Source organism: Mytilus galloprovincialis, chromosome 7 (genome assembly GCF_965363235.1).
Source record: "Mytilus galloprovincialis chromosome 7, xbMytGall1.hap1.1, whole genome shotgun sequence".
NCBI classification, from domain to species: Eukaryota; Metazoa; Mollusca; class Bivalvia; order Mytilida; family Mytilidae; genus Mytilus; species Mytilus galloprovincialis.
In genome coordinates this window covers 2327635-2399723 of record NC_134844.1, presented here as the reverse complement: position 1 = coordinate 2399723, position 72089 = coordinate 2327635, and the positions used below count along the sequence as shown (strand labels likewise).

The 72089-nt window shown below is 31.3% G+C and overlaps 1 protein-coding gene across 1 annotated transcript; it reads right to left on the bottom strand.

Moving 5' to 3' along the window:
• Nucleotides 1-32222: 32222 nt before the first annotated feature.
• On the bottom strand, nt 32223-59822 carry LOC143082122 (DNA-binding protein RFX6-like). Its single transcript, XM_076257680.1, has 19 exons — nt 59370-59822; nt 48903-49002; nt 47843-47966; nt 45596-45657; nt 44989-45066; nt 43767-43794; nt 42432-42536; nt 41080-41157; nt 40215-40328; nt 39576-39625; nt 38720-38820; nt 38043-38101; nt 37331-37475; nt 36556-36650; nt 35916-36033; nt 34921-35043; nt 34078-34182; nt 33163-33747; nt 32223-32455 (listed from the first exon to the last, which is right to left on the bottom strand). Exons 1-19 carry the CDS (start codon nt 59593-59595, stop codon nt 32280-32282), a joined length of 2472 nt encoding a protein of 823 aa, XP_076113795.1. The 5' UTR covers nt 59596-59822; the 3' UTR covers nt 32223-32279.
• Nucleotides 59823-72089: the final 12267 nt, after the last annotated feature.

The following is a 72089-nucleotide window of genomic DNA, read 5'->3' as shown; positions in this document are numbered from 1 at the left end:
TTACTGGATTTTAACTAACATGAACTACATGCCTGGTGTCAAATGTGGAGTAGGATCTATTTACCTGCTATAAACATAATTTTTATGTTGTTTGTGTGATGTTTAGTTGCTACATTGTCTACATTGTGTTTTGTTTTAGAAGTAAAACTTTTAAAAATACAGAACTTCGAGGAAATTCAAAACGGAAAGTGCCTAATCAAATGGCAAAATCAAAAACAAACACTCATATAAGGTTTAGAGAGTTATCTAATTGGCACTCATATCACTTATTCTTGTTTTGCAACTCCTTTTTTACGTCTTGCTAGTTTTCAATAGATTTAAATAATTTTCGTTGGTTTTTATTAATTAGCAAATGTAGAGCTGTTAAATTTAATATAGAATTAAATTGAGAATGGAAATGGGGAATATGTCAAAGAGACAACAACCCGACCATAGAGAAAACACAACATAGGCATTTTTTTACCAACAAAATCAATAATTGTCATGTCAAATTTTATTTTGTGCTTGAAAACTTTCCTTATGCTGGCCTTATATACAATCAAAACATGTGTGTGCTTTTTCAGCGAGTGAAATTCTGAGACAAATACGTATGGTAGTTTAGATATCCCTTTATTTTTTCCAATATCTGTTTCGTAGTTTTTTCCAGGTTTAGCTTAAACAGAGAGCTTACAATGTTTTGTCTACAATTTTCGGATCCTATTTCCTTTTAACAATTCTAAATATTGCAATAATAAATATTTCATATGTTTAATGTAAAAAAAAAAGTGAACAAAATTAAACTAGAGGCTCTCAAGAGCCTCTGGCGCTCACCTGATCTTATTTGTGATTTTGAAATAATATTTAAAAATGTAAAAAATTGTACTTATAGTGATGTTATAGGCCAAATTTGGTATAATATTGTAATGTTTGGTTTCATTTCATTCAGTAGTTTTCTTAAAGAAGACATTTGTATGTATTTCCTATAGGGTACCATGTTAAACTAAGTCGCCTGCTGGCAGCCATCTTGGATGATGGATCGGATACAAAGTAACAACACTTGGTCAGCATCTCATAAGGAACATTTATGCTATGTTTTGTTTCATTCCATTCAGTGTTTCTCTAAAAGAAGACATCTGTATGTATTTCCCATAGGGTCCTATGTTAAACTAAGTCCCCCCGCTGGCGGCCATCTTGAACGAAAGATCAACTACAAAGTAACAGCACTTGGTCAGCATCTCTTAAAGAGCATTCATGCTATGTTTGGTTTCAATCCATTCAGTGGTTCTCTAAAAGAAGACATTTGTTTACAAAATTTTCAATTTTTTAAATACTAAGGCTTTTCTTACTCAGACATAGATTACCTTAGCTGTATTTGGCAAAACTTTTAGGAATTTTGATCGTCAATGCTCTTCAACTGCGTACTTTTTTTTTACCTTTTGAACTTTTTTGGATTCAAACATCACTGATAAGTCTTTTGTAGACGAAACGCGCGTCTGGCGAAATTTAGTCCTGGTATCTATGATGAGTTTATTTGTATGCATTTCCCATAGGGTCCCATGTTAAACTAAGTCCCCCGCAGGCGGCCATCTTCGATGATGGATCGATTAAAAAGTAACAGCACTTGGTCAGCTTCTCATAGAAACATGCATGCTATGTTTGGTTTCATTCCAAACAGTGTTTCTCTAAAAGAAGACATTTGTATGTATTTCCCATAGAGTCCTATGTTAAACTAAGTGCCCCGCTGATGGCCATCATGGATGATGGATCAACTACAAAGTAACAACACTTGGTCAGCACCTCATAAGGAACATTCATGCCATGTTTGGTTTCTTTCCATTCAGTGGTTCTCTAGAAGAAGTTCAAAATGTAAAAAGTTTACGACGACGACGGACCACGACAGACGACGACGGACGACGGATGACGGACGCCAAGTGATGATAAAAGCTCACTTGGCCCTTCGGGAATTTAGAATTAAATTATTAGAAATGATTGTAATATTTTTTCTGTCTATTCGAAATAACATAAAAAATGTGATGCACACTGTTAAATTACCCGCTACGCGCGTTATTGAGTGTGGACCAAATTTGTTATGTTTTTTCTTCATAGATAGAAAAATATTACAGTCATTCCTTAAATGTCTAATTTTTGCAAGGGGCCTTGGTGGTCGAGTGGTCTTAGTAGTTACTACTGTCATCACTAGCCAGTCAACACTAGGGTTGTGAGTTCGAACCCCGCTCACGTGGGTGCAATCGACTCCAATCTTAATTGACAAGGATTGTAAGTTTTCCTATCGAAGGTCGGTGGTTTTCCCAGGGCACTCCGGCTTCCTCCACCAATAAAAAAAAATCAAAAATGATATATGCGTTAATAAATTGCAGTAAATTCTCTAAGGTGTTTATTCAATTCTTTTTCAAATTTTTTAACAGAATATGTACATAAATATCTAGTTATTGGTTGATGTGTGCAAATGGGAGATAAATACCCTTATATAATTATATAGATTAGTTGGGGCTGCATTTTTATGCAGCTTGGAAAACTATATCTTCAAAGACTATTGGATACTATTTAAAGGGGAATAATCCTTACATAAATTGATTGTCTCCAATATTACTTTCTCTTCCATGTGCATGCAATAACTGTTCAGTGTTCTATTGTGACGTATTTTATTTTATTACTTAATTGTTATTACATACATCATTGTAATCATTGCATGTAAATTAAAACCCGTAAGCACAAGCACTTGTCTCAGAATTATTTTTTACATATGTACCTTAATATAACACAAGGTACTTAACCTGCATTTTAGAAAATTGTCAGGTGGTGACGAAACTCCTTTATATGCCGCTTTCTCGGCTGTATTGTATTTTTCTAAAATGAAAGTTAAGTACCATATGTTATATTAAGGTATATAGGAAACTGTTTTCCCTGTGCCTGTAAGGGTCCATAATTGGATCATTAAAGTATTATTATTATTATTCTTAGACACATTTCCGTAATTTTGGGGTTTATTTGTAAAAACGGACTAATTTGAATCAGGAAAAAGACATACATGTACAAAGTTTCGGAGAGTATAGTATATACTTAAACTACAAATATTTTATCCTGCTCATTTGTGAAAATCCAACTGTTGAATATAGCAAAAAAGCAATCGGTAAGTATTTTTCCGTTATTTTTTTTAAATCTAATTTTTTCATTGGTAAAAAAAATCAACATTTGATCTAAAGCGATCTGATATACTTTGCCGCATTTGTTATGAATATCAATTTTCTATACTAGTATTCAATATTTTACAAATAATGGTTCATTTGTTAAATCATAGTCATTGTAAAATACACCAGAGATACAATGTCATATTGTTACAAAAGATAATGACCTATCAAACATTTGGGTTTCATTTCACTATTTATGGGCCATTTCGTCACCCATACTCATAATCATCAAGAATGGTACAACATAATTATAAATAATACTACGCACGTTTTTCTGAAAATTAAGAACAAATCTACGAAAACGAAGACAGTGTTGTGGTACACGTTTTGTGCTTTACAGTAGTTACATCTATAAGCATCAAAGTATGTTTACAACCGGTTGATAACTGATTTAGAAGTCTGTACTTTTGTGTTGAAATATTATTAAGATGCTTATTCTCTTTTTATCATCTGTTTATAAAATGATGAAGTAGTCAAACATTAATTATTTGTTCTCCAAGACATACATTGTCGTGCTCATTTTAGGCAAATCGTTGTAAAATTTGTAGCTGTTTATGCTGGTAAACGTTTTGTTCGATTTGCTCCTTCGACTGTTTTGATTCGAGGGTCAATGTGATTCTTATACAATGTTATATATTAGTAGATGAAAATTATTATCTGATATCTTATATTTGTGTATACATGTTTCTGGATGGAATAAAACTTATTGGCATTCAATCTCATATCAATATATCAACAAATAAATACAGTGATTTTTTTATTCAATTTAGCGATGGATATCTCTAGATATATATATATCACTACATGTGTGATGAAATAGTTGGATCAAAGAATGTTGTAAAATATAGAAGACGTTTTCTTAAGGTTTGGGAGTTTGTACATAATAATTGCTTATCGCCATCCAAATATTTAGTAGTCAGCGGAAATAAAGCTGAGGGATTGGACCTATCCGGAAGTGACGTTGATCTCATGCTGATTTCGAACAAATATATTGTTTACGAATCAAAACTACAGATGGACAGTGATCTATTGAATAATTCAGTTAATAGACAATTTCTTCAAATTGACACCGATAATGCACAACCTGGATTTGTTCTTCTTCGTGTACAGAACGAGCACTTTTGCGAGCAACATGTCTTTGAAAGAAATGAAGATGGTACATATTTCTCAAGTAAACAGTATCTTTCCAGCCTAGGTTCGAAGTATTCTAATAACATAATAAATGGACCATGTTTATCGATTCCAGATGGAACATTAGATGTAGCTCATTCTTTAAGATGTTCGGAATGGCCTTTGGTAGCAAAGGACTGGGCAACTAGAAATCGGTCTTCAGGATGGCCTTCTGTATATCTTGTGTCTGATATAGTACAATATGGTGTGCTCTTAGTTCCAATAGGAAGTAAATCTCGATCTGAGTTCATTCATCCTCTAGAGTGGAGAATCTCTTTCTCTGTTCCTGAAAAAGTTCTCATTCATTCTTGGACTCATACCCAACTTTTATGCTACGCAATTTTAAAAATATTACTGAAAGAAGTTGTCAAGACAACTAGTGGTAAAGATAGTTTCTTGTGTTCATATTTTCTTAAAACAACTATGTTTTGGTTGTTGGACGAGGTCGATACGGGAAAGTGGACACCTCGCAGCTTGTTGGACTGTTTTGTTATGTGTCTTGGTCGTTTGACTTATTGGATAACACACAAATATATCCCAAATTATTTTATCCCAGAACACAATATGATCGACAGATTTTACGATCAACAATCCTGGGACGAGATACTGGCCTTAATCAATTTTCTCCAAGGAATTGGATGGCAGAGCATATTTCTTTGCGATTCATTTCAACTTTTTAAACTGTACAGGCATTCAGAAAACCGATTCTTTAACGGTTTGTGTGATTTTGAAAAAGCAATTTTTCCTCTATTATACGTTGTGAAGTGGAATTACAATTTAGTAGATGTGACATACGGGTCAAAGAAAGAAGCTTTTACAAAATGTGTCAATTTCATAGTAAACCAATCGTTTCCCAAGAAATACAGAATTATTATTTTGATTTTGCTACCTTTTGTGTTTTACAATATAGGGCCTGAAAATTTGGTTTGTCAACAGCAATGCAATAAACTTTATTATTCGAAGCACAAACAATTAATGTCATTTCTTCTCATTTCTGCGCAGTCTTGTTTGGTAAGTGGCTGGGCCTGGCTAGCTCTTAATTTATATGTATGTGGACAATATCATAGAGTACTGAAAATTCTCGAATTTGCTGTGCCTGCATGTTCTTCGGATCAATTTACTATTTCATTGTATGATACTGATGTAACTGATATTCAAGAGCGATGGCGATATATATCTAGATCTAAATTCTCTCATCTGAAAAGAGTAAAGTACCAAACAAGATCTAGGCTTACTACCATACAAACACTCGAATATACTGATTATCTACTGCAACCTTATCCTCAAGCAGACTACCTCGTTTTCGAGACAACGTTTTTTTCTATATTACCTCCGTTTTGCATGTTATCACCGTTTAAAAAACGTCGATGGAATACAACAATGTCTTATTGATCTGAAAATGTTCCCTGAAAGTGAGGCTACAGATAGCTTTGGGATAACATTAAATAAAATACAGGACTTGATAGTGAGCATGGCATACACGATTACATTTGACGAAAAAATGGAACATTGTATAAAATTTTTGCACAGTGCACACAAACGTTCTCATTTATACTAATCGGAAGAAGTATAATAAAAAAAAATATGCGATAACAGAAGATTTAACATGTGTAAATAAGTACTTGTTTATTTATAGACGTATTTACACTAGTATGCAAATATGTCCGCCATTACGTAGAATCACACAGGTTCCCGTAAACTTTGACATAACAATTCAAAACATTTGACGTCACAATTAAAAAGAGATTGTTGCTTGACGTCAAAAGGTTATTCGGATGTGATCAAAAGTCATTTGAAGACAAAATTCAGCTAAATACCAAAAGTGTAAATACGTTTATTGTTTTACGATCATCATTTCGGATGGCCTCCATTATTACAAGACCTACCTATTTTATAAAACCAGGTTCAACCCACCACTTTTATTCCCCTTTAAAAGTGTCCTGTACCAAGTCAGGAAGATGGCCATTGTTATATTATTGTTCGTTTCTGTGTGTTGCATTTTAACGTTGAGTCGTTAGTGTTTTCTCTTATTTTTGAGATATTGAGATAAGACGTGGCACGGTACTTGTCTATCCCAAATTCTTGTATTTGGTTTTGATGTTATATTTGTTATTCTCGTGGTGTTTTGTCTGTTGATTGGTCTGTTTCTGTGTGTGTTGCGTTTCGGTGTTGTGTCGTTGTTCTCCTCTTATATTTAATGCGTTTCCCTCGGTTTTAGTTTGTTACCCCGATTTGGTTTTTGTCCATGGATTTATGAGTTTTGAACAGTGGTATACTACTGTTGCCTTTATTTATGTATTGTTAACTTGTTTTCCTCCTTCACATACGTAAAATATTTAACATTGGACGTTAAGCAACCAATAATCAATCAAGCAATTTATTGTTTCTATTGTGAGGAATTATATCAAGTTGTGCTATTAAATTACCATACAAACTGTATATGATGACTTAGAGTTGGTTATTTTAAAGTATTAAGATTTATTTGTAATATTTTTACGTTTTGCATCAGAAACACATATTAAACGACTGTCATACAGTCAGAGGTTTAGCTAGCTATAACACCAGATTTGAATAACCATTTTTTATATAAAAATGCCTGTTCCAATTAAATTGAGAAAGGCAATAGGGAATGTGTCAAAGCGACAACAACCCGACTAAAGAGCAGACAACAGCAAAGGCCACACATTGGTCTTCAATGTAGCGAGAATTTCCGCACCCGTAAGTGTCCTTCAGCTGGCCCATAAAAATATATATACTAGAACAGTGATAATGGACATCATACTAAACTTCGAATTATACACAAGAAACTAGAATTAAAAATCATACAAGACTAACATAGGACAGAGTCAGGAATCCTACAGCTTTTTTAATTCTTTTGATGTTTTTGAGCCTTCAATTTTGCCACTTGATAACGAACTTTCCGTTTGAACAACCTACGGAAGAGGGTACTTACTAAAGATGAATATAAGACTATGTTTTACAAATATTTTTGTAGTTTAGATAACTACTACATGGTAGGTATCTTCAAATGTTTAGAAAAGGCTTCCATTTGTGTTTACTCAATTATATGATCGTTTACTATATGACCCTACGTAAAGCGCAAGATTTTCAAATTTCATTTTTAAGAACTTTCATAATTATTTACGACTTGACACTACCACATTATTGTCTTCTTTATTTGCCAGTTGAAACACAACAACCACTTTGCTTGTCCTCTAAGTTTTTTTATACAAAAAGGAGTATTGTGTGCTGATTTATTAATTTCTAAATTATTTCTGAAATTAGACTTTAATTTAGCAAAGAGTAAAAACGATTTGTATCATATTTTCCCCTTTTAGTAATAAAATAATTCTAACAGGGCTAAAGGGAGAACCTTTAGTGGATTCTTAGCGTATTCAACTCGTTCTTATGAGTTGCACCTATTATACGTGTTATAAACATACGCTTTCTGGGACATATATAGATATAGGAAGATGTGGGATATAAAGTAGTTCACCGCTGTTCAAAACTCATAAATCGATAGAAAAAAACAAATCCGGGTTGCAAATTAAATCTAAAGGAAACGCAATTAATATAAGAGGAGAACAACGACACAACATTAAAATGTAACACACACAGAACCGAACTAAGCATTGGACAAAATCCGATGAGAGTAAGAAATATAACATCTAAACTAAATGCATGAATTTGGGATAGAAAAATACCTTGACACGTCTTTTAATAAGTGCCAATGAGACAACTCTTCATTCAGGTCAAAGTTAATATAAGTAAACCACTAATGACCAAGGTACGGTCTTCACTCCAGAGCCTTGGCTAACACTGAACAGCAAGCGGTAAACCTCCAAACAAAATACCACTGTAAATTTGCGCTATTGTGTACAAGCTTTTTTGCAATGGTTAAACTGTCCGATGTCTATTACATGTATAGGTGCTTTTAAAAATATACCATATGTCAGAAGTGGGGTTCGAACCCACGCCTGGAGAACCAGACTGCGACCTGACCGCACAATTGTAGCGATTTGAAACGTGTTTCCCTAATCTAAAACAATAGTGTAACGTCACATCATAGATAGACACGCTGAAAAATATCAATTGAAATGGCTTAACTCAATCAAAAGACGAAAATTTGATCTATGAAACACTGCATATACATTTTACTTTTTATAATCAGCTATAATAGGTCCTACAAATAAAAATGATAATTTAAACGAGAAAACTTACGGCCTAATTAATACCTATTGCACCTGTCACTATACTTGTCTATCGCAAATTCATGTATTTGGTTTTGATGTTATATTTGTTATTCTCGTGGGATTTTGTCTGACGCTTGGTCTGTTTCCGTGTGCGTTATATTTTAGTGTTGTGTCGTTGTTCTCCTCTTATATTTAATGCGTTTTCCTCGGTTTTAGTTTGTTACCCCGATTTTGTTTTTTGTCCATGGATTTATGAGTTTTGAACAGCGGTATACTACTGTTGCCTTTATTTACATTAATGATTTAAAACAACAACACTTTATTATACTACGTTTCGTGTCTGCGAAAATAAAAATATTAAAGAAGATTGGACATTTTTGTTATTGATATTTACACTTACGATTATTTGCTACAAATGAATCAATATCAAAACGGTATATTTCTTGATGCAGAATGTGTTTTACTTCGATCCACATGCTGTCATCGTTTAAGCGATATGGATGCTATGCAACTAAGTCGTAGAATAATGTAGATACGACGAGCTTGCGGAACTATATATTAATAAACTGCATATGACATTACATTTGACAGATATCGCCAATACATTTCCTGTTGGAGGTATGATAATGAAACTAGAGGCTCCAAAAAGCCTGTGTCGCTCACCTTGTCTACGTGCATATTAAACAAAGTACACTCACGGATTCATGACAAAATTGTGTTTCGTGAAAGTTATGTGTTTGTAGATCTTACTTTACTGAACATTCTTGCTGCTTACACTTATCTCTATCTATGATCGTGGGCCAGTAGTTTGAGAGGAAAATATTTTGTTAAACAAATTTTAAAAAGTGTTCAACATTGACTTCAAAGGGCAAGAACTCCCAAAGAGATTAATTGATCAATTTGGTCATATATACGTATTTGTAGATCTTACTTGTTGAATATTATTGCTAATTACACTTTATCTCTATCTATAATAAATTCAAGATAAAACCAAAAACGACAACATTTTCTTAAAATTACCAATTCAGGGGCAGCAACTAAACAACGGATTTTCCGATTCATCTGAAAATGGGACAGATTGATCTCAACCTGATTAACATTTAATCCCATGTCATAGTTGCTATAAATGCTTAAGTATCAGAGACAAAACTGCATTTCACCCTTTTGTTGTATTTTTAGCCATGTCAGCCATCTTAATTGGCGGGCAGGGTCGTCGGACACATTTTTAAACTAGATACCCTAGTGATGATTGTGGCCAAGTTTAGTTAACTTTTGCTAAGTAGTTTAAGAGGAGGAGATTTTTGAAAAAGTTACAAGATGACGGACGACGACGGACGACGTACGCCAAGTGATGAGAAACACTCACTTGGCCCTTTGGGCAAGTTGAGCTAAAAAGGAATCTGTCTTCAGATGTAAACCACTTGTAAAAGTATGAAGTACTGCGTGCTGTAATATGCATTATGATCCAACGATAAGGTTTATTCCAATTTACAAAAAATTGTCTGTATCTAAATGTATTGAATTACATTGTAATTAGTTATCAAAGGTACTAGGATTGTGTTTTCAATACGTCAGACGCGCGTTTCGTCTCATGTGATGTTCAGATCAAAATAGTTATAAAGCCAAACAAGTATAAAGTTGAAGAGCATTGAGGATCCAAAATTCCAAAAAGTTATGCCAAATACGGCGAAGGTGATCTATTCCTGAGATTGACATAAGAAGCCAAAGTAAACGATATCATAGATGAAAGGGATACAAATAATCTTTTAAACATTACAAGTCCTAAAATTTATTTACAAAATCGGATCTGCCTTTTCATGATCCGTATTCCCTTATCTCCTTGTCCTTGTTTGCCAAATGTATCTGGTATCTCACCCGAATTTTTACTAAGTCAATATGCAGATGACACATCTGTGATTGTAGATGAATATAAAAAATCTATTAAACAGATCTATATATGTGCCTGTCAAAAGTCAGGAGCAAGTAATTCAGTTGTTGTTGTTTGCTGCTGTATTAAATATGTGTTTTTCGTCCATTATTTTTAACATAAATCAGGCCCTTGTTTTTAAACTGCAACCAAAGAAAGCTTTTTGCAAATTCTTTGGGAATGTGAATACAGTTAAAATATTTGGAAGGCACTTCAAAACTTTTAAAATTAAAATGTGGATTTACAATGAAACAGAAAGGGGAAATTTATATATTAAGTATTGAGGAAATTTTCTAACCATATAAAACAGTTATATAATGTTGGTTTTAAGATGTTATAAATATATAGCTGAAAATACTCAGATGAAAAATCTTCTTACATTGAACCGATGAAAAGAAATTGGGTTAAAAGACTTCCAGATAAAGCTTGGACAAACTGGATAATTTTCCCATCTTCTATTTAAGTCAGGTTGGGTAAAACATGTTATTTAAGACGAATATGGGTACTCATAAATCATTATAAAACAAAAAAAGGTGTTCACTTTTTTGATTAAAAATGGAGTCGGGAAAAAAAATAAAATCTGAAAATTATATGATATAAGGAAACAAGAAGTTACATGGCGAAATCAATATATTAAGAATCAAGGCAAAAGTTTGTATTTAGTCATTGGGTAAAAGAACACTTGATTAATGACATTATCGACGATAATGGTCAAATTTCTATATGAAATCTTAGCTAAACTAATGAAGAAACAAAATTGGATAGCAAATACATGTACTTTACGAAAAGCTATAGTCAAATCGTGAAAAGAAAAAATAAAGAGAAAAACATTTAAATAAAACTAAAATTCATATTCATCAAGATTTAAAGATGAACTGCCAAGGATTGATTCTATTACGATCTTGATCACATGTCATTCAAAGAAATAGATAATATTATTATCAGATCTAATAAAGCTTCCAAAATGATTCTTTGTAATCTATGTAAACAGCATTTCACTCTTGAAAACGTTACTTATTTTATAAAGAAGAATCTTTCTTTATGCCCTTTGTCTTAAGGTAGATTCATTTTATATCGCCATCTTGGATTGTACTATTGCAGAACACAATCAGTCTAGTTATTTGCCCAAATCTGTAAATTTGTAGACATATGAGCAATTGTATTGGCTAGACCGATAATTTATATTAAGAAACCTTGCTGATTTATTGCACTATACAAAATATTTAAATAAATACCAAACATTTGTGTTTAAGAATATTTTTTTTCAAACTGAGCCATTTAAGGGGAGATAACTCTTTTAGTACAAAAATATACTGGCCTGATAGGGATTTTTTTAATTTTTACTTGTAGCAAGAAAAAAAGTTCGGTGACACCATTTTTTCTTTTTATTTTCTTAAACAATTTTTCAAAACCTATCTTCTCACAATTTATTTCAAAATTCTATCTCGTAGATTTCTTTTTATGGACAAAAATATAGCGGCTCCAAAAAGTCTGTATCGCTCACCTTGTCTATGTGCATATTAAACAAAGTACACACAGGGAATCTTGCTTCTTATACTTATCTCTATCTATGATCATGCCCCAGTAGTTTCAGAGGAAAATATTTTGTTAAACTTTACAAAAATTTACACAATTTTTGAAAAGTGTTAAACATTGACTTCAAAGGGCAAGAACTCCTAAAGAGATTAATTGACCAATTTGGTCATATATACGTATTTGTAGATCTTACTTTGCTGAATATTACTGCTGTTTACACCTTATCTCTAACTATAATAATATTCAAGACAAAACCTACATCGACAACATTTTCTTAAAATTACCAATTCAGGGGCAGCAACCAAACAAGGGATTTTTAGATTCATCTGGAAATGGGACAGATTGATCACAACCGGATTAAAATTTTAATCCCATGTCAGATTTGCTCTAAATGCTTAAATTTCAGCGATATAAGACAAAAACTGCATTTCACCCCTTTGTTGTATTTTTAGCCATGTCGGTTATCTTAATTGGCGGGCAGGTTCGTCGAACACGTTTTTTTTAAACTAGATACCCTAGTGATGATTGTGGTCAAGTTTAGTTAACTTTTGCAAAGTAGTTTGAGAGGAGGAGATTTTTGAAAAAGTTACAAGATGACGGACGAAGACGGACGACGTACGCAAAGTGATGAGAAAAACTCACTTGGCCCTTTGGGCAAGTTGAGCTAAAAAGGAAACTGTCTTCAGATGTAAACCACTTGTAAAAGTATGAAGTACTAGGTTCAGTAATATGCATTATGATCCAACGAGTAGGTTTATTCCAATCTACAAAAAAATGTCTGTATCTAAATGTATTCCAAAATTCCAAAAAGTTATGCCAAATACGGCTAAGGTAATCTATTGCTGGGATAGGAAAATCCTTAGTTTTTTTAAAAATTAGAATTTTGTTACAGGAAATTTATCAAATAGCCATATAATTTATATTCATTTTAACACCGAAGTGCTGACAACTGGGCTGGAAAGATACATTTCTGTTCGATTTAAAAACATGAGAAAAAATCTTTATTTCTAAAACAACTTGAAATTATTGAATCACTTCTTTGTTTCAATTATTATACAAGATAAAGGCAACAGTAGTATACCTCTGTTCGAAATTCATAAATCGAAAGAAAAAACAAATCCGGGTTACAAACTAAAACTAAAGGAAACATGTCAAATATAAGAGAACTACGACACAACAGAAACACAACACCAAAATGTAATACACACAGAAACGAACTATAATATAAAAATGGCCATTTTCTGACTTGGTACAGGGCATTTTAAGAAAAAAATGGTGGGTTAAACTAGTCGTGTTATTACTCTTATTTATCATTGAAGAGCTTATGTTTGTTTCTTTCTACATCTAAAGGGTACGTGTACAAAGTATATTCTTCTATTTATATCAACCATAGACCGTTTGTTATAGTTTTTCTTGTTTGTTACATCAGGTAGCAAAAGTCCAGTAGTTGGAATATAACAAAGATATCTCAGTTACATGCAAACTAATATCATAATCAAATATATAATGTAATTAAGAAAACTACTTCAAATGATCATAATTAGATCAACCAGAATATAGATTAACAAAATATGCACGAACATATATTCAAACCTAAATTTAAAACAATTTTTTTGACACATGTGTTTTGTATTCAACAAAAAAAAATTAATTTTCATATTTTCATTTATAAAAGAAAACTAAGTTGATTTGAAACTGAGATTGACATGAGAAGCCAAAGTTAAAGATATTATATAGATGGTAAATGTGATGAAAGGGATACAAATAATCTTTTAAACAATACAAGTCCTATAGTTTATTTACAAAATCGAAACCGCCTTTTCATTATCCGTATTCCCTTATCTCTTTGTCCTTGTATGCTAAATGTATCTGGTGTCATAGTAAACAACTCACACGAATTTTTACTAAGTCAATATTCAAATGGCACGTCTCTGATTGTAGATGAAAATGAGAAATATATTACACAGATCCTCAATCTTTATGTGCCTGTCCCAAATCAGGAGCAAGTAATTCAGTAGTTGTCGTTTGCTGCTGTATATAATATGCGTTTTTCGTCCATTATTTTTAACATAAATTAGGACCTTGTTTTTGAACTGCAACCAAAGAAAGCTTTTTACAAATTCTTTGGGAATGTGAATACAGTTAAAATATTTGGATGCAGTTCAAAACTTTTAAAATTAAAATGTGGATTTACAATGAAACAGAAAGGTCAATTTATATATTAGGTATTTTCTAACCATATGATAAAGTTTACATATAATAAAATTGAGAATGGAAATGGGGAATGTGTCAAAGAGACAACAACCCGACCAAATAAAAAACAACTGCAGAAGGTCACCAACATGTCTTCAATGTAGCGAGAAATTCCCGCACCCGGAGGCGTCCTTCAGCTGGCCCCTAAAGAAATATATACTAGTCCAGTGATAATGAACGCCATACTAATTTCCAAATTGTACACAAGAAACTAAAATTAAAATAATACAAGACTAACAAAGGCCAGAGGCTCCTGACTTGGGACAGGCGCAAAAATGTTGGTTTTAAGGTGTTATGAATATAGCTGTAAATACTCATGTTAAAAATCTTCTTACATTGAACCGTTGAAACGAAATTGGGTTCAAAGACTACCAGATAAATCTTGGGCAAACTGGATAATTTTTCCAATCTACTATTTAAGCGAGTATTGGTAAAACATGTTATTTAAAATGAATATGGGTACTCTTAAATCATTATAAAACAAAAAAGGTGTTCACTTTTTTGAATTAAAAATGGAGTCGGGAAAACAATAAAACCTGAAAACAATATGATGTAAGGAAACAAGTTACATGGGGAAATCAATATATTAAGAATCAAGGCAAAAGTTTGTATGTTAGGCATTGGGTACAAGAACACTTTATTAATGACATAATCGACGATAATGGCTAGCAAAACTAAATTGTATAGCAGAAACATGTACTTAACGAAAAGCTATTGCCAAATCTTGAAAAGAAAAAAAAAAGACAAAAACATTTAAATAAAACTGAAATTCATATTCATCAAGATTTAAAGATGAACTGCCAAGGATTGATTGTATTACGATCTTGACCAAATTTCATTCAAAGAAATAGATAATATTATTATCAGATCTAATAAAGCTTCCAAAATAATTCTTTGTATGTAAAACAGCATTTCTCTCTTGAAAACGTTACTTATTTTATAAAGAAGAATCTTTCTTTTACATTCCATTTTTTAAAAGACAATAGAATGAAAATGTTTAGGTGGAACTACTGCATTACATGACAATAACTAATCAGAATTTAAATCTGAGGAAAACACCTGATAATCTAAATTTGTTTCAAATGTGATAACTGTACTTTTTACTTTGAACGCAATTGTGTAAAACAATATTGATCAATTATTTACAACACTAGAACACACCCGTGATATCGCGGGTCCGTGACTGAATTAAAGTATATAACTATGCGCAAGACTTATTTTTGAATGTATTAGTATTGTCATCTGATAAAGTCATGCCGATTATAAGATAGTTATCACAGTTTTCTCTGCTTTCAAATCTTTCTGTTTGAACCCGTCTAACTGGAACTTATCAATTATTGGTAATATTAATTATTTGGAAAACAAAAGGTCCTGGGATGGAGTATTTTTTTAATCAACAGCATTGTCCTATATTAATTATAAATAAAGTTGAATTCTTTGATTCGCTGTTTTACGTCATGCCCGCTAACAAATTGAAAACTGTACCTGAACGCCTTATTTCTAGTATTTGTATTGTTATCTAATAAAGTCTTACTGATTAAAATACTACAATAGGTAACAATTTGACAATTTAGTAGTGTCAACCCTGTGATTATTACCCGTGTATATAGCATATCCTGAATACACCGTTCGGTGGTGCGCCTGTCAAATGCGGAACGTACATATAAGGTAATAGGTAACAGATGAATATGCTTTTGGTATCGGTATCGGACTCGACCCGGAACTTCTTAATTATTGGCAATATTAATTACGTGGAAAACAAAAGGGCCTGGAGTGGTGTAATTTTTAATCTACACCTTTGTAATATATTAGTTATATATAAAGTTGAATTCTTTGATTCGTCGTTTTTACGTGATGACGGCTGACAAATTGGACCTCGTAATTTTAGTATTATAGATATTTATTTATTTCAATATTGTTCAATATGTCCTTTGTCTTAAGGTAGATTCATTGTAAACCGCCATCTGGATTGTACTATCGCAGAACACAATCAGTCTAGTTATTTGCCCAAATCTGCAAATTTGTAGACATATGTGCAATTTTATTGGCTAGGCTGTTTACTTGTATGAAGAAAACTTGCTGATTTATTGCACTATACAAAATATTAAAACAACTAGCAAACATTTAAGATTTAGAATACTATTTTCCAACTAAGCCATTATGGGGAGATAACTCTTTTGGTAAAATATTATACTGGACTGATAGGGATTTTTTTTTATTTGTAGCAGGAAAACAAGTTCGGTGACATCATTTTTTCTTTTAATTTTCTTGAAACAGTTTTTAAAACCTATCTTCTCACAATTTATTTCAAAATTCTATCTCATAGATTTCTTTTTACGCAAAAAAATGTGTTTTTTCCATGATCATTCTTAGAAAATTAAGGCAATTTTCAACAGTTTATAGCTTGAAAAATGAAATGGTCATCCATCCTTTTATTATATTTTTGAAAAGAGCATAGTGAGATCGTTATTTTAGCAAAGTATATGAAATTTCTTTTTCGGGGAAACATTTACCTATGATCTACCTTAATAATCTTCTACTTTGATATAAAATTACAGATATTGAAAATAACACACTTACATGTAACCATGTTTTAACATCTGTGAAAGGGTTATTCCATAACAGACAACAAGCTCGTGATGGCGTCCGTAAAATTTACGAAGGGATGATTTCAACTTCACCATTAGGAACTCTTGGTTTAAAAGTTTCCTTGTGAGCAGCAACCCTCTATCAAGGACATCGTGATAGGAAATACAAGCCTGGGAATATCGTATCAATTGGGAGATATATACTCCGTATGCAGGCGCTTCTGGTGTTGCTATAGAAATGAAAATTCACAAGTGGGAAGCTGAAATTATCTCTTTTTGTCGTGAAGGGTTTTTTTCAACCAAGATGACTTAGATGTCTTTCTATCCTTGTTATTTCAAACTACCGGACTTTAGCAACATGATGAAACAAATAAGAAAGTAGTGTGATATAACCGTTCCTTGATTGATATTGATAAACATAGATACTTGGTACACGTACCGTAGTCTAAAAGATAGAAACTAATAAACATAATCTTGTCAATGATATACAATGGCAAAAACACGATAATTGTATAATTGTATAATTGTTCAACCAAAGAAGTGATACAAAAGAGGGACGAAAGATACCAAAGGGACAGTCAAACTCATAAATCTAAAACAAACTGACAACGCCATTGCTAAAAATGAAAAAGACAAACAGAAAAACAATAGCACACATGACACAACATAGAAAACTAAAGAAATAAACAACACGAACCCCACCAAAAACTAGGGGTGATCTCAGGTGCTCCGGAAGGGTAAGCAGATCCTGCTCCACATGCGGCACCCGTCGTGTTGCTTATGTGATTACAAATCCGGTAAATAGTCTAATTCGGTAGGTCAAATTCATGAAAGGGAAGGGGATTGTAGTTACGACGTGAGGAACATATCCGATATCATTTGTGAAATGGTTATTCCATAACGGTCAACCAACTCGTGATGGCGTCCGTAAAATTTACGAAGGGATGATTTCAACTTCACCATTTGGAACTCTTGATTTAATAGCTTCCTTGTGAGCAGTAAACCTCTATCAAGAAAATCATGATAGGAAATGCAAGCACGGGAATATCGTATCAATTGAGAGATATATACCCCGTATGCAGGTGCTGCTGGAATGTTGCTACTTAGAAATGGAAAGTTCACAATTGGAAAGCTGAAATCATCTCTTTTGTCGTAAAGTTTTGTCTTCAACCGACCCTCATTGTCAATTTCTAGATGTAAGTCAAGATATGAAGCTGACTTAACTGTATCTGTAGTATCCTTTATCTCCAATTCGATGGGATAGATGCGTTCCACATAGTCACCAAATTTTGAATTGTTTAGTGAAAGAACGTCATCTATATAGCGGAAAGTAGAGTTAAAGGATATTGCTAACTTCTTATCTTTCTTCCTAAGAAGTTCCTGCATGAAGTCAGCCTCATAATAATAAAGAAACAAGTCAGCAAGTAGAGGGGCACAGTTTGTTCCCATTGGTATGCCGACAGTCTGTTGAAAAACACGTCCTCCGAACGTAACAAATATGTTGTCAATCAAGAAATCAAGCATCTTGATAATATCGGTTTCAGAGAATTTTTTGTTTGAATCAGAGTGATTCTTTACAAAGTAGGATTTATCCCTCCCTAAGACAAGATACTTGTATCTACGTTGGCCATTCTTTTTTATGAAGCAAAGTAATACCAACTCTTTTAATTTGTCTTTAAGTTTGGAATGTGGAATACTTGTGTAAAGAGTAGAGAAGTCAAATGTTTTAATACTGTTACAAGATGAAAGAGAGTTAGATTGTATGTGCTCTAAAAGATCTTTGGAATTTTTAAGTATCCACATCTGATTCACGCCACCTCTAGAATAGGAAGTTTCACAATAACTTTTGAAAATTATTTCAAATATTTATGGAAATAAAGATTTGTTCTCATGTTTTTTAATCAAACAGAAATATATCTTTTAATGTAAGTACCATAATTTTAGATACAGAAAAGTTTCGTTAATTGTAATAAAGCTCAGCCTTCGATCAGAACACGAATACAAATGCATATTACAGGCCTTAGTACTTCATCAACTCACAAATGGTTTACATTTGTGAACAGTTTTCTTTTTTCCTCGTTGTACCTCCAACAAAGATTTTGTTCATGATATCTGTTGAATGTGATGTCATATGCATTCTCTATATACGTTTCCGCTACTTCGTCGTCTCTAAATACTTCTAGATCCAGAAGACTTTGTTGTATAGCATCAATATCTCGTAAACGATGACAGCAGGCAAATCGAAGGTAGTGCAGAAAAAAATCTGTATCAAGAAATATACTGTTTTGATAAGGATTCATTTGTAGCAAATAATCGAAAGTGTAAATATCATTGACAAATATGTCCAGTCTTGTATAATATTTAAATTTTCGCAAACACGAAATATAGTTACTTGATATAAAGTGTCTTTCCTCTAAATCATTCATATGTATGTCATAAAATGGCGAAATGATTAACTGTTCACTAGATGATAGCGAAATTGCAAATTCCAGAATTCTCAACGCAATATGATACTGGCCACACAAATAGAAATTTAAAGCTTGTAAAGTCCATCCGCTAACAACACAAGTCTGTGCACAAATTAGATTGCATGATATCAATTGTTTGTGTTCTACGTAAGATTGTTTATTACATTGTTGCTTACAGAGCAAGCTTTCTGTCATATTATATGAAAGACTTGATAACATGATTGATTGTAAAACTTTATATTTATATGGTAAACTTTTAGTCATAATGTTCTTAAAATATTTGGTGAAAGCTTTAGTTTTCGTGCAATAGGTAACATCCAGAAAACGATAATTTTTGAAAAGAATATTCATCAATGGAATTATCGCTTTAATGAAATCGGAATCCCCATTTGCAGCTCTAATTCGGTGATCCTTCCATCTGAAAACAGCTGAACTGTATTGAAAGGAATCGCACAGAAATATACTCTGCCATCCGACGTCGTGTAGATAACTGACCAATGCCAGTAACTCATCCCATGACTGTTGGTTGAATTGTCTATCAATCATATTGTGTTCAGGTATAAAATAATTTGGGATATATTTATGTGTTATTAAATAGGTCAAACGTCCAAGACACATTACAACGCAGTCCAATAGGCTCTCTGGTGCCCACTTTCTAGTATCGACCTCTTCTAACAACCACAATAATACAGTTTTAAGAAAATATGAACACATTAAACTATCAATACCTTTAGATTTCCTTATAACTTCTGTAAGTAGTATTTTAAGAATGGCATAACATAGCAGCTGAGTATGATTCCATGTATTAATGAGTATTTTTTCAGGAACTGAGAAAGAGATTCTCCATTCCAGCGGATGAATGCAGTCAGATCGAGATTTACTTCCTATAGGAACAAAATGCACCCCTAATTGTACTATATCAGACAGAAGAAAGACTGAAGGCCATCCTGACGACCGCTTTCTAGTTGCCCAGTTCCTTGCTATGGAGGGCCATTGTGGACATTGTAGCGAATGAGCCGCATCTAATTTGCCATCTTTATTCGATATGCATGGTCCATTTATTTTGTGGCAAGTATACTTCGTCGCAAAGTTTAAAAGATACAGTTTACTGGAGAGAAACATACCATCTTCATTTCTTTCAACAAAATGTCGCTCGCAAAATAGTTCATTCTGTACACAAAGAAGAGCAAATCCTGGCTGAGCGTGATCAGTATCAATAACCAAACTGATAGTATTGATTGTGCTTCTTGCATTGTCTCGTTGTAATTTTGATTCATATACAATGTACTTTTTCGAAATCAACATGATATCAATGTCACTACCGGGGAGGTTTAGTCCTTCAGCTTTACTTCCGCTTGGTATAATGTATTTTGAGGGTGAACAGAAGTTATTTTGAACATACTCGTATACCTTAAAGAAAAGTCTTCTGTATTTTACAACTTTCTCTGATCCGACAATTTCATCGCACATGTACTGATAGATCTGTCTGGAAATATCTGCCATCACTTAAATTATAATAAATACCTTAAATTAGGGATATTGTTTGGCAATTGTATTTCCGTAATCAACATTGACAATTAACAAATAATAACAAACACGAAACTTCATAAATAATTAATCTGAAAATGTTAAATATTCTTACCTTTAATTTTTCTTCAAAATTCGACGGTTGTATATTTACAAATGAGCAGGATGTAAATATCCAACACGTTTGCTGTTTAGGTTTCTAGTACTTTGTATGTCCCTTTTCCTGGTGTGAACAAATATTTCCCTGGATTATTTCAATTTACGTAGCTGTATTTCCATTGTTCAGTTTCATATTCAAAAATATGTATATACATGTGAAGTCATTTATCCAAATTATTTACTAGATATAATGTATTATTAATTAAAAAACGGCAGATGCATAAATTTTGGTATGTCACGTGTAATGTGTTATGGTTTTTTGTTCAGTGTTGAAGGAGACGCTAATCCGGTTAAAATTCACGGTCTCGCTTTGCATTGTGTTCAAAAGTTAAATCACAAGAATACTGAAATCCGAGGAAAATTTAAAACGGAAACGCCTTTAATATGGTTAAATTATGTTATTAAACCCGGTTTTATAGCTAGCTAAACCTCTCGCTTGTATGACAGTCGCTTCAAATCCATTATATTGCCACAATGTGTGAACAAAACAAAAAGATATAATAGGTAAAATAATAGGTAAAACAAATGGCAATAGTGGTCAACATTGTTTTCAAACGATTTCTTCAGAAATGATTTGTTTTATGTTTTATCTTGAATTGTATGTTCTGAATGGAATGATGGGATATGAAAATCGTAACACTACTATTGCTTATAACTTAAACACATCTACCTTAAACAAGGACTTAATGTCCACGCTTGACAAATTAATAAATCAAAAAGAACAGTCCAAAAAAATAGTATGTCCGAAGATGCTTCTTTAGAATACAAAACCAGACAATGATCTATGAATAATTAGTAAATTATTTTTAATATTTAAATAAGCTTAAAGGGTCACTTAAGAAAGAAGAGCCTAGTAATCTTTTGTCTATTTTGATGAAAAAATTACTGTATTTTGAGTTATTGTTTATCAGTTTAGTTTTTGCCTATTTTTTTCCATTTTAACTTCACAGAAAAAAACTTACTTAAGTTTGCTTCATCTCATGCAATTTAAAACTGACTTTATAAATCTTTAGTTGGTATGTTGAGTTCCTTTCTTACTTCTTTTTTAGCTGCTTTAACTTAATATGGTTTTGGTAAGCCGGTGTTCAAAGGGCAATAACTGTTCGTTTGATTTGTATTCGTATAGAACTTTTAAAAATGCACAGTCACTTTATATTGTAATACTTGAGTAACTTTAATAATGGAATATAACTAAACTGCCAAAAAGAATTGAATTACTATAATGTGGATCATTTCAATTAGTTGTCATAGTTTCATTTTATACCCCCACTTTAAAAATGTGGGGGTACACTGTATAAACTCTATCTGTCCATTCGTCAGTCCATCCATCCATTCATCCGTAAGTCCGTCAGTCTGTCCGTCCCATGAATATTTTTGCCGCATCATTTTCTCAGGAACTACTTGACAAGGATTTCTGTAATTTGGTTTCATAGTTTATACAAGTAAGTAATACCGTGTGATGCGTTTATAGATTCAACACTCAATAACTGCCTGTTTACAGAACACTTGTATTTTTTTAACACGTGATAGCCAAGTTGAAAATTTTCGTTAAATTTTTCTCAGGAATTAATTCACAAGGATATACGTCAGCAATACCGTGTTATGGGTTTTCAGATTCATCACTCCACTTCAGTGCTCACAGTTTAACTTGTCACTTGTATCTTCTCTGTCTTTTCCGTAAATAGTTTCCGTGTACTATTGTTTGAAGTATCACGATTTCCGTTCAGGAAATTGATTAGTGCTGTTAATTCTATTATTCAACTTTTTTAAATTGGTGTGATTGAAGGCAACTGAGCTTGACGAACTGGTAATTCGCATGACTAACTGAACCTGTTGAATGTAAGTTACTAAGTGGAACAGAAATTATTAGTAATTCCTAAATTTTTGTAATAACGTGTAATACCTTATTTTACTTATTTTGTAACATATGTATTGTCTACTTTGGAACATGAAATGAAGCTAAAAGAAAGCACTTTGTAATAAATACTTAGCAATTACTGTAAATACTTTAACAATTGCTGAAACTCTTTTAACTATTTTAGCAGGACTGGATGTGTTATGTTGTGGGATATATGTATTATAGGTTTCAATAAACTAACCTTTGTCTAACAACAATCATAGATACCAGGATTGAGTATTTGTACCAGACGCGCGTTTCGTCTATAACAAACTCATCAGTAACGCTCGACTCAAAAAAAGTTAAAAAGGCCAAATAAAGTACGAAGTTGAAGGGCATTGAGAATAAAAATTGGACAAAAAGTTTTGCCAAATACACATTGTTTTGCGCCTATCCTAAGTCAGATACCTCTGTCCTTTGTAAGTCTTAAATGTTGGGTTTTTTTTTTAATTTTAGTTCTTTTATATGTTTTAGAGTTTAGTGTGACGTTCATTGTCGCTGAACTAAGACACAGTTTGATTAAGGGGCCTGTTTAGGACCACCTTCGGGTGCGGGATTTTCTCGCTGTGTTGAAGATCCATTGGTGACCTACGGCTATTGTATGCCCTTTGGTCGAGTTGTTGTCTCTTTGACATATTCTCCATTTCCATTCTCAAATTTATGAAACAGCTAAGGTAATCTATTCCTGATGTGAAAAAGCATTTGTTTTTCAAGACTATAAAGTTTTGTAAAAGTTTATTTATAAGTATGACCATATCAATAAAATACACTAGTTTTCCAAACTATGACAGTAAATTGCAGTCTTAAAAATCTAAATAAGTTTAAGAATGGAACTATTTACCTTTCGGTACGATTATAATGTATCAATCTCACGGGTGTCATTCGGTTTAACGAGAGAAATGATCGTGAAGGAATATCTAACGGAAGTCAAGTATTGAGAGACGATCGTGAAAGTTCTGGTAACGGATCGTGAAAGACATTTAATCGAGAAGACATATAGAAGGTCAATAAATATTCTAATTTAATTAATTACACAGACAAATTAACGATAAAACAAAACTGTCTGTCAAAATGGTTCAACATTATGATCAGTATATGTGAGAATATCAAGTTTTAAAAGTACACAGTTATTACAAAACAACAAAAGGCAGATTGCTTCTCGACATTTCAATGACATAAAAAATGTAAACAAACATGATTTTTTCACAAGTTCGACTAGAAAAACTAATTTTATCCGAATAAGGGCATTCTATTTGAATTAATCAAATAGTTCTAATAGTCATTTGTATAAACATAATCTGAAACTTGGTAAATAAAGAACTATTTACATAAAAATTGATTTTTCGGATCGTGAAAGATCACGTACCGCATTTTTGAAGATCGTGAAAAGGATCGTGAAAGATCTGATGCTACGAAAACGTTCAAATTATTCTTCAATTATATCATAATTAATATTTGGTATTGGTATTGAGAAAAACTAGATAGGTCAACATCCTCAATAGGTTTAAGCATTTCAAAGTATTAATATTTTCAGAAAATGAAATGTAAAATAGTTGGATGATTGTAGAATGAAGCTTTGTATTGTCATGTGAAGTACTCACTTATCACGATTTATAGGATACCCACATTTTGTATAATGGTCAAGTCCGTATCGCGGATTCGTTAAGCTTTAGGATAAGTCAAATCACAAAAATACTGAACTCCGAGGGAAATTCAAAAAGGATAACTGTCTGTTGTTATGATTGTAAGGTGTAGATTTTCGACTTCTGCAAGGTTTTAAATAACATCGAACTCATTATCATGCATCATTCGGCAATGTTTGTTTTATGTTGTTTAGCCTTTTAGATATTATATACCTGTATGCTATATGCCAAGGTAATTCGTGTATGGTGTACATGTCTGTCTGCATGTTTCATATATGGCCATGATGACGTCAATTGTATTTGATATATTGAATGATAGTAAAAGAGGGACGAAAGATACCAAAGGGACAGTCAAACTCATAAATCTAAAACAAACTGACAACGCCATGGCTAAAAATGAAAGACAAACAAACAACAGCACACATGACACAACATAGAAAACTAAAGAATAAACAACACGAACCCCACCAAAAACTAGGGGTGATAGTAAGATGTCTATGTCTGGCTGTCGGTCAGGGTTCATATATATATATATATATATAAGTACGTCTGAGTCAGTGACAACCCTACAACAGATGTATCCATCGGATCGCCATCAATGATGGTGATACATGGCTGGTTGATGTTTAGACGAGTTGTATATATATATATATATATACTTTTGACCTTATGTTCCCAATTAATTTGCCAAGCATAACTTTTACATTTGTCAGTTTCTATAGCACTGTAAGATCGGAACACATTTATTTGGTGTACGGGATATTTGTAGAGATCTGTATGGCATGGTTCATCTAACCTTGAACTCTTTTCATGAACCATTGACAATCTTAAGCGCATTTGACACTTCTAGGAAAACCATTGATATTATAGACGTTCAACAAATACATTATGTATACTATCATATGAATAGAAGACGAGACATTACAGCATTTGCGATCTGGTATTCTATAGTCTGTAGTATATAGTTAAATCAATCCACATCTGCGTTGTGTAAAAAGAACTTAAAGGGACACTAGCTGTTAAATTCATGGTCACCGGTTTGACTCAAATTCTCGTATTTGATTTATAACAATGTAAAACATTTATCCAAACTATCAAAATTCTAAAATAAACAGTTTACAAAGCATTGGGTAGATAATATATAGGTTCGTTTCGTGTGTATTTTAGTCCAGACGCCATCTAATTAACTATCGATTTGACCTCTGATGACCTTAAAAGCGATGTAAACATAAATAAAGATGTGAATAGATTAAACCAACACGTGCAATTGGATTTTCATAGGTCTGTTTGATCTTATTTTATAGATTAAAAATAGATGTTTCTCATTGCTTTTAACCGTATAGTATAAGAATGATTTTATGTGCATTGAATTAGTAATCAAATGATTTACCGTAGTTCCACTTTCATTGTTGACATTCTTTTTCTTTAAATAACCAGTACACGTACAATGCATGCGTTGTCAATCTCTAGCGAGGAGTTAAATTGAAGTTCACATGAATATGGATTTAAAGAGGTCGACTCATTCACTTGCAAGTGAATAACTAATTATCAATGTTTCTTAGCGTAATTTGACAAAATTGAACCTTTTTTGGCTGAAAAAAGCGAATTGTTATTTCACTATTTCACTTTCATCATTGATTGAACAAAAAAAAATTAAATTTAGATTTTCTATATATCTCGTAACTAGTGCCCCTTTAAAGTCATATGAAACCAGTGAGTGGTGAAAAATAAGATTTGTCCAATTCTTGAACCAATGCATGTATATATTATGAACTTAGAACTCTGTGCACGATTTTGTCATTTTTTACGCAAATATATCGTATAATCGTCAATTTTTTTTCTCTCTGTCTGTTATGATTTAACGAATATGGCTGCTCATTAAATGTCGTGATTTAAAGCCGAATTTTACCGATTGTCACCTTATAGTAAATAAATGACAAAAAGCATGGGTAGTGAGCACGTGTTTAAAATATGCAATCAGATAATTGTTTATTTGAATGACATATCCATGCGTATTGCGATCGCCGGATTTTTACGAGGAGGGTTACGCTCAGGTCACTATGCATACAGAAAATATGTCGGCGAGCTTTCTGGAAGCAAGCAATTAAAAATAAAGAAACTTCTTCTAAATGTGGACAAATTAAAGAATTTTCCTCAGAAAAAAGTATATGTACATAAGTTGTATAATAAAAACTACCCATTTAGTTATAAAAAACACATGCATGATTTTTTTTAATTTGAGGTTTCTTATGACTTTAAGAAAGTACTGTTGCACAAAATGTTGGTTATCGTCCAATCTCAAGTTACTCATGAAAGATGCTGTTTTGCTCTAATTTTTTGTTTGATGGATATCATTTTGGCTTAAACGTTGCATATCCATATTATTGGCTAAATAGTGTCGGTCTTTCTGAATTGCACTAGACCGATTCTCATAGCTGAATCTTTCACACTTTATACTTAACACGTTTTTAGTTGCTGTTTTTTTTAAACTTTCGAGGTAAAGTGTTGAATAAAAAAAACATAGCTTTAATGTTCATCCTTTTCAAAATAGTTACAGGCTTCAACCAGTTGCAGGTTTGTCAAATGGTAAAATAAGTACCGATTTCTGATTACTAGTATTAAGTCTGGTCACGCATTATCTTTCACAATAAAAATAATGCGTTGCCTGATCTTTCACGATCAAGTTTGATGGAAATTCAACAAATTCAAGGTTTTCATATACAAGTTAATGCTTATAAGGGAAGAACATACTTTAATTTTACTGTACTATCAGATACACCAAAGATTAAATTTCAAATATATCATGATAAACTGAAATATGACCATTATAGGTACAAAAAGCGTGTTATTTGTAATTAATTTCTTAGACATGCATTGCGCCTTTTGTGTTTTTTCATAAAGTACTGCATATTTTCTTTATTTTAATTCACAGTTATGTTGAGGAAGTTAAACCATTTTGACAGACATATTTTTTTGTTCGGATTTGTTCCGCGTTTTGAAAATTAAACGATTTTTTCAAAAATTCTGAACTAGAATTTACATTTAATGTCTTTCACGATCCGTTACCAGAACTTTCACGATCATCTCTCAATACTTGACCGCCGTTAGATATTCTTTCACGATTATTTCTCTCGATAAACCGAATGACACCCATGAATCTGATTCACATCTTGTTTTAGAGCAATTGTGATGGAAGATTCTTGAATGAACACTGCCCCGATTTATTCATATTCATGACTTTAAAATGATAGTGTTATATGAATATTAACCAATAATTTGTACTAAACCGAAACGAGAAGACGGATTTTTAAATGTTAGTTCACATTAATAATGCTAGACGCACATTATTCTAATATTAAACCGACTAGCACTTATTCCTTATCGCTATGTTCGTATGATAATACTAATTTCAAAGTCTTTGATTTAACCTTGCCGGGGTTCCAACCAAAGACCTTACGCACACTAGCATACACGGTTCTACGACACGACCGATGCTGTTGGAGCAATCTAGAGCATACCAAATGTAGTTGACAAACACCTGTCTAAAGACTGTATTTGAAGATTAAGCTGTTTTATGTGTTTTGTGTATATATCGTTTTCAGTTTTCAATTCTCTATTTAAGCTTTTACGTTGGTTTCGTGATTTTCGCTTTTTATGAGTGGTTTTGGATCAACCGTATCTTGAAAATTTCAAAACACATTTAATTTAATTTCGTTTGAAGATAAGTTTATTAATAGCAACTGAGGAATCTGTACTCGATTTGTCACTGTCAAAAAGTTCATTAATTTCTAGAACAAAAGAATGATTTGTCATTTAAAATGTCGTTTAGTTATTAAAGGAAGGTTTTCTCACGGTGGAACAATAAGAGATTGTCCAAACAAACTTGTCACATACCAAATGTTTCCAGATGAAACGGAAAACTTTAAAATGATATATCCTTTAACCAAATTCCCGTCAATTTTAACATTTAAAAAATGTCCTCCACCAAAGGATAACCTAATACAAAATAAGATTAATTTCTTATCCCGCGTGTGAACCGCATTTGAAAATCAATAGGAACCGTTGCACAAATACTGTGTTGTTTAAATAAGTGGTCGTTGTCCAGATCTCCCGCTTAGAAGTGTTAATCTAAGTACGGATACATGACTTGGTTGTCACGGACGACAAACTTTCATCTTTTATAAGTATATTTACCTGTTTTGATAGACTGACAAAATTAAAACACAAAAGGTGAATATCTCTACAAGTTATTTAGCTTTCAAAGAGATTTAATATCTGTGTAGAGTCTTATACATTCCCCTTTGTCAGATGCGTAGGTTTTATGTTTGCAATGTATGGTCATGTTTATATCAACAAAATCTAGAAGAATTAGTGTATTGATTATGAATTCTTTGCTAACGATTATCTCAATCCGATTGAAATTATGCAGCTTTGTTTTTGTATTTAAAAGCAATTCTTCAGATATAAAAGTTTGAAAATTGCAATGTATCAAGCCATAACCAAAGGGAACGGAACATGGGAAAACACAAATAAAAAACAAAAAATTCTTAAAGCAATGACATCAAAAATCACAATTGTTCAAGTACACACTGTATCATTACCAAACTAAATTTTGAAAAAGAATAAAAAAAACATTGTTCAGCATATCATTCATACACATGGCTGAGTATTTAAAAACAAAACTAATTCCACAACACCAGGCGATAACTCAGGTGTTCCAGTTCGTTCCTCTGTTGTATAGTAGTACGGTAGCACCCGTAGTTATCCTCACATTATAAGAAAATTACAAGTCAATTGTTCACCTTGCAAAAATCCGGCAAGTATCATTTCAGTCCTCGTTTCTTACAATAGTCAATGTGGGTTTTTTCTTCTCTCGAAACGACAGTAACATATATCACATTTTAACCATCGCTTTACTAACAACATCACTTTCTCTTACCCTCCTAAAACGTCAAAAACCCTCAGCATATTCTTTTAAAAACATTATATAGAAGACTTTATATAAAATAAAATAAGTTTTATTGAATATTCTCCGTGAATATTCAGTATCAATGTAACAGGGATACTTGATGGAAAGCTGTGCACTGAGTATTTTGGTTAACAGCTAGTGGGAATTTAAGAATGTTAAAAGACATTTTCAATCAAATAAGGTACATTTATTCGTTATGCTAATGCAGTCAGATACCTTTAATATTAAAACTAGGACACGTGCATTAGTCTGCAATTTCAAAAAAAAATGAAACCCTTCTATTTGAATAGTCGATTTTTTCTTGAAATATTTTGATACCTTATATTACATAGACAAGAAGATGTAGTATAGTTACTAATATGGCAACTCTCCATCAAAGAGCAAATGACATAGATGGTAACAAGTATAGGTCAATGTACCAGGTTCAACAATGAGCAGCAGCAAAACTGTATTGTTAACTAAAAATAAAAAGGTAGCGAAATGACCAATGTTAAACAATTCAAACGAGAAAACTAACGGCCTCATTCATATACATAACAATATACCTGTTATGGATTAAAAAAAACATAAACCAATGAAAACAACTAAATAACAGGTTCCTGACTTGGAACAGCCAAATATTGTTTGTGTCACAAGGCTGAATAATTAAAATTAGACTTAAATGATTCATTTAAACAAGCAAATTCATTCGTTGTCTTAGTAATTACCCGAAAATAAAGATAATACTAATTATATTTGACATACTAAAATCATTATAGTAGAAAAAGTTGTTATATGTGGTTCTTTTTTACAACAACTGCATCAGTACTGTTTTATAAGCTGACATGCAATTACAGTTTGATGTTTATTTGACGTGACTCTGTAATTATACATCCCGTTATTGTTCTATTATTACTTTTGTATTATCGTCTTTTAATATTGCTAATATGCTTTGACTATTTGCCGTTTTGTGTTTTTTTGATACATATGACATGGCTCTGTACTTACACACCCCAGCATTGTGATAATGTGCTATAATTGTAAATCTCTGTATTCTTGCTTTCATTTTTTTCATCTTACTTTGCTGAACATTATTGCTGTTTACAGTTTATCTCTATCTATAATAATATTCAAGATAATAACCAAAAACAGTAAAATTTCCTTTAAATTACCAATTTATGGGCAGCAACCCAACAACGGGTTGTCCGATTCATCTGAAAATTTCAGGGCAGATAGATCTTGACCTGATAAACAAATATACCCGTGTCAGATTTGCTCTAAATTCTTTGGTTTTTGAGTTATAAGCCAAAAACTGCATTTAACCCCTATGTTCTATTTTTAGCCATGGCGGCCATTTTGGTTGGATGGCCGGATCACCGGACACATTTTTTAAACTAGATACCCCAATGATGATTGTGGCCATGTTTGGTTTAATTTGGAACAGTAGTTTCAGAGGAGAAGATTTTTGTAAAAGTTAACGCAGGACGACGACGGACGACGCCAGACGCAAAGTGATGGGAAAAGCTCACTTGGTCCTTCGGGCCAGGTGAGCTAAAAACGATGAACGCGTACTCGCAATTACTGAAAACAAGTACAAGGTTTAATATAAACTAATAGATACACAATGTTAATGTAATATTCGTGAGAAGATGTATGGTTATCATCATGACTGTTGATGAATTGTGAAATGGAAATAGTGTATTTTGTGTGTCTTATAATTAAACGTTATAACATATCTTTGATTCAAGAAGAGAGGTCAAATATAAAATATTATATAGTAATGAGCGTTCCTGGTAGTAGTAAATGTGATTTATCGGAACAAGTTTGGTAAGATTGATATTGATTTTTGAACAGCAAACACTCAAAAATTAACAAAAAAAAACAATTACCAAGAGACAAAACACAAAAAAACATAGTCAACATTAAAGCCGATAGCAGACTCAATTATATTCATCATTAAGACTCTTAACACAGAACAAATAATAATATGGGAAGAAATAAGAACAATTAACATGATTACCCTGACTGTACGCTGACGTATAAATGTCTTTAAGATCGTTTTGTCGTTGGAGAGCTGTAGCATTTGCATTTACACCACATCTTTTATACGTAATAAAAATCATCTAACTTGGAATGAAATATATTATGATACTGACTCAACCGATGATACAATGTTTCAGTCAGCCGTGCGATTTTTGACGTTAAAGCAGACATCATTGGTGAACGTTTTGTCAGATACTGTATGCTTTATATGGCATAAATAAGAGAACCCGTTGTTACACACTGGTTAAATTTACAGACTTAAGGCACCGTGTTGAAGACCGTACTTTGACCTATAATGATTTACTTTTACAAAGTATTACTTTTGAAGAGTTGTCTTATTAGCAGTCGTACCATATCTTCTTATGTCTATAATTAATATCTGTTAATAAATTAACTGATCTTTATTTATAGGTATCAGAGGCGGATTTAGGGGGGGCCAGGGGGCCCGCACCCCCCCCCCCTTTTTAGGAAAAAATTTGGTTGCTTATATAGGGAATCACTGAAGCGTGACTGGAGCGGGCCCCCTCTTAGGTCAGTCAATTGGCCCCACTTATGAAAATTTCTGGATCCGCCAATGGGTATACCCATCAATAGTGTAAGAGTGGTACTGAAACACTTAAAAACTTTTACATCATCGCCCTACTTAAAGTATTCCAGCGCAATATCAAAGAATATATAAAAATAAGCAATAAATAATTTTATTTATAGTTTGAGCAAATCAATATCAGAAACAATTATTTTATCTAAATGTTGCTGTTAAATATGGCTTTGTCATTGTAGAGAATGGCGTGCCTATAGTCCCTGAATACAGATCATCTTGGTAAAACAGCGACTCCTGGCGGCCGTATTGTGGAGATGGTTGAGCTATATCCATAAACGTACTGTTGTAACCGTTCACAGATAAATGACCATTTACTGAAAAAATATAGGAAACAAGCAATTAACAAATGATTTTTAAGTTATTTCAAACATGTTAACTGCTGAAAATCTTGTTGAAAAAAAGGCCCAAACAGCAGATAGGTTATTTGTCGCTGTAGTTTTGTATCAGTAGCATTTTTATTTGTTGGGGACTATCTGGAAATCTTAAGATTTATGTTTGTTTAGGAAAGTTTTAATCAACACACTGGCGTGGATGCAAATAACTATTAGTTTATAGTTCTGCGATATCGGTCTGATATTATGTCAGTATTTCTTTTTAGTTGTCGCTGTAGTTTTTTATCTGTAGCATTTTTATGTGTTTGTATTTGGAATATCATTTTTTTATTTGTGTGTATTATATACTGAATATACTCAACATGTACATATATTATTCATTGGTTATTTATTGTTTGATGCCATTTAAATTTAAGTTTTAATGGGGATTTCTTTTAACGGTATTGCATTTTTTCTATTCATTACTTTAAATACTTGGTAAAAGTGGTGTGTTTTCCAGGAAAAATGTAACGGTGTATATCAGGTAAAAGGTTTCGTATGTTCTTTCTTATTACTGTCGAAATAGTGTATAGGTTTGACTTACACGCTGAACATGTTCCGTCTGTACTTTTTAAAGATTCAAGTTCCTGGATGACAAGTATATGATCCGATCGGCAAGAATAACATTCATAAAAAATAGCATGACTTACCTTGGTTATAATCATGATGACTTCTATAGTATGGTCGATGGGATTCTAATGTGGCTCTGTTCAGAACGTCCTGGTAAGCGGCACCCCTTAGAAACGATCCTTTGTTCAGAGTTTCATACGGAGTTGTTAGTTTGTTATAACTATACGGTGTATAATGATCATGATAGGTATGTGGTCGACTGTCTGATGTCCAGTACGCACTCGGAGGCTGAGGCATGCTAGCACTAAATGGAATATGACTAAATGATTGAGAATGAGAGTCCGTGTACGGTTGCATTCTGGTCGCTGTAAGACTACTTCCGGTTCCTATTATGTCATTGTAAGAGTTTAGTCCGTATTGAGATAAATAAGTAGGTCTGTCAAATGAAGCACTATTAAAGGGTGTATAATGTTTAAGTGGCGACAAAGACAGGGACGGATTCGTCACATTTCCTCGGCAGGACTCCTCGGCGAATGATAAAGAACACGGATCACGAATACTTGACGGAACAGGTCTAGAAAACGCTGTTCCAGCCATTGGCATGTAATTGTTATTATTTGGCAAGATGTGTCTGTGTTCATCCTGACCTCTAATGTCTGCTTCATCTAAAGTATGAAAAATAAAAATTGTATGTAAATATCAAAAGGAGGATGAATTGTTTAACTAATAAATAATGTTCAAACGTAGGCTTTTTAATTTACATCCTTGGTTGTAAAATGTTTTGGTTTTAGCGTTCTTGATGATTTTTAATCAAGAAAAGCGCTTTAGGAATAAAAGATAGTGTTTTCATTGTCAAAAACCGATCGATTATTGCCATGGAGGTCTCTGCAAAAAATGGACTTTCATGACTTGTTCGAACTTATAGGGATTCGGGCTAAACAAACTAAATAACTATTTAATGTGGAAAATGTGTAATATTTCTAACAAATAAATACCTGTGCTTTCGTATTGTTCATCGCTATGTTTACGCTTTCTATTCTTTGGTGAATGTTGCAACTTAGATGAAGGTGTTCTATGTTTTGCCTGTGTCTTTATTTCCTCTGAAAGATTTAGATGTATAAAAGTTACTGTTAAGTATGCTCAAAATGATAAAGTTGTCGTGTATACTTTAAGTGGAGTGCTTTGTGTAAAGCGTTCGGATGAGGATAATAAGATATTAATGGATCAATTGACTCACACACGAGTAATAAGATTGAAACGATTATGGATACATGTATTTGAAAGAATACAGAATATACAAAGACAGCAAAATAAAACCTTTTGGAAATAATATCTTATTCATATATATCAAGATTTCCATCATAATTTACATAAATCTATCAAAAGCACTAAAAATATCTGCATTTTTATAAATACCTGTCGTGGAGCTAGCCTACTTCTATTAATTATTTGAAATTAAAACAAAATTTGTTTTTCACAGTAACAAGATATGAAATTTGTTGCTAAATTAAATATCTTTAACTTTTTTTCTTGAAAGAGGTATAATTATATATCACTGGTTGCAACTATCCATGTCCGATAATTCTAAATGATGGATATTATTGGACTTGTATAACTTCTCTGAATACATATATGATACAATATATATGAAATAGGAAGATGTGGTATAAGTGCCAATTAGACAACTCTCCAACCAAGAAACAATTTATAAAAGTAAACCATGAAAAATATAAGTCTCGTGTAAGTATATTATCAGAAGGTTACAAAGACCAATAATATCTATAATGCGATAAATGTACCCAGTAACTATACGATACATGCCACTATATTACACATACCTGCATTCTTCATGATTCGTTTCAAATTTTTCTGGAGAACTTGATCTTTGGATTGTTGTTGTTGAGTTTCCATGACGAGGAAGACATACTCGTCAAACATCAAACGAATTAAATGGAAAGATCCTGTAAACACATTATTGTTAGTAAAAGTTAGTAAATCAAATAATATTATTTTCGTGTATGCATAAGGGGAACATATCAATCACCTGCATATAGGCACAAAAAATATAAATGTTTGGCATATTAATCGTCAAAAGGTTCTTGCATTACACTGCTTTGAGATTTCAAAAGTATCTTATTTAAAGTCATATGAAACCTCAAATTGAAAAAAAATATGCATATGTTTTTTTAAAACTAAATGGATAGTTTTCATTATACAACTCATGTACATATACTTTTTTCTGAGGAAAATTCTTTAATTTGTCCACATTAAGAAGAAGTTTACTTATTTTTAATTGCTTGCTGCCAGGAAGCAATTCGCCGACATATTTTCCGTTTGCATAATGACCTAAGCGTGACCCTTCTCGTAAAATCCAGTGATAGCAATACGCATGAATATGTCATTAAAATAAACAATTACCTGATTGTACATGTTAAACACGTGCTAAATACCCATGCTTTTGTTGATTATTTACTATAAGGTGACAATCGGTAAACTTCGGCTTCAAAACACGACATTTAATGAGTAGCCATATTTGTTCGATCATAACAGACAGAGAGAAAAAACATTGACGATTATACGATATATCTGTGTTAAAAATGATAAAAATCGTGCACAGAGGACTAAGTTTATGATATATACATGCATTGGTTCAAGAATAGGATAAACATTATTTTTCACCAGTCACTCGTTTCTAATGACTTTAACAGAGTTTTATTCGCAACTCTGTTTGAATAAAAATAATAGAAGTTCATCTCCTAGAGTATTATTTATGAATAAACTGTCCCCATGATGTAAACTCACAACTTATTTTAAATGTTTATAATACACTTACCAAAACTTGTAGCACTATGTAATGTCATATCTCTCATAAATAAAGAACTGAACACTGTCCACTGTAATAGAAACCTCGCTGCTTTGTCACGGAAAGTCAGTTTACTCGATTTACCTGCCTGAAAAATGGTTAAGCATTATTGTTTTGATTTTAAACTTTGCTTGTGTCAACGTAGCGCAAAAAACAGACTAACTAAAATTTACAAAAAACAAATCCATTTCATTATTATTTAAATGTTTCAGTGGATGTAGATAATAAATAATAACACTGTTCAACGACAAAGTTCCAAATTCCAATGTCGCCTCCTTTTCCTCGTGTGTGATATCTCAAAATGCGATGAATTTTATTTTGTCGTTATGATCATCACGGTATTAGTAATACAGAAGAAACTGCCTACTCTTTCGGAGCAACTAGAGTGTCGATGGTAATGCCAATATGAAAAAAAATATATAATAAGCGATTCTAATTGAAATACACGTGACGTGTATGAATATTTGAATGCCTCAATTTTTATCTGTAACTCACGTGTATTAATGGCTGTACTCATCAACGTGAGTTGTAGAGATACATGTAGTGATGACTATCATACAATTGTCTATATAACATACATTTCTCGATAATCACATACACCCATTCTTACCTGTAAAACACATGTATCAATAATTGTATCCAGCCATTCTGTGTAACCTTCTATAGGGGCTTGTTTTGTAAGAAGATTCTGGAACTCATCAAAAACTACAAGGAAACATATCGTATTTTGAATTATTTGGTTTAAGGTAAAGAAATAACCAAGAGGAAATCATGGACTAAAGCTAGAAAGAACCATAGCACGGATTAAAACACAAACAACCACAAAGACGGATAACATTCTAAAAAGCACAACACTCATAATACATCAGGTGACACGTACCTTTTGAGATAAACCCCGGTTTTTTATGGGGTTAGCATTGTCTCTACTTTTCTATTTATTGTGTATTTTATGTTGTTTGTTAATTTTTCGTTTTACGTTTGTAGTCATAGACTTATCAGTTTTATCTTCGAGTAATAAATTTGAATTATCCCTCAAGTATCATCCATCTCTTTAATTCACAGAAAACTGAAGACTAGGCAACATGAGGTTCTTTTGTGTTTAATAAAATATTTGTCATATTTAAAAAAAAAAAAAAACTTGTAAAGTAAGAAACACATTTACTATTTTTTTTTATTACATTTGATAAAATCTTATCATATATAGTATGTTAGATTCAAGTACAAATGTTATTCTATAATTTTGATTTTTAATTCATATTTGATCTAGCCTTCCAACTGTATGATTCGAGACCATTTTATAAGTCTAAAGACAAAAAACGCAAAATTATAGGCCTGGTATTTTTGACGAGTTTCTATGAAATTCATTAATTCTGTGTATGACTTACAGTCTTGTATTGATTCCCTGAATGTTTCGGTAGAATGTGGTTCTATAAATCCAGCTTGACAACATATCTCCAAAAAGTTTATTTCCGCTATATCTTCTATCATCTGGTTGGCCAAATCGTGATTCATCAAAACGCCCCTTGTTGTCTATGAAGAAAAAGTTATTTTTGTTTGTTTTGCTAACACATTGATGCCAATATAATGGAATTTCACGAGAGATTTAGCTAAATCTAAAAGTAAGTTTAGCCCACCATTTTCTAAATAAGGAAATGCCTTTACCAAGACAGGAATATGAAATTTGTTTCCCATCGTTTTTATGTGTTTGAGCTTTTGAGTTTTCTATTGATCATTAGATTAGAGAGTTTTCGTTTTGAATTTTCCATGGCGTTTTGTAGTTTTGTTATTCTAGTTTTTTCATAATAATCATCAATATATCTTTCAAAGTCAAAACAATGTCCATCTGATCAATTATTAAACATGAACTGATTTAGACTTATAGCAAATTATCATCTTTGAGTCTTTTGTGAGCTTTTATGTATCATCATTTTCAAATACTACTTTACAAATGTTTTCAATTATTTATCAACATCCAAATAAGGAAGAGAGTGTCTCAAGAAGAAGAAGCATGCCGCTATATTCCCTCTCCTTCGGGTTGCTTGAAATTTAAAACCATGTTGGCAGTAAAAGTTAATTAATTTGTCATAAAGTACATACTTGAGCTAACTGTATAAAAGATATTTGTCTTTTTATGCTTTGAATGAATCCTTTTGTAACTGAAAAAAAAATACCATTTCAAATAATTATAATCTTCATCGAAGTAAATTAACTGATTTTTAAAATATACAGTTAACAGTTTGTAAAGCTGGCTGATCCAAAGCAGATGTCCTTGTACCAAGTTTAGCTGTCTGGACCATTGATTGTTGAATGGTTGTCTATATATTGACGTTGATTTTTTTCTTTCTTTCAATGTTGTTTTACTGACTGTGACTTTTTTATTCGTGTTATCCGTTTTGTGTATTTTGACAGCAAATATAAAGGATTATTTTTTTATTTAACTTACATAGTTATCCGATCAATTCCATGTACTTTATATTTTGTATGAAATCCAAGTAATTGTTCAGTCTTTAGTTTTCTTTGATGTGTTTTGTGTACTGTTGTTTGTCTCTTTTAGCCATGGCGTTGGGAGATTGTTTACTTCTTTGAGTTTGAATGTCTACATCTTTCTACTTGTATGCCTCATACACTGCCATGCATTTTCCCTCATATTTCAGTTTAATATTTATCTGATCATTGCATAGTACAGTCCAATTCGATATCTAACTACAAATGATTATGTACGAATCTTATTTGATATTTCACTGCATTTTTTATTCAATAATCTATAAGTCTACCTTCTATCTTTTTATTGAGCAAATGTTCTGGTGAGTCCTCTAAAGCAATCTCTATCCAGTATGGCAATTTCTTCACAAACATTTTCAATTCTGCAGCTAAACTGAAATATGGTGAAATCATAAAAGTTTGGAAAAGCAAAATTTGTAGAATTTCAGCCAAATTAATTCCTGTGCGTGTTGTCCTTGTCTTTACTTTCGATAAAGTACTTACCATATGTATAAATAACTGATCAAAATATTTATCTGCAATCAAAAGGAGAAGCAAACTTTTATAGAACTGTATTAAAAAAAAACAATGTCAAAAAAAGTTAACCAAAAGTCACTTTTCAAATGGCAAACTCATATATAACCTGAAACGAGTGACTTCGTATATTCCTTTTCTTATATATAATATGGTTGATTTAACTTGGTGTTATAGCTAGCTAAACCTCTAACTTGTATCACAATTCAATTATATTGACAAAAAGGTGTGAGAAAAACAAATAGATATAAAAGGTATGAATGCCAAAAATTATGGCACAATCGGTAGGTAATTCCTGCAAAAGTACCAATAACAAGCAAACTTTAAAAAGTAGTCTTACACTCATAACACTCTAACCAATAAATAGCAGTTGTCTTATTTTTTTGTTTTTATATATATGTTTTTCAGTTGTAAGTTGCTAATATCCAAAGGCGAGGTTAATCTCTTATTTCTCGATTATTTTTCTAATAAGAATCAGCTAAGTAGTCAGTGCTTCGAAATTAACATGATTTTAGCACGACTTACTTACGTTATAGTATGAAACTCAAGTTCAAAATGTTTGTAGAATTATTTTGCATTGATAGGTAGTTTATGAAATTGCTACTTTAACCTTACCTTTCAGGTAAATCTTGGATGGTGGTAGGAATAAGAACGTCTATCATAACCTGTGAAAATTATAAAAGAATAGTTTACAGTTGCACTCCAAACAATAAGATTCTTTGAACGAGTATCAAATGGAAAATATTATTATAAATATGTTTAACACAAAACCGTATAATATGACATACAGTATGTTGACTTGAATCAAGATACACTAGTATTATACCAATAATCTTAACTAGGTCATTAATTTCAAAATATAACTCCTGTCACATAACTTCTTGCACTAGTTATTCAAGAGGTCATTATCGTTACTTTCCTCGAACAGTTGATAAAGTTTATTTTACAATCAACATAAAGTTGGCTTCCTATTTAAATTTCCCAATTTTCTTTTGATTTTGCTATGAAAAAAGCGACCATGCCCAGGACGTATCGAAACAAATCACATAAATGAAAGATCGAATTTATCTAATCTTTTCCTGAGAATAGATATAAGTTCGTGCTTCACAGTTAAATTTGAAACTTAAATTCACTCCGTCTTGACTGTATCGTTGTGACGTTTATGATCTGAACAATGAGATGACTGGAGAAAATTGACTAATTAGTCAACTAATATTAAAGGTTTCAAGTTTGGTCGCCTTTGACAAATCTTACCTTGTACAATATTGAATCGCATAACCCAATGATATCAGCGATCATGCTAGCTTTTAAAATATCTAATAGATGCTCTGGCATTCCTTGCCAAAAATGTAATAAGAAGTTTTGTACCTGTAAATTATATAGTAAATAAAAAAGAGTAAGGCATAATATATCACGTTTTTGTCCAACAAAAATATAATGATTAAGAAGTATCTGAAATTTGGAAATGCTCAAGATCAAAAATAACACAATTAAACAAGATTTGTTATGCTACGTGCACGGTTTCGTCAAAATATCCGCCTTTGTAATCACTTCAAAGAAAACTAGCCTAAACAGTCTTCCTACCATTTGTCATTTGTGGAAAAATTATGCTCAGTCAAGTAAACTAAATAATTCTAGAGAAGACATTACGTAATGTTGAATTAATCTGATTTGGCAGCGCCGTTGGAGAGTCTCGTGTAGACGAAAAGACTGTACTGACGTACCAAATTGTAAACTTATTATCTTTGATGAGTTTATTTGTATATCTTTCTTATTCCTTTTTTGATTTTGTATCTGCACGTGTATTTGATATAGTTTGTTATGCATAGGGTCATTCAATGCTCTTCAACCTTGTACTTGTTTGGCTTTATAACAATTATAATCCTGGTACTTTTTATAACTACAATCATCCCCGATATTTCTACCAAAATTATTTTCGAGTTATTAATACGTGATACGATGAGCGCAAAAATAACAATTAGTTTTATATATATATATCTGTAGATATTTCAATTTTTTCAAATAAGTAAAACGTTTAGAACTATCAGCAAGGTGATTTGAAGTAATAAACGAATCAGATTTTGATTTCAGCGAATTTCAACTGACAAATTATACGAACCTCGTCAAAGTTAGCACTGATCACTGTGTCCAGAATTCTTTGACAATGCGTTCTATACATCAGGATAAAAGTGTACAGCTTCAAAATAAGGGGACAACATTTCATAAAACCATTAACGTTTAAATTGTGCAGAAACATATCTGTGTTTATACTATACTCAATACTATATTGTTTTGGTTTCAGTGTTACCAGTAAAAGTTAATCCAGAGAATTACTTCAAACGGATGAAATGTACAGAGTGTTATTTTTAGTCGTTGTATTGATACATGCGCTGACTATGCGGTATGGGCTTTGCTCATTGTTGAAGGCCATACGGTGACCTATAGTTGTTAATGTCTGTGTCATTTTGGTCTTTTGTGGATAGTTGTCTCATTGGCAATCATACCACATCTTCCTTTTTATATAGGAACTTGTGTGAGTGTGTGTCATGATATGGCTTATGCTACGGAATTGCAATACAGAATACTGTGTGATGGAGTTAAACATAGTTCACTTTATATATGTATATGTAATTCACACATGCTATATAAGTTTGTATATTGTTAATATGTATATGTTCTCTGTAACAATTGTTTTAAGAGAATAAAGTATTCATAAAGTATTCATTCATTCATTCATTTCAACGTAAACTGAAACAGTTTGTGAACATATGTAACAGAATATTTTCTATAAATATATTCATTTTCAGAATGTTTTTGTTTTTCGATTTTAACAAATATATTAACATAAAAACACTATTAATATAGTATTTGATGATAAAATGTTTTTCATTTATTTTAATAAATTAAAAATAATATTTTATTCTTAATTATGTTTTTAACTGATTTTGATTTTGTGCTTTTTGTAAGTTTTTTTTTTTTTTTTTTTTACACGCGTTCAAAACTTTTTTTTCGCATAATTTTAAAATCAAAATTGGACTTAAGTCAGCGTTGTTTCTTTCATTGTCTAAATAGTATAAATCAAATATGTCTTCTGGTGTAAGTATTTTCCGTTGGTGGCTGATCAAAATATTGCTCCAGTTTACTAGCTTATGTTTTCTTCGAGGTATGCGTATAATAACATCTTGTTTTGTTAAGTTACAAAATGTGTTTGTTACAAGGCGGTCATTCTAAATTCAAGTCATCTTTGCCAAATAAAGTTTAGAAATTGATGTTTCAATTTTTAGGGAAATGCTGAAATACAAATCATATTCTTATTTATTATTAATATTTGACTATTTTAATATTCAATTTTCAAAATGTCAGGCTCTTATGTCAATCAATTTTTGATCATTCAATTGATGTTTTTGTCTGTTATGTTATCGTTTTCCACTTTATTATTTTGTAGGTTGCTTTCTTGTGATATTTAGCTACCTTGTCCCGTTCGACGCCTTCTTCTAAGATAAGATTGCTAGCATCAGGAAACTCTGGTAGTAACGTCCCAGTTTTTGAACTTAAAGAGTACTTTCTGTTTGATCCCTGTTACCGAATTAAAAGAAAATAATAATAAATCGTTAGTATCAATTATATTTCAAATATAAGTACATGTATCAAATGTCATTGCATGTTTCATAAACATTGTAATCAATTACGTATATACTTAATGCGTACATCCAAGATAAAAGATATATACTTTATTCGTGTGATTCAGATATAAAGGTAAAGTGGCGATTTAATGTGTCAGTATAAAGTAAACTTCTTATAAATGTGTTGTGATATATTGTAACTATATTTGCTTTAATTGTTGACATCAGGATTAAAAATGTTATCAATCTAGCGATATCGAACAGAAAATGATAACATTCTTCAATCTCCTATACACAAATCATTTTCTTCGTTATCCAAGTACACCTTTCACATCTTAATGTGAATATTTATCAGCATCTTTGTAATTATAGGCAATATTCTATAGAGTAGCAGAGCTATTTAAAGAAAGGTGTCGTATCTCACGTGTGATTTGTTTGGTCATTTAATCTTATAATTTATCATCACAAACGGACACGTTACAGAATTGTTCAAACACGGAGATAACTCTCTCACTCAGGGATGCTTCATATCTTTGTGTACTGTCTTTGTTGTCAAGTTTAGAACACTTACTTCACGAGATAATTAGAAGGACTTGAAATTCCTTAAAATGTTTTAGGTTTGATATCAAGACGAATATATTTGTATATTACATTCCAAAATATGACGCTTGCTGTGTAGCTATGTGGTCTTTTTGCAAGTACTCGAACATTTTCATCATCGATAAAGGCTAAAATTACTATACACACTTTCATCTGCATTTTTAATGCCAAGCAATTATTTCTTTACTTGAAATTTAAGTAAAATTTGCTATTAAGTACAAAATTCTGGTTTAACATGTGAATGACATTTGCTCATTTGGATTTTTTTATTCCATAGATTCTGGTTGCTCTTCGACTACTTTTTTATTTTCATTTTTATATAGTTTGTGATGAAAGCAAAAAAACAACAATGTATTTATCAATCACTAAATCAGATTTATGAAAACTTAATAGTTCAGGCTTATAAATGGTGTATTTTGCGCGATGAAATGATTCAAGAATTTTACCGAAATCTAACACAACCGTCTAGTATCAATCTAAGTCTATGTTCCATTAAGAGCCTTATTCGAGTAAAAAAAGCACAGAAGATCTTCTGCATATGAATTCACCTTAAAATAAACCATCACAATAAAAAGATTTTTACCTCTGTTTTGATCTTCACACCAGAAAATCTATGAAAGAAAAAATAAATTGTATTAATATCGAACATTAATTTTTGTATGTTTAAATATCTTCTAATTGTGATGGCACTTCTTAAAAAAAGTATTGACTAAGATATAAAAAAACATATAAAGGAAGTATATGTTCTTACAAAACAAATACAACAAATCATCGATACAGTTAAATGGTTTATAAAGAAAACAACAACAAAAGCAACAGCCCATTCACAGCCAAAATATTGTTCGCGTGAATTTTTCGTGATCTTATTTGATGTGAATGTTACGTGAACAAGCTTTGCCTGCTTGGGATAACAACATGAAACTATCTTTGATAGTTGATTAAACGAAAACAACATAATTATGCAGTAATTGGGCTTACAAAAGAAAAACAAATACATATTTAATGGCAATCCTTAAACTATAAACGATTCAAAACCATTTTGCATTTTTGTAGGGTTTCATAATATATTTTACATTTAACTGATATTACAGAGGGTATATAGAATACACCACCTGCACAATATGTTGACAAAGATAAACCCACTTAAAAGCAATTTAAACCAATTTCTACTTATTCAAATTCAGATTAAACGGACAAGTTGTCAGAACTGTCGATAAGGGGACACGACTTCTTATTGATTTCTGCCTAATTAGTAAATTTATTTTTCTTGTTTATGGTGTGTTTAGTGCAATCTGTCAACTAAAGACAGGCGATAACCGACCATAGTAAGCATACAAGCACTCGGTTATTATTGACTTGTGTTGAAAGCTTTTAACCTAGACTCTTGTGTGTCCAGATAGGAGAAATAATTTCGATAATATGAAGTTTTAGAGTGTTGGTTAAACACAGCCAGGTGTGAATTTGTAGGGGAACATTTAAGTTACAATAAAATGCGTGGTATTATCTATTATGTGTTTTGGTGTGTTCATTTTACATTTTTCTAGCCTGATAGAAAGACTCTTACATAGTTTTGTGAGATTATATTGTGTTGTCACCAGCAATAATCACCTTTACAGTAACACATACCACAACCAAATACTTAAACCATTCAAGTTTGTTTTTATTAAAAAAAAAAACAGAAAGCCTAGTTTTATTTGTGTGTTAAAATTAATTACCATAAACTAAAATTTATTTCAATTGATTTTTTTGTTAAATCTTGGAAGATAATTTATTTCTTTATATAACTGTTTGTCTCTCTAACATACCTTGTCAACCCTTTCCCTGCATACACAGAATGGTAATATATTGAGGTCTCCTTAATGCCAATGCCATAGTAATGATACCTGGAATAAAATATGGATATTCAAGTGTCTAACCATTGTAATAATCTATGGTGCGAACAATGATACCATTGTCATAGTTATGATACCATACAATAATGAAACATGGAATAATCTATGGGGTTAACACTGATACCAATACCATAGTAATGATACCTGGCATTATATATGGACAGTCAAGTGTGTTAACATTTTAATAGCATTGATACTTTGAACAATCTATGGAGTGAACTATAATACCAATGCCATAGTAACGATACCTTGAATCATATATGGACAGTACATAATTTCAATCATTATGTAAAAGAGAGGAGAAAGATACAAAACCACTTTCATAAGTCGATACAAACTGACATAGTCATTGTCATGGCAAACGAACAACGACGAAAAATGAAACAACAGTACACTAAACACAACAAAGAAAGTTAAAGACTGAGCTACCTTGAATGATAAACAATTTACGTTCTACATGATAAAATATATTAATTTGAATTTTGAAATACAATTCGTTTTCTAAATCTATAATACTCACTTAGATTGTCCTCGAGTACCTAGACGCCTTGTTGTCAGCTTCGGAAACTTCTGCCGGATGAGCTGTAAACAAAATATTGAGAACCTTTTTTTTTAATTTATATAAAATAAAGAAAAAAGTAAAATCACAAAAATAATGAACTCAGAGGAAAATCAAATTGGAAAGTCCCTAATCACATGTCAAAATCTAATGACAAAACACATGAAAAACGAATGGACAAGAACTGTCATATTCTTGACTTGGTACAGGCATTTTCAAATGTAGAAAATGGTGGATTAAACCTGGTTTTATATCGCTAAACCTTTCACTTTGTTGACAGTCTCAGTCATCAAACAGAAAAACATCAAAACGATCTCCTGCTGTGTTTTATTTTTTCATTTTTTTTTAGTAGGGTTGGGTTTTTTTTTGTCTGAATTTAAATTTACACTAGTATTTGATTTACATTTGAATCATTTTAGACAGTTCATAGAAAATTCGCCTCTTTGAGATAAATACAAATAAAGACATTGTCCTATTTTTTAAAAACTTTTATGCAATAAAGATGAGGTATTCAAAATAACATTACGATATAAAAGTAATATGTTGAAGGATATCCATCGGCATATACAATTAATTTCCGTTAACAAAATACACATACTAGTACTGAGTAACAATAATAATAAAAATAATTAATATTGTTTTGAAATCTAACTGGGCTACATTCGTGTTAATTCAAAACATTTATTCCTTCTCAAACAATTAATATGCGGCATTTTTTTTTATCCTTTTTATACACTGATTATTGGAAAACAATCTTGAAAATTTATTTTAAAATTCATTAACAATTGAAATAGTGATTTATGAATTTCGTATTTTCAATAAATACGTGTATTACAGTCGTATTAAAATTATGAAAATCAAATCAAAATATAATAAAAGCAGGTAAGATCTTTCATTAAAACAAAATAAATATGTTGTCATTTCTACTAAATTTTTCAAAATCTTGTAAAAAGTTAATCACAACAATACTGAACTTCAAGGAAAATTCAAATAATCAAACGGCAAAATTAAAAGCTCAAACACACCAAACGAATGGACAACAACTGTCATATTTCTGACTTGTTACAGGTATATTTTTATGCAGAAAATATGTTTTATGACTAGCTTAACCTCTCACTTATATGGCAGTGCATAAAATTTCATTTTATGGCCAACGATGTGTGAACAAAACAAATAGACATAATTGGTAAAAATTGTCAAAAACAGTAGTCACCACTATGTTATAATCTGAATCACTATAAAAACAAACAAATATGTAAGGAAGAAGCACAAAAAGGCATATAGACAAAGAACAGGAGGAACCCCTTAAGACAAGAATTCAAATTTACCATGACACAAAAACACAATGACGGGATTTTTAACTACAGAACCACGTCATATGTAACAAAGAAACCCCAAAACCATATAGACAAAGCATTTAAGCCAAAAATGAAAGACAAGAATATAAAAATTTAAAACAATACAGAATCACGTTATACGGATATAATAACAAGTGGAAATAAGAAACTGTGCATTCTCAAAACGTTAAAGTCGTTTTAAAATTAGGCATTTAGATATATTCTGTTATAACCAACTCGGCACGGTAGGTGTTTGCATGACCTATAAACTTATGATTTCAATCTTCTAAAGACATAACATTTATAGCAGATCCTGCTCCATAGCAGGATCTTCTTACCCCTTCCGGAGCACTTCAGATCTTCCCCAGTTTTTGGTGGGGTTTATGTTACTTAGTCTTTTGTTTTCTATATTGTGTTTTGTGTACTGTTATTTGTCTGTCTGTCTTTTTTTTAGCCATGGCGTTGTCAGTTTATTTTCAATCTATGAGTTGGACTCTCCCTCTGATATCTTTCGTCCCTCTTTTATAAATTGTCTTACTTTCAAACATATAAGTTAGTTTTTGAAATGTTTGCCATGTATGGAAAAAAACAGTTCCTTTTACCTGGTTACATGTATATATCTTCTGATGTTTTCAGCTTTTGTTTAATTATCAATATTTGATTTTATTATTTTTATATAACCGCTCCGGTGATCTCGTGGCAGTTTCCCTGATCAAATCAAAGACTTTATACCTATATGTATAGGCTTCTGTGCTAAATATCATGCGACATTGGGGATTATAACTGGTCTGTTTAGAGTAGGACTAATGTGTCCGATAAGGGAGGACTTTCTGATATATGTTTAATTTATATTTTTCCTGTACATACATACCTTTCCAAATGTGGCTGCTCCGGCGGGAGTAAATTTCACTTTCTTACAGAAGTCGAGATAATGTGTATACAGTACACACCGAGGTAAACATACACCCTCGGCTCGTTCATAATTATCTGTTAACCTGCAAACAGTTTAAAAAGTTAATGCGTATGGTCAACTATATAACAAGTCAAAAAGGGTACAACATCACCATTAAATAACTATAAAATGAACAAATATTAGATATTTCGGATAACAGATATCCTTCTTCAACAATAGCACGATGTCAAATGAATCATGTCAAAATATTCAAACTGAGAAACTTCTAAATCTCGAAATTTATACAATTTAAGCGAACACCACAGACGCTGGTACAATTTTAAAATTTCCAAACACGGCGCAAAGATTACAAAGATATGCCAAATGAAAATAGTTGTTTTCGATGTGAACTGGCACAACTCTAAATGTCCAAAGGTTGTGACAGTTTAGATGTTATAACTGCATTGAGGGCAATCCTCAAACAAAAAAATCAAAAATGTCCTAACCGATCCAAGTTTGTATAGTATTTCAAATATTTATATATATATATATATCTCAAGGTGTTTCAAGCAAAAGACCAAATTATGAAACCTCAAAAATATTTATAAAAATTCAGTCTGCATAATATAAAACATTAAAAATAATGCACACATTTTAAAAACATCCATAAATTTTCATTGCTAAACGTTTCTACTGCAAACCATTTCAGCTAAATGTGGCAAGAATTTTATTTTGTATAAGAATATGAAGCGCTACTATTGTAAATTTTTGGAAACGATTGAAAAACTTTTCGTAAAAGACCCTTCATTAATATACAACACAGAGAATGGTTCCTACCTATTTTACTGTACGGGGTCCTGCAATTGTTAGTTAATGGTTAGTTTACATCATTATCTGACGTGATCATGAAAAGTGACTATTTTCAAAACCGTCTTACAACAAAGAAGTCCTAGATTGAAATTCCAGTGCGATTACATCATTAAGGGGGAAAAACAAATTTAATAAGCAGGCAGTTAATAAAATAGGGAAACTGACATACCATTTGAGAGTTGATGCCACCTGCGACTGTTTTTGTGTGGTCTGTTCAGAGGTAGCGTTATCACATTCCTTTATATCGTCTTTAGAACAATTTTCCCATTCTGAAAAAAAATGATATAATTTAATCGGGAACAAATTACTAAATTAAAAAAGAAGAGACTTGTGAGTCGGGATACTCGCAAATCGAAAGTACAACATAAAAACAACACCATCATGACATGCGAAACTTCTGATTTATTATAGTTCGAAAACTGATGTTAATTGAAATAATTCGCTCTACATATCGGTTGTCAAGATATATATGAATAAAAAATCTAATATTTGATAATAAAAACTCTTTATAAATTTCGAGCATAAATCAGCCAATACAATGCAAAATATTTTATTAAAACTTAAAAAAAATGATACGAGAAGACATATCCTATACATGACAACAGTATAATTCCAACCATTTGGAGAAAAGCCATCATCATCAGATCTCCGAGTAAAATCAATTTAACCAAAGTCGAACGCTCACATTTAGCACAATTCAGATGTGGAATATTACTTCCGAGGATAGAAATCGGACTATATATTGGTGAACGACCATAAGACAGACTCTTTTTTGCCCTGTAAACATGACTGAAATTGAAACTCATTTTTTACTACACTGTACATTCTTTTCTGGTATACGAGAACATGAGTGTGGTGAACTTTTATTACGTACTTTCTTTACATCTATGGACAATAAGGAAAAAAATATTTTTTTAGTTATTAGTCGTACTCGAAAACAAGCCTTCAACAATGATCAAAATTTAATAATTATATAAACCATACTATGATGATAGTTTGGTGGTAAAGACACTGAGAAATATAGCAGGACATAATTATTATAGTTTTAACATTTTACCCAAGAATACATTTGTGACATATAAAGATAGAATAAGAGTTTTTATTTTATATAGTACTTAACAGGAAAAATTATCAAAGCCGTTTTTATCAATTTCCTGTTTGAATCATAAAATATTAAAAGCCATAAATAGCTGATTCCAGTTTTCCTGAGTCATGTTTGTCTTGTTACTAAGTTTGTTGCTGTATGTTTACATCTATGGTTCTTTATTTCCTTGCTATCATGGCCTTTCCTTCATATTAATTGTTTTGTATCTTTATTATATGTGTTATTATTGCATAGCAATATAATATTTCCCACAGAGAGTAACCAAAAGTTAGCGTGCAATAAATTCTAATATTGCACTAGTGCAATAAATCTTCAAAATTCATGACGTCATCAACGACAAAATCTTAGTTTAAACCATTTTTTACTTTCAAATATTATATTGCTATACAATAAAAGGGTTATTGCATGAATATTGGGGAATATTCATGCAATAACCCTATATTATTATTAAAATAAAATCATTCCAATACTGAATATATATTAGAGATATGAATGGAATTCAATAGTTTTTCCAATGAATTATAGGAGAATAAATAGCGAACCTAGCCCTTCTTTAAAGAAAAATTACCCAAAAATGACGAAGTCCAATATAGTCCAACTATGATTGTTTCCGATTTATATTTTTTACGATAAATAAATTAATAAATAATTTGTTTATTAAATAGTCACTTATTGAATGCACTAAAAAATAATTCATACATAATAAACATACATAATAGAACAACCAATATCCAGCCAAAAACTGACGAGACACTAATTACAATTAACCATGTCATGCTTACTACGGAATTAATACCGATTTTTCGAAGTATTAAAATACAGTCGAAAGAAAATAAGAGGTTCTTGACATTGGGGTGTAACCGACAGTGCGAGGGATGTAAAGCTAATCGAAGTCTTTAAAAACTTCCATCAGGGGGGGGGGGAGTCTTTCAAATCAGAATTCTTTAATTTTTATTTCATTTTTCTTTTTCTTTATACATTGCATCCCTTATTTTCTATTGTTAAAATTCTAGCACCACACTATTTTTTTTTATTCTGAACGGTTTTGTATCATTTGTTATAACTTTTCAAGACTCTCCCATAACAAACGGGAATTAATAAGTTAAATAAAATATGAGATAGTGAGGATAAACAGAACTAATGAATGTTTGTTAAAAAATTATAGTAAAAATAATTTCAAAATTTCCGCCCACATGTTATTGGAATTTGAATGTCCACATTTTAGTTGTAAACTGATGTTGAGTTTTATTTTCTTACTGATTTTTAATAAGTTTTTTTAGGAGAAAAGTGAAAATGTACATATAAATCTTAGTTTTAGATTGTCTGAAGAAAGAAGTGTAGTTTTAGTCATGATTGTATGAAGAAATAAGTGTAGTTTTAGTCATGATTGTGTGAAGAAAGAAGTGTAGTTTTAGTCATGATTGTGTGAAGAAAGAAGTGTAGTTTTTAGAGAGAAAAAAAAGAATCAATTTCATCGCAGAAATATCATTATTCTATATAAGTTATTTCTATGGAAAAGAAAAGAATATATGTCATTCGTTTCGAAGGATAGGAACATATTAGAAAATCTTATTATACTAAACTTAAACAAATTTTGTAAACCATCATACATTTAGTTCTATCGAATCCTGTTCGTATCTATTCAAAATTCAATGTATACTCCTTCCAACTAGAGACCACCACAGACATAACATCTACATGTACAGATCGGCATAATAATAATTTGTGAAATTAAACTATTTTTTTTAAATATTTTGAGATGCAAGAACTGGCACTTATCCTACCTTCGACTCTCGTCAGCAATCTTTAGTTTTGGAGAAAAAAAGTTGTATACAAAACGCATGTTAAAACAATAAATAATGTATTAATAAGTTACTGTAATGAATACATTTTAAACGTCGCACATGTTGGTCTTCTATTATCATTTTTTTCTAATTGATCATTGTTATTATTACCCAGATATATTATTTTTATTATTATTATTAATACATGTTTTATTATAATTTTAGTATCAAGATAAGTAGTAGTAGTACGATTATTTGGTTTATATTTATTTTCCTTTAATTTCTTGTTTATTGTAAAAAAAATTCAATTCAACAATTGTCATGACCATGGAGGATCATCGTGTGTATTATAGTAATAAAATTGAGAATGGAAATGGGGAATATGGGAATATGTCAAAGAGACAACAACCCAACCATAGAGCAGACAACCGCCGAAGGCCACCAATGGGTCTTCTTCACACAGCGAGAAAATCACATTCCGGAGGCGTGCTTCAGCTAGCCCCTAATCAAAAGTAATGCATATGATATATCTTTACCAAATTTTCTTTCAACTTAATACAAGTGGACATACAAGTACAAATGCTAAACTAGATAAAAAGAAATGATATTGCTAGCAAATGTTCACTGTTTATACAAAACTAACACTAAACGACAGAACAGTGTTATATTTATATATATAGCATTAAATCAAATTCCGTAATTCAAAACAATATGTGTTCTTATTTATTTAAATATATCTATGCTTCATCCGCATATAGAGAATAGCAGCTATTGCTAAACAAAAATCCCGTTGATTGAAAGAAGCGATATGCACCTGTATTAAAAAGTGGAATATGATTTATCAAATTTGATTTTAACATGTATGATTGGAATAAGACTCGTTTTTCTGCATTTACTTTTATCACGAATGCCAAAACTTAAACATTCGATACGCCTTCAACACAAAGTAATTAATCACATCTCATTTCTTTCATTTCTGTAAATTTGCTAATGTTTCAAATATTCAAATAATCAAAGCCCTACTTTTTTTCTACCCGCAGGTATAATTCCTTAGCCGTTTTAAGCAACTGTTTACTTCGAGCGACACTGACTAGTCATCTACAGACGATACCGGTTTTGTTAAAGTATGATATGCATTCTGAATTATAAAATTATCCAAAAGTTCGCTATTCGTTACGTATCTCAAATTATAATAAAAAATTTAAAATGAAAATGCTCATAAATCTTTAAAAACAAATCGCACAAAATGGAGATCTTATAACAAAATGCAAACCTACATGTATATTCAGATACGGGAAAATAGAAATGCAATTACCGGTAATAGTGAAATGAAAATACTTCGAAGAATGTGCTCCAACATTTCTTGTTATATATGTAGAAATAAATAAGAAAAAAATCTACAGCTAATGGGCGATATCTTTTTGCGCCAAAAATAAACTCATTTGCGCCATAACTTGTTTACGCCAATACTATTTTTGCGCCACTTAATTTCAAAAACTATTGGTATCATTTGCGCCAATAAAATAATCATCTAATTGCGCCAATTCTGTTAATTTATTTTCAGTTATATATAATATATATTGTTACTAATACACACAAAAAAACACAATGTGAAAATCTGTTTTGTCTAGTATTTCATAATGTATGATATTTTTTAAAGACGCTTATTAAAGTCATAAGAAACCTCAAATTAGAAAAAAAATTGAAATGTTTTTTTATAACTAAATGGATAGTTTTCATTATAAAACATATGTACATATACTTTTTTTCTAAAGAAAATTCTTTAATTTGTTCATATTGAGAAGAAGTTTACTTTATTTGAATTGCTGCTTCCAGGAAGCAATTCGCCGATATATTTTCCGTATGCAAAGTGACCACAGCGTGACCATCTCGTAAAAATCCGGTGATCACTATACGCATGGATGTGTCCTTAAAATAAACTATAATCTGATTGTACATGTTAAACACGTGCTTAATATCCACATTTAATTGTTGATTGTTAACTATAAGGTGACAATCGGTGATTTGTGACGGTTTTTGTCCACGAACTGTACAGTGATTATTTAAAAACGCACAACGAAGGCGACACATTTGATGGAACGAACAATACAGTAAGAGAAAACCTTTTAAGTATGATATTGCGTTTATTCTAAGTTCCAGGGAACATTTGAAGGCACGTAGTAATTCAGCGTTTAGTTATTTATTATTGCTTAAGGTATTTTAAAATACTCATATGCACAAAAAGATATTCGGCATTGTTTATCTCATAAAATGTATTAAATTGCACCATGTCTATGCGTTTTGCATCTATCAGTTTTGTCAACGTTCTATGCAATATCTAAAACTTACAGCAACTGTATAATTGAATAAATAAACTAGCATGCACATTGACATATTTATATACACTCAAATAAGTTCTACAGAGCCATTCGAAATTGTTGTCATCCCAAATGTTGTCCTGATTATCGCTTCGAACGCGTCAACGTCCGGATTCATTTGTATCGGGGTTATACGGGGTTATAAGGTGTTAATCGGGTTAACTTCGGCTTCTAAACACGACATTTAAGTAGCTGCCATATTTTCACTTCATAACAGACAGAGAGAGAAAAAAATTGGCGATTATACAATATGTTTGCGTAAAAAATGACAAAATCATGCACAGAAGTCGAAGTTTATGATATATACATGCATTGGTTCAATAATTGGATAAACTTATTTATTTCACCGGTCACTCGTTTCTTATCACTTTAAGTATATTTATTTATTTAGACAAGTCTGTCTTCAGTTATTTTTTATATTTTCCCTGATGTGTAATGTTGTAACATTTCAGTTATTTAACGGAAAAAAATAGTAACTGTATTTCTATATTATATTTCATCAGAAACGAGAACCCTAACAATAATCAATAAACGGACAAACCTTTGACAATCATTCTTTTTTGTGTACCAAGTTGATTTTAATACAACCAGATTACAGTCGACTATAAAAGACCCCGACATGAAAAATATGAAGTCTCCTCACTTAGGACAAGCCCATACAGAATGTGAAGGAGTTAAAACTATTAGCCTGAGTGAGTGAGCTACCCCCCCCCCCCCCCTAAACCTGAAATAGTGGTGTTTTAGCACATCATAAGAACAAACTGTAAAATTAATTAGCAATTGAATAAACTCAATCGGTCTACACGAGACAAAAAAAAACTAACATAAAACAATATATACAAAAGGCACCGAAATGAGATAAAATCTAGTTCAAAGCCAATAACAACTATTAAACAAATCATTCTCCAAGACTTACGTATCAATTAGTACACATCCAAGGGATTTAGTGAAAGGAAATATTTCGCAATGCCAAAATATAAGTACATTGTAAGAAGTATCGACGGTATGAAAGTTGATGAGTAATTATCGTACATATTACATATATGTCAATATAAACAAAGTTATGATTTAATGTTTCAAAATCAAAATCAAAAATCAATGTTAGCACCCCTGTATTTACATTTTTGGTACATTTCTTATTTCAAAACAAATTAAAAGATGAATGGTTAAGACAAGATCAAATCCAAAACTGACTAGACTACACAATTTAGTATTGAACTGTTAACATTTTGAAACCCCTTTACCCAAGCTTCTTTGTGTCATTATTTGATGTTAGCTTGGTCTTTCAATATAATATATAAAAAGCTTATAATTATATCTTTTACAATATATAAAAAATCTTCGCTGGATCATCTTTTTGTTATTGATAGATTTCGTTGTTATGGTTACAAATCCACCGGAAATCAATATTGTATTGTCGTCTGCTGATATCATAGCAACACCATGGTGATAAGGGAACGTGCAGTTTATGATGTGTATTTGATTAACCGTAACAGTTAATATGAGATCCTAAGTATTATATTAAATCTACCCTTGATACATAATACAGATAAGTATTGATCTTCTGTTTCCTGGGTCAAATCGCCAACATATTAATTTTAAGACATATAAAATCTTGCGTCTTCTTTCCTTCCCTATACCAAAAGGAGAGAATTTAATTAAAGTTATGAAATACCGCCTCTAAACAAAAATTTTCATTAATTTTTTTTTATATATCTGCTTGTTTTAGTTTTAGTTTTTTTAAGGAGGTCTGTATACTTTTTGAACGGGGGTTTTATTGCACGGGTTTTTTTAACGGTCTAAGGGTAAAATTTGACGATAATAATAAAAAAAAAACATCTTTTTATTTGCACGTATGCATCATGTGTAACAACTCACAAACTAGTACGACACCGTACTAAGTGTAAACTCACAAACTAGTACGACACCGTACTAAGTGTAAACTCACAAACTGGTACCTCAGAAACTGGTACGCCACTATAGCGAGTGTTAATATACAAATAGACAGAAAGCATGACTCACAGCAAGTCGTCCATATCTTAATCCCACAAAATACAATTATAAGCACTAAATATTGATTTCAAAATATAGTTTGAAATTAATTCCAAATAGATTTTAGGTAAATTAATGAATCTAATTACAGTTAAGGAAACACGTAATTCGTTAAAAAAATTTACGGAAACATTATTAGAAATACAGTTAGATTTTTGTCTAAATGACTGCATGGTTTCGGACTTATCCACGTGTACGGGCCCGGATCTGTTCTAATTGGTAGCAAATAATGTTGACAGCCAGCAGAAAAACAGAAAAACCGCTCAAATTTGCCTTCAATCTTGAATGATGATTTATATTGAGATTTACTTTGACAATGTGTACCAATCTGCGAATATGAACATTTGCCCATCTCTTTAAAAAAATGTCTCGAATTTGAATTAAAGTTAAAAATGATAAACTTTAAGGATGAAAGTGTAATTTTTACTTAATTTAATTAAACTGAAAATATTTAACCGTTACTTTTAAGTATATTTACTTATCCTCTATAATTTGAAAAATAAACTGATAGTTCATACTATCACCTTACAAAATCATTATCTTACAAGTTAAGTGCTGTTGAAGTTTTTGTCAACATTCAGTCGTCCAGTCGTCCGGAATCATACAAATATTGCAGGAAATGTATTGCCTACCCCGAATCGTATTTAAATGTATTTAGTAATAAATTTTCTCGTTTTTCTCTGTTTTTGTCGATGTTCAATTTAAAAAGCGTTTGCTCAAGTTATCACACATTTTTGGTAAGACTAATAAGATCGTTGGCTGATTTATTTGTAGTACACCTCTTACTCCAGATGTCCTTTAGTGTTATGGACAATTGATAACTAAACTTCATACAGATGATGATCCAACCACAATATTATCTCAGTTAACAATCCAAATGTTTCTAAATATATTTCATTTATAACAGTTGAGCCATACAAGTCAAGGGCGGTAGCAGCCATTTATAAAAGGGGGTCCAAACCCAGGATAAGGGATGGTTTCGATGTCCCCATTCAGATATAGTGGCGGACACCCCCACCACTGGATCCACCACTTCATGATAAAGAGTAAGTATACAATTTTACCTACTACACAATAACTGATCAAGGGTTGAGTCCTAACTTTGACTTTATGTCAATGAAAAGTTTTGAAAATTCCTTAAAATAATTAATTGTGACTTGACATACGTTGTATTTTAAGTTATTAAATTCAGATACAACAACAAAATATCGAATATATAAACACGAATATGTGGTACGATTGCCAATGAAACAACTCTCTACAAGAGACCAAATGACACAAAAATAAACAGATACACCGTACGGCAATCCACAATGAGCAAAGTCCATACCGCATAGCCAGCTATAAAAGGCACATACATTTGTAACTCACAAATGTAAAACAATTCAAACGAGTTCTTTTTTTATATATTATTTTCTTCCCTTAGTTACCTACTTACACCCGCGTTTTAACCCCAAACATACACAACAATTAAAATAGTTTTTATGTCTCCTTTTTTAGAACAACCATTAGATTAGTTAAACATGTCCTGACGCTAGCATTAACGGTTAATTTTACTTGCCTTCTTTTCTATTTTTGATTTGCATATTTAATAGTGATGAAAAGAAAAGGAGTGTATGTCAATACTTTAGTTTCCCATGTAAAGACGAGATTCAGCAACATATTCACATGTAGCAATGTACAAAGCAGAAAATAATGAAACAAGATAAGACAAATTTACAAATTATACTTCAAACTACAACGCACCGCAACGTTCTTAAAGAAAAATATTATTGGTATAAGACTCACGAAATTTAATACAAAATACAACTGTTATTATTTGATGAAAACAATATGAAACTTATAATTCTAACATACGTAGTAATATTATTTAAAAAAATTGTAAGAGGTGATAATTCAATAAAATGTCTTGTCTACAGAATAACTATTTGCGCATTTTCAAATTGACATTACAATGCGAATTTTGAAAATAAACATAATAATCGAATATTCAAAAGATTAGTTCAAAGTTCACAAAGCCTTTAAAGATATTTTCTTCTCTACATTTTATATTTTTAGTTTAAACAAAATATTCAGTATTTATAAAATATTTCTATTTCAGACACAGGTTTTATTTTATGACTAATACAGTCCTTAAAATAGATAACAGGGGACATATAATTCTTAAATAAATATTTAGTGGTCAGAAAATCTGTTAATTTCAACATTTCTGATAACACGTATGAAATATTTTGATAATATGCGGTGTCAAATATCTTTCAATTTTCCTGTTGGGATGGTTAAGTTTTAAAACAAGAAATATTTTTGTTATAGAGATATTTTCGGTGTACTTAAAAGTACCAAACTTCAATTAACCTGGTATCTTATATTTTTACACATTTTGGTATAAATTATTTCTAACAATTAAATAAAGTATTTCCTGGCCGCGTTATTGGTAGGTTATATCCACCCCCAATTTAGCATTTCAAATTCATTTTTATATATCATGTATTACGGACTACAGAAAAAATAACGGCTTGTAGACAAAACATATCTCATTTTGATCGTTAAATGGTTTTTTATAGGGTCTTATTAAGAAACTGTAGTGTTTCAGCAGCCATTTGCAGCTAATGTTTGTCGACGGTTCATGCCTGTCGTATTTGCCTTATTTGTTATAATTAATAGATTTATTTAAGCCGCATGTTTTTTTCGTTTGACTTGTTTCGTATTTTTTTGCCAAGGCCTTCCGTTGTTGACATTTAATTGCTTACATCCACGTCATTTGAACTCTGGTGGATAATTGTCTCATTGGCATTCATACCACATTTCCTTATTTTTATATTTAGAGTCAGGGTTTGCACGAGAAAATCTCGTGCAATTCAGATATATGAAATCCTACTATTTTTGTCATATATAATTTACTTGACTCTTAACTGCACATAAACCAATTGACTCCGTCTCTCATAGATAAAGAATATATATGTAATATTCAAATCATTATTTGAATATTATCTACTATTTATACCCATGTCTGATAATAACGATGAGAACGTTATTATTATTATATATTTATTATTGCATGATATTGAATTGTAATTATTTAATTTCAATTCAATAATTTTATTAAAATTAACAACAGTTTGTGTTTTAGAAAATAAAAACCACACTTTATAAATCCCATCTATCCGAAGCGCTTTTCTGGATTTACCTTCATCAGGAAGCCAATTAATGAATAAGAACCAAAAACAGTTGACGAACTGTATGACTAAAAAGGACCTTAATATATTAACCAAATAAATAAATTGATTGTTTTTGGTAAGTACTTTTAAACCCATTACCTTTTTCTCGGGTGTCCATTTTATTTTGAATATTTTCATTGCCGTCTACATTATTTCCAGAGCGTAACAAATGCTCATTATTTTGATGCGGCGGTACGTAACTCCGGTCCTCTCGATTAGTCCACAAATTTGGCTGAACAAATGGGTATCCACTGGATAACGGTCCATGTAAATCATAATGGTTTTCTGACATAATGGGTGCAAACTGAACACCAACTGGATCCATAGTTTCCTCAGAATTTATTAAAACATCACAACAAACAATATAACTTTATCGGTATATGTTGTTTTATTATTTTTGCACCTATCTCTACGTCATCACACTGCGTCTGTACCTACTTCAACGTGGAATATTTTCTATGATTAGGCGCGTGAAGTGGAATACAAACAATCTAGAAAATACCCTTGTTTTCTGTTTTAATGATATACAATATGTGTGCATACCCAAGATATAAACGTAAATTCAAAATAAACACAAAAGACAAACACAGATAAGATTAAGTCCGCCCTTTTCTCATTATTATCCAATTGCGAAACGTTTCCATGACCGGAGTTCAATCTAAGGTTTAGATTTTCATTGAATCATAGACTGCCATAAGCTTTAATGGGTTAAACTGTTTATTTATCATGCAAACATTGACAAGATTTTGTAATCATAACATGTGATAAATGGAACATACAATAAGCGGATGAAAAATAATGGAGATAACATTTTTAAATTGTCATGGTGGATAAATCGTGTAGGTTGGTGCTTGTCTTGTTGAGTTTTTTTTTTATTTAGAAAAATAATAACATCTTTTAATTGAATTTTTAAGATATAGAATCAAGTCGGAAAATGACTTAAGATGCAACTTAAGTTGTGTTTGCAAGATTTTAAACCTGTTTATTGTTGTACGCTTTCATTTTAAAGAATATATTTTTACTAATTTAATTTCAAGAGTTTTACATCAAAATTGTTGCAGAACATACTCTATAGTCTACTTCATAGTATTATATCAACATAAGATGTCGCATAACGGACAGTACTAGTAGAACAAAAACGGTTGACCCTTCCAGAGGAGTGCTTTTGCTTTTCCGCCAAATGTAATTTCATTTGCTCTATTTTTGGCATTTTATTTGGACATAGCGCCAAAATTAAACACTTTTAATAATAGTGTGACAACAAAGTTTTAATAGCATAATACTAATTCTGTTTTGGCGTCCAAATAAAAGCAATTCATTTGAAAAATACAAATGACAAGAAAATATCAACTGACTTGAATACATTAGAAAATAAATTTTCATCACATTCATCATAGAACCAAAATAACAGCATAATTCATTTAACACTGATTAGTTTTTCCAATCAGATTTTGGTCAAAACCGTGGTTGAATGTGCTCATTCAATGTTTATGTAAAGGATTTGCTGTCCACATCTGTAATGATTCTGGCTGTTCCATTTTTAAGGGCTATATCTATACGACTTGTCTCCAATTTTTAATAAATCTACTACTCATATAAGTGGTCGTTATAAATATACAGGAGTATTTCCTTTATTTGTCTCCGAGTGAATTTTGAATATGTATGAACACTTGCGTTAACAGTAGGATACTCTATAAATAAAATCTTAATTTAGACTCGTTTAGTACAGCATTATTATAAATGTTGCCATTATATTTTACATGTAAATGGCGCAAAACAGCATTTGTTTCGGTGCAAATGAAATAAAACATTGTGCATGAGGCAAATAAAATACAGAATATATCAAAAAGTAGGCGCAATTGCAAATAAATGCACCCTTCAAAAGCACCCATGTATTACCAAGCTTTTAGTTGTGTTCTAGTCGCTCCATCTTTGGTTTCCTGTGATGTTTTTTGAGAATCATCGTTGTTTGTATATTGTATTTGATAATTAATTCATTTTATAAAATGGTATTATTGTATGTTAATAGATAAAATTTTGCTGCCTCGATTATATTTTCATTTTAATATCCAATTTTGGATTGTTAGTGATTTTTTAAAACCTTTTTAAGTATTCTTGACATATAATATATATCCATCTAATTTTATTTTATTTTAGAATTTGTTTTTTATTTACAGAATATGTGATTGGTAAAATTTCTAACAAGCACTGTAATAATTAATTGTATTTTTAAAATTATTATTTTTATATAAATAATAAAATTTGATAACATTTAATGCCATATTTAGATATTTAGTGAAAATTTAGATTGAGTAGTGAAGTTTTATATATATTCTTTTATATATAGATATCATGTTTTTTTTGTATTTCTACGGACGGATTTCAAGTTCAAAATCAAGTCCAGCATATTACTTTTTACAGTTTATAAATAATATCGACATATATGATGATAAATTTATATTTACAGCTTGTTCATATTAAAAAATAGGTGTCCGCTTTTTGGAAACACGAAATAGAAATCTGAAAGAGGCACAATTTTACAAAAAAAGAAAGAAAGTTGTTTTTAAATATATTACGATACTGTTGTCAAGTCATTAAAGATTGCATATTTTGGCGTTAATATTGAGTCACTGATAAGGTCTTTGCATCGGAACTAAACACATTTATTCTAAAAACAGTTGTTGGCATGACACGGGTTATGTTCTTCTCATATATGTTATGATGGTATGATACTAAACCCCTAACGGGAAGGATTGTGCCTGATGTTCATATGATGAAATCATAATCTTTCAGTCAGTTTAGTTGAAGTCTGGAGCTGGCATGTCAGTTAACTGCTAGTAGTCTGTTGTTATTTATGTATTATTGTCATTTTGTTTATTTTCTTTGGTTACATCTTCTGACATCGGACTCGGATTTTAATGTGCGTATTGTTATGCGTTTACTTTACTACATTGGTTAGAGGTATAGGGGGAGGGTTGAGATCTCACAAACATGTTTAACCCCGCCGCATTTTTGCGCCTGTCCCAAGTCAGGAGCCTCTGGCCTTTGTTAGTCTTGTATTATTTTAATTTTAGTTTCTTGTGTACAATTTGGAAATTAGTATGGCATTCATTATCACTGGACTAGTATATATTTGTTTAGGGGCCAGCTGAAGGACGCCTCCGGGTGCGGGAATTTCTCGCTACATTGAAGACCTGTTGGTGACCCTCTGCTGTTGTTTTTTATTTGGGCGGGTTGTTGTCTCTTTGACACATTCCCCATTTCCATTCTCAATTTTATTTAAATTACGATAACAAGGGTACAGATAAACTAATGGTGTGAACCATTCTGTTTGTTTTATCGTCACAGTTTCGTTACTTTGTGAAATTATATTAAGTTGACCCTGTTGCTTTCAGATTTTGATATAATTAAGAAAATCTAACTTTCCCACAAAAAAAATAATAAACATGTTTTATAAAATTTAAGCACAAACAAGTAAGGAAAAAAATTAAATTGTTTATGAACTTGTCTTTAAAAGAAAAATAATCTATACTCAGTATCTATTTATTGTAAAACGATTTTCATTGGATAATATTTTATTTCGTGCCAGTCAAAAAAAAACATTTTATTTTTTCGTTTACAGTTGAAATGTGTTTGTATTTTAAAAATCATTCATACATATATTTGAAGGCACTTATAATTATTTTTTTTTTTTTGTCATTTGTTATTTATCATTTTTTAATAATATTTTCTGTTTTTTTTTTTCTTGTTATATGTTTTCTTTTCTTTTTTTTTTTCTTTTATAATAAATTTTTTATATGAATAATAACATAGTTTCTTTGTTTTTTAGAATATGAAACAAATAACAAGGACTTGCTAGTATACTTTCTATTTATGTTTTGTGTATTATATCATTTGAGATCATTTAATGTAAATGAATTATACCATATAATTATTTTGTATATTTTTAGGAACAATTTGAACATTTAGTTTTTTCAAGGATTTGTTTAGTAATTTCCTTGTTTTAAGTATACATTCAAGTCGTTCTCGCATGTATCAAGTGATATAATTTGATGAGATTGTCATACAAGTGAGAGGTTTATCGCTATAAAACCAGGTTCAATCCACCATTTTGACATAGGGAAATGACTGTACAAAGTCAGGAATATGACAGTTGCTATCCATTCATTTGATGTGTTTGTGCTTTTGATTTTGCCATTTGATTAAGGAGCCAAAACTTTCTAGAATTAAACTTTTTTTCTTAACCTGATTTTTGGGTTTATAAGAATGTAACAAGATAACTGATGAAGGAAATGTCATATGGTGGTGCACTTTTTTTTTGCTACAGCCCTTTGAAAATGCCCAATTTTGATGATTTTCCCATTTTTCATCGATTTTTACCTATTTTTTGGCTATTATCCTGAAAAAAGTTACAGTTCCACAATTAAACTTTTTTTCATACTTTCTATAAAGATGAACTGGACCAATCTGAATAAATTTTACTTAAAAAAAACTATAGGCAGGTCTTAATATAAGAAAGTTTTATCATATTTTGACGTTTTTTTGTGTAAAATTTACCATGCTGTCAATTTTCTATTTTTGTGATTTTTCTCAGTTTTAAGAACAAAATGCATATTATTTCAACTTTTTGGTTATAAATGATTGAAAAAATACATATCTAAGAAATTTGAAAAGACCAAAACGATATGGTATGTACACGATTCTTGTAAAATCATTTTTTGTATCCTTCACCCATTTTTTCAAAATTTTGGCTACAAATACTGACTTGATTGGTCGTAAGATTTGAAAACTGGATTACTCAAAAACCGTTCATTGTAAATACGCAATTTTTTCACAGAGTTAGGCTTAATTATAATATTCTTAAAATACGTTGATATTTTTCACTTGTATCACATGTTTTTGAAATAATTCAAGAACGAGATTTCAACGAGACTGAAAAGTCAGAAGATTACATCCTTAAGGACTTTCCGTTTTGATTTTTCCTCGGAGTTCAGTATTTTTGTGATTTTACTTCTTTTTTTTTTAATTTATTTGTAAAGTGATATACTTTAATTAAATCATGGATCTTTTTATATTGTACATATATATGGTATCTATGATGAGTTTATTTACAGTAGATATACTAATATTAAACAATCTTTAATTATAGCATATAGTAATAGACAGGAAATCCATACAGTTCTAATTCATACAGCCATGGCGTTGTCAGTTTATTGTCTATTTATGAATTTGACTGTCCCTTTGGTATCTTTCGTCCCTCTTTTCTAGATACATGGAAAATCGGACATTTTGGTCCTCAGTTTTGGACATCTATATATAAGACTGTTGTGTTGTGTACCACCATCATAAATTAATGTTTCATGTTTAAGTTGAGTTTATTAAATCTTGAAAAAATAGTTTTAATACACTGTTTATAACAATCTCTATTATGATTATTTTCTTCTGTTTGACATAAAACTTTTTCTTGTCTGTAATATCTACATGTATGAATAAAATTAGATGACCGTTTGTGGGGTTTATATCAACAAAGCAGCAACATAACCTTAAAAGTATTTGTTCCGTTGTCCTATACGGGCGGATGTTGAAATGCACTAAAAAGGCATCATTTTAGAAAAAAAACTAAACACAAATTGAGTATTTAGATATTTCTTTTACACATATTACAGGACTTCGTGTTACAAATTGTACCAAATAGAATATAATTAAGCACTGAAATCATCTGAATGATGTCAAAGATGGATTACTATTAAATCTCCCAACAGTTCCAAGTATTGCAAGACCTATCCATGTGATATGAACCCGACTTTGTACCGAAGCGACAATATGGGACATTTTTAACATGCTAGTTCAAAATGTATGATACCTTATCCGGTACATAATCCTTAACTCAACTCCTTGGTGCCGCAACTTTAGCGGAAAACCAATATATACTCATTTTCAACCGAGTCTTTGGTCTGGCTTCATAAATTCTACATACAAGAAAATACCTGTACCAACTCAGGAATACGACAGTCGTTTGATGTGTTTGCGCTTTTTAATTTAGCCAATTTTGATCACGGACTTTTCTTTATTAATTTTTTTCGGAGTTCAGTATTTTGTGATTTTCTTTTTCGGACTACAACTCCTTCCTCTTGCACTCGAATTGAGCACGATACCACAATATCAAAAAGATGATAAATCATCCTTCACGTATTGACATATGTGTTAAGGACAACCTAAAAATATAGTACGTTTAAACTTCAAATTTCAAAAATACAAATTGTTTACTGTGTATAAATTACATTAATGTTTTATACGAATTTTTAAAATTATTTAATTATGGAATATTAACCAACACGTTAAGTAATTCATGGGAAACAAGTTACTTGTACATTCACATGGATTTTTCCATAAATCCATTTTAATATTTAGAACATTTAAACGACTTGCGACAGGTTTAGATTGTCCTAAGACAGCTTCGAGGTGAGTTCTGAGATACGTCCTAAGTCATAGGAGGATCATCAAACATGTCCTTAGATATATCTTATGACAGGTCTTAGAATAGCTTCGTGAAACCGACCCCTGACATGATGTGCTGTGTACCATCTTTTAAAATTGTTTTAAAAAACTTTTTATAACCATTTCTTCTTTGTCTCTTTCATAAGTGATTTTTTTTCTTTTGGTCGATATAAAACCTTTTCTTGTCTGTAATATGCACATGTTTGAATAAAATTCGATGATCTATTGTGGGGTTTACATCAATAAAGTAGCAACATAACCTTAAGAATATTTGTTCCATTGTCCTATACGGGCGGATTGTTGAAATGCCCTAAAAGGCACCATTTAGGAAAAAACTAAAGACAAATTGCATACATTACAGGACTTCGTGTTGCAAATTCTACCAATATTTTTTTTTAATTAAGCACTGAAATCATCTGTATGTTGACAAGGATGAATGCGTATTTAACGTCTAGTGCCAAAGATTGCAAGACCTATCCTGATATGAATCCGGATTTGTACTGAAGCGATAATAAGGGACAGTTTTTAACATGCTTGTTCATAACTTAACGGTCTCCTCGAAAAATATGATACCATACCCGGACATATTATGATTAATTCTTTCTTCTACTGTTTTGTGCTGCACACTTTGCAGAGAACCCACACATACTTTTTCAACTCTTCGGCCAGAATTTGAACTTCGAATCCCGAACTCGAATTGAGCACGATACTACGTTATGAATAAGACGATGAATCATCCGTCACGTATTGAAATATGTGTTAAGGATAATCTCAAATTGAAGCACGTTTTCACTTAAAAATTCAAACATTTATACTTTTATTAATTATATGCTTTCTAAATCATTTTTCTGTTTGTTTTGTGTAGTGTGTTGTTTGTAAAGGGAGATTCATTTATTTATTTATTTTGTTGCTCTCTAGATGCAGACTAGTTAATCGATTTTTTTTGTCTCATTGATGCATTACCTGCATATTTTTCAATTCATAAAATTGGAAAATAAGGGCAACAGAAGAATAACCTGTTCACAAGTCATAAATGAATTGATTTGATTTGATTTGATTTTCTGTTTTTTAACGCCACTATTACACCACATTTAGGCTATTTCGTGGCGGCCATTTTATATTGGTGGAGGAAGCCGGAGTGCCCGGAGAAAACCACCGACCTTCGATAGGAAAACTGACAATCCTAGTCAATTAAGATTCGAGTCGAATGCATCTGCACCAGCGGGGTTCGAACTCATAACATCAGTGTTGATTGGCTAGATATTACAGTAGTTACTACTTAGACCACGCGGCCACCGAGGCCCCAATAAATCGAATGAGAAAAAACAAAAACATTGTTAGTTTATATGAAGCTATAACTTTCTTTGTAAACCAATTTTAATTCATCTTTTTTATTTTGCAGATATTTAAATTTAATGCGTACCATAGTTTTTTTAAATTAAACAGAACAAAATAAAAAATAGGTCAAACATTAGATTACACAAAAAAGTAAATAAATAGCAATGTTCTTTTAACTAAAAAAAGAAATATGTGATTTTAATTTTATTGTGATATTATACTTTTTCCCTTTCTTTTTATCGTTTTTTGTCGTTTAATTACATTGTATGTTTAATCGGTTAATGCACAAATAAATAAAAAAAGATATATACTAGTACCTTCTACCCCAAAACAATACGTTACTATTTAAAATTTGGGTGTTTCTTGAAAAAGTCTGAGCTTGATTAATACGTCATATTTATAATACTTAGTGTGATAAATTATATTATTCCTGTTAAATATGTATATGATATTTGTTTTTTATGATTGGCATGCTCCTACTAAGGCATGCCTATAAAAGATCTACACCAAACTACTAAATATTGTTGTAATCTATTCAAGAGTATTCAAATGATTTTAGAGAAATCACGCCTGAATGATATTTTTAATTCTGAAACTGGTCCGGTTGAAGGATGTCCAAGAATATGCACAACGACAGGTTAAGGTCTGCATCCATGTGGACGAGACATCGATTTTCACTAGTAAATACTCTGTGTAAAAAATTGTATCTTTGTTTATAAAAAAAAATAAGGTTAACTTTGTGAATTCAAACAGACTTTCCGGAGACATTTTAAGAATGTTGGTAATATTATTATATAGTGTTTTACAGACGCTATCATGGAAAAGGTTAACCGTTATTGAATATCTATATCGTTCTATTTTACTCGTTTATGACATGACATAGCCGAATGCAACTTTTTATACCTCCTTGGTTTACTGAATATTGGCTAACTATGAGCAACACGATATGTGTCTTTAATGGAGCAAAAACTGCTTACCATCCTGGGGAACAGTAGTATTTTTCCTGAGTTGTATGAGTATTTTGTGTGGATTGAGGTTTTGTCTGTTTGTAATTCTTTTTGGTTTACACATGGGACTGACTGTTTTATTCATCTAATGATTTTATTGTTATCTGGTTTTTTTTCTTCTTACAAATTGTTGTATTTAACAATCTTGGAAGGTAAAATACCAGTGTACAATTGGTCTAGTGCTTTATCTTAAGCTGCTAATTTTTCAAAAAATTAGAAGCAAGTGATTTATTTTATATTTTTATATATGCCAAATATTTGTTTTTGTTCGAGCCCGTTTTTTTCAACTTGGCCATATGAGTGGATATAATTCTGATATAAAAACATTGATAAACTGTTAATTTCAATAATCATTAAAAAAAAAAACACAAGTTCGATGATTTTTTTTATCTATCATTATTATCAAAAAAGAATATTATAAGACCTATTGTCCTATATTTATTTCAATTCTATCTGAAAAATCTCTTTCTATTCACAAATAAGAATTTTCTTATGAATTATCTTTTCTAAATAGGGCACTTTTGCACAATTTAAAGCATGCAAAAATTTCACAGTGATCAATTTTTATTACATATTATACATCTATAACTATCTAAACATAAAACAATACATTTACTGGAAGAGCCCTTCATTAATACACATCACAAATGGGTACTATCCTTATGTATAGGTATAATACCTCAAAACGAGTTTCAAATTTCAGTGATATACACTTTAAATATGAACTTACAGATATTTTCTGTCATGGTGCTTTCATTCATGTAAGGGAAAACATTTTGCTTACAGCCACCGTAATTGAATTATTTAAAAAAGATAAAAGTTGACAGCCTTCAAAGAATAGGATTTTTGGACCATTATCAGATTTCAAATAAACTAGGGTCTTAAAAGGAAAAATAATGCCATTTATATGAATATTTGCGCCATGACAGCTATCAGTATGAAATACAAAAGTACATTTTGTCACTGTAAATTGATACTCCAAATTAGATAGTACCCATTCATAAGGATTTTCCCCAATCTATTACTAATACAAATGATTTTTTTAAAAGCATAGTTTTTTCATTACTAAACAGCGAGTTAATTGACACAATACTTGGTCTAAAGCGTAACTTCCCGAGTATATGACGACAACTTCTATATTCCACAATTGTATCCACTGTTTCAAAATAATCTTCATTAAAACCTTAAAATAATAACTTTATAAACAGTGTGAAGTGATTGTACTCACTTAGATTGCAAATTCATTAAGCAATTGCAAGAGGTACGTGCACATGTATTAACCGTTAAGCCCATACACTCTTCTTTTACCTCCGAACTGTCGGAAAATATGTACCTGATATAATTGTTTAATGTACTTGTGCTGCGCAATTATCCGTTTCCTTTGTCGTATAATTAATATGAATTATATAAAATTGAGAATGACGGGCAAAAATCCGGTTATCTGGTGTTCTTCTTTTTATTACTTTCTTATATATGAATTGATTGTTTATATATAGGATCACTGAATAATATATATGTATTGTGTGCTCGTATGAATACTTTGTAAAATGCAACTAACACAAGATATAAATATAAGATATATTTTGCTAATCAAATCCCCTGGTTTCATTAGCAATTAACAACACAGGGAGGAACCTTAGCGTCATTGTTGTAGCGCTAAGGGACATTGTTCACAACCAGTAGTGAAATAAAATATTTAAAGTTGAAAAAAAAAAGAGAATGGAAATGGGAAATGTGTCAAACAGACAACAACCCAAACAAAAAGCAGACAACAGCCAAAGGCCACCAATGGGTCTTTAATGCAGCGAGAAACTCCCGCACCCGGAGTCGTGCTTTAGCTAAGAATACTCTCCAACAGAAAAGAGTGCAGTTTAATGGCTAAGTAATGATAAATGAACTTTATTAAGTTTCCTTGGCTTTTATGGCATTTATAGATCTATAAAAAGTAAAATAACATAAATACCGCACTCCTAGGATAATTAAAAACCTCAAACAAATGGAGAATAACTGTCATATTCCCGAATTGGTACAGGCATTTTCTTATGTAGAAAATTGTTGATTGAATCTGGTTTAATATCCAACAAAATTCTTTCACTTGTATGACAGTCGCATCAAATTCAATTATATTGACAACAATGATATAATATGTAAAAATGTCAAAAATAGAGGCACAGCAAAAATATTTACCATAGCACAATAACATAATGGCGGGACGAATAAGTACCGAGCCACGTCAAATGAATATTATCATTAAAAAAATAAAATAACAAAACTATCGTACTCCAAAGAAAATTCAAAACGGAAAAACTTTAATCAAATGACAAAATCAAAAGCTTAAACACCAGCAGTAAATGTTTATCAGAATAAACAACAACTGCCATATTCCTTACTTATGCAGAAAATAATAAACTAAAAAGTAAAAGTAATAATTTACAAAGACAAATAAAAAAAAAAGTAACACGCAATTAAGATGATAAAAACAACGTCAGTAGCTAGAACCTATACTTCAAGACTATCGTGTATTATTTGAAAAGTTGATGCGGAATATTTATCAACAAGATCTTGGTATCTTCCGATGAACTTAAAAAAAAAACATGTAAAGCAAATGATGCCATTTATAACTAATTTGTTTGTTGTAGTTTTAAAACGTTTGAATACTTATAAAATACCATTTACTAAATTTGATTATCGGTACAGGAACATCAGTCGTAAATAGAAATTAAATTGCAGACATCTTATACGTTAGGTATTTCACATCCAATAATTTTATGACAATAATCTTTTCAAAGTACAAATTGAAAATGTCGGCATTCCCCTCAAAAAGCTTACCAAACCATTGAACAGACAAAAGATATATTGTAACGATACTGTTGTCATGTCATTAAGTAGCATATATTTGCATTGTACCGATACTGTTGTCAGGTCATTAAGTAGCATATCTTTGCATTGTAACGATACTGTTGTCAGGTCATGAAGTAGCATATCTTTGCATTGTAACGATACTGTTGTCAGGTCATGAAGTAGCATATCTTTGCATTGTAACGATACTGTTGTCAGGTCATGAAGTAGCATATATTTGCATTGTAACGATACTGTTGTCAGGTCATGAAGTAGCATATCTTTGCATTGTATCGATACTGTTGTCAGGTCATGAAGTAGCATATCTTTGCATTGTAACGATACTGTTGTCAGGTCATGAAGTAGCATATCTTTGCATTGTAGCGATACTGTTGTCAGGTCATGAAGTAGCATATATTTGCATTGTAACGATACAGTTGTCAGGTCATGAAGTAGCATATCTTTGCATTGTAACGATACTGTTGTCAGGTCATTAAGTAGCATATCTTTGCATTGTAACGATACTGTTGTCAGGTCACGAAGTAGCATATCTTTGCTTTGTAACGATACTGTTGTCAGGTCATGAAGTAGCATATATTTGCATTAATATTAATTCACTCGTAGGGTCTTTGCATCGGAAATAGACATATCCATTCTAAAACCAGTTGATGGCATGATACGTTTTATGTTCATTACATATTTTTATGATGGTATGATACTAAACCTCAAACGGGAGGGATTGTGCTTAATGAAGCACGCTTAATTTTCATATGATGAAAACACACTTTTTCAGTTTTAGTTTGTAACCCGGATTTGTTTTTTTCTCTATCGATTTATGAGTTTTGAAAAGCGGTATACTACTGTTGCCTTTATTTGTTTTGGAGTGTGACGAACTAGTACAAAAGTACAGCTGAAGCCCGCCTCTGGTGCAGAAGACACGACCAATGTCTGTCTTTTGGTCGAGTTGTTATCTCTTTGACACATTCCTCATTTCCATTTTCAATTTTAATCAAATTACCTTATATAATAATGGTAATTAAGCATACACTTTATTGATATGCTGACCACTACAATACTCAGACTTGACACAATCAAAACACTAAAACTGAGAAAAAGACAACAACAAAAGTGTGTTCAT

Bases quoted from the DNA above. Each gene is read 5' to 3' on its own strand.
- LOC143082122 (XM_076257680.1), bottom strand. From the start codon at position 59,595: ATGGATCCAGTTGGTGTTCAGTTTGCACCCATTATGTCAGAAAACCAT. The intron at 47,967-48,902 runs GTATGTCAGTTT...AACTGTTTGCAG, and splicing joins GTGGCATCAACTCTCAAATG to GTTAACAGATAATTATGAAC. The intron at 42,537-43,766 runs GTAAAAATCTTT...ATTCGGTAACAG, and splicing joins GTGTGAAGATCAAAACAGAG to GGATCAAACAGAAAGTACTC.